The 72,089-nt window shown below is 38.1% G+C and overlaps 1 long non-coding RNA gene across 1 annotated transcript; it reads left to right on the top strand.

Annotated features, from left to right (window-relative positions):
* The first annotated feature begins 14,558 nt into the window (after window positions 1-14,558).
* On the top strand, window positions 14,559-51,744 carry LOC137503095 (uncharacterized). The gene is made up of 3 exons (XR_011019044.1): window positions 14,559-14,675; window positions 28,741-28,870; window positions 51,662-51,744. It is a non-coding gene; the product is annotated as an uncharacterized lncRNA (long non-coding RNA).
* The last annotated feature ends 20,345 nt before the right edge of the window (window positions 51,745-72,089 follow it).

The raw sequence follows: 72,089 nt of genomic DNA, 5'->3' as shown, positions 1-72,089 counted from the left end.
AAATCTGTTCATGTTTCTCCAGGCAATCCTACGAATTGAGGCCCCATTAATCTTCTTCTTCTTCCGTATCAGTTAACCAGATACGTTCTTTTGGGTGGTGATCAGGGTTTAGGTTCAATTTTAACTCTTCCTGAATGCCATCAGTTCTAAAATTTGCAGTGTTCGTTCCCAGGTCAATAATTGCTTAGTGATCATGGAGAAAGTCTGCCCCAATAAGATTGTATTCCATTCGAGGAAGTAGAACATATGGGTGTGAGATAACGGTATTTGCTTTTAACTGTCTGGGTGCTAATCAAACTTTAAAGGAATGTAGTCCAGGAAATTGTCGAATTTGCGATAATAGACATCATACTTTGTCGCACAAGGAGCAGAGTACTTCCTACAATGCTTCGACCACATCAGAAACCAACCACACTCAGCAGCAAATATACGATTGTGGTAGTTTTTAGTAAATTCACAGAGTCGCAGATGTATGAAAAGGAACTGTCTGCGGTCCGATTGCAGCATATATCTGGCATATAACGGAACGGTGGGGGATTGCTCCACTAATTTCGCTGATAAATGAGATGTGTCTCAGATATTGCAAGTTAATAACTAGATTATTTCTATGCCTCCCTCTCGCGCTGTTGAATTTTGTTAACATGCAGTGGAATTAGAACACACGAATCTGCCCATTCTAACCCAGCCTGTTCGCTTTTGTCGGTACCTGGGTAGCCACATGTATTCTGACTGTTGAAATCACCAACCACAAACTTCACATATTGAGGCTGGAAGGCTCCACAAATCTAAATAGTGTACCCGGTGGTTTATTAATTGAGATCTACTGCGAGAGTTTCAACGTTATTAGGAGAGAGGATCTGGATGTTGGATAGCACTGAGGGTGTTCAACCACTAAATATTTGGCCTTGATTTTTGGACGGCGAAGATTGTAGTTTCGGTGAGTTTCTTGAATGCATATTACTAGCGTGTGCAGAAAATTGCGAGGGTATGTATATTTTGTGTTGTCTTTCAGATTCTTAGAATTAAGTCAGTAATAGAAGTAAGATAATCAAAATGCAAAACATATTATGCAAACTTGTGTAAAATAAACCAGTAAACCCTTAGATACAAAGGACGACGATGAGCAGAAAATGGGAGTTGATAAGCGATAAATAAGGTCTGTGTATTATAGTAACTTCTATGACGTAGTCTGGCGTATTTTGCTATGTGTAGTGCTGATTTGACGGTGTATTATTTTAGTGGAAGTTGATACCAGCTTCAACCATTAATTTTTGTGCCGAGAAAACACGAGGCGAAATTTAGGATGCTTGCGTGTGTTAGAAGTGTCACTTTTTATAGCAGAACTTTTGCCATACTTTTCCTCAGGACGGGACGTTAAATTTAGTGCATTTCGCATCGAATTTGTTTAGACATAATGAAGCACATGTTTGCAGTAGAGCAGTGAAATTTAGAGGAATCTTAAGTACGTCAATTTGTGAGATACCGTGTCCAAATACGTAGAACCAGTTGTGTATGCAAATTGTAAAGTTTTGTTCAAATTGTGATTTGTAAATATAAGTTTATTTATTTATTTATTTATTTATTTATTTATTTATTTATTTATTTATTTATTTATTTATTTATTTATTTATTTATTTATTTATTTATTTATTTATTTATTTATTTATTTATTTATTTATTTATTTATTTATTTATTTATTTATTTATTTATTTATTTATTTATTTATTTATTTATTTATTTATTTATTTATTTATTTATTTATTTATTTATTTATTTATTTATTTATTTATTTATTTATTTATTTATTTATTTATTTATTTATTTATTTATTTATTTATTTATTTATTTATTTATTTATTTATTTATTTATTTATTTATTTATTTATTTATTTATTTATTTATTTATTTATTTATTTATTTATTTATTTATTTATTTATTTATTTATTTATTTATTTATTTATTTATTTATTTATTTATTTATTTGATGTATGGCTACATCACAAAAATCAATTAATATTTACAATAATTATCTCATATTAATAACTATAATAATTGATTTAATCACGCTAGTAATTTGAAGACAGAGGAGAGTTCGATTTTAATCTATCTCAGGAGTATAACTAGAGGTTGCCACAAGAGATTTACTGGCAAGCTAGTTAATCATAAAATTCAATTCAAATATTTGGCCTTCACAGATGGTCTAATTATTCTACCCAACAATAGGCAAGAATGAATTCAGTCCCTGTAGATACTTCATGCAATTGCATCTAAAAGGAATCCAAATCTCATATAAGGAAACCAGATACACAGAAGGTTCTACACAAAAAAAATCTGGTAACTGAGTTTGGCAAAATTACTCAGGTAAATAATTTCAAATAATTGGGGAAATCATCCAACCATCTGCATTAAATCATGAAGCAAAGAGAGAGAGAGATTTCGATGTTACAAGTAGGCCATATAATCACATGGAAAAAGTACAAGAAAAATTCAGTATCCTGGAACGCTAAATTAAAATATTATAACACCGTAATTAAGCCTGAAGTATTGCACGCGTCAGAAACCTTAATAATTGGAGAAAGTTCTCTATCTAAAATTAACGAAAATCAAGAAAGAGAAGTCCTCAGAGAAATCTTCGGCCCAGTATGCATAGAAGGTGTGTGGATGAAAAGGTGGTCTCCGGAACTATACAAACATACTGAGAAAATAGGGTATACTGTTGCTTCATGTCCGTAGGTTAAACCTTAAAAAGCCCTACACGTGACCCCTGGATGGTGCCAAGGAAGCAACAACATTGGCTGTTGGACCTATCTTCTAAAAATATCCCAGCAAATATCCAAACTGTACGAAGAAATCCCCTCAACAGCTCTTTTAAGAGCCAACGGACTCGAAAACTTGGACGTGATATTAAAATTTGCCAACTGAGTATTGAAGGTATCAGTAGATCTAAGTGTGAAGTTTTGTTAAAATTGCTACGTAATAATGACATTGATCTGGTACTCACTCAAGAAACACATGCTGCTACAGAAGATGAGCTAAGCATGGGAGGGAAGATTTATGGTTATAGTATTATTGGTGCTACCTTTGACAATGTATATGGTATTGCTACATATGCCCGTAACAAATTTGAGCAGGTTGAATTCATCTCATCTAGTACAATTAATAATACTCATACTGTAACAATAAAATTGCAAGATGTAACCATCGTCAATATCTACAATCCTCCAGCCATCTGCTGACCAATCCCAGCTCTTCCTTCCAGATGCATGTCATCCAACTATCTATGCTGGCGACTTCAACAACCATCACGAAACTTGGAAATATGCAAGAAGCGATTATTGCGGCATAGCTTTAGTAGAATGGTCAGAAGACCGAAATGTACATCTTACAGTATATTTGATGCAAAAGACAAAGGCTCGTTTAGATGTTCTGCTTGGAAGCGAGAGTCCAACCCAGACCTCTGTTTTGTCATATGTGACTTTGAAGGCAACCCTCTACCCATGATGAGAGAAGTTTTGGGGGACTTCCCAAATAGCGAACACTGACCAATCTTCCTTGTGATGGGCATCTCTGTTCCCTTAATTACATCTTTCCCACGCCCACGCTGGAGCTTTAAAAAGGCAAACTGGACGAAATTATCCGAAGAGCTGGACAAATGCATCAGATGGATTCCTGCAACCAGCAATAATTATCAGAGATTTCTAGGGCTTGTGATATCTGTAGCCAAAAAGCACATGGAGTGAACAGAGCAATGCCCTATACAAAGATTTTCTTGAAACAGGTGCCCATACGACTGATGAGGAGCTATTACGGAATCTGGATGAAAATCGTAGACAGAAATGGACAGAAACAGTTAGTAACTTGGATTTTCCTCATTCCAGTAGAGAAGCCTGGAGCCTACTGAGAAAACTTGGAGGAAGCTCAAAAGAAGCTACATAGAGGTCAACTATATCACCAAACAAAATAGCCTCCCATATTGTTTTAACTTCAAGGGTTACTAAAGATTAAAAACATACAAAAACTGTGAAAAAGAACCTAAGGATGCTTAAACGTACCTCCCCAACCTCTTCCGAGTACTCTGAAGCCTTCACGATTGATAAGGTTGATACAGCATTAAACGACATGAAAATTGGTAAGGCACCAGGTTTTGATGGAATACATCCTGAATTTATCGTACATATGGGACGGAATGCGAGAAGGTGGTTGACGTGCTTCTTTACCCACATACTGCAGACAGGTATTCTTCCTAAGAAGTTTAAGAAGACTAAAATCCTTGCCATATTGAAACCTGGCAACCCAAAAGATATACCACAAAGCTACAGACCAATCGCTCTACTCAGTTGTTGCTACAAACTCCCTGAAAGACTACTATACGACAGGATTAGCATTGTGATTAATTAACATACTCCTATTGGCCAAGCTGGTTTTAGGCAGAATTGTAGCTGTTGTGACCAAGTCCTTGCACTCAAAACATGCATTGAAGCAGGCTTTCAGCAACAGTTGAAAACCTCTGCTGTTTTTTTGGATCTTGCTGCTGCTTATGACACGGTTTCGAGAGAAGGGCTGCTGTATAAACTTCTTCAGGTATTACCATGCAAGCCCACGGTATAATTAATTGGATACATGCTTAATAACAGACTCTTTCAGGTTGTTCTAGGGAATAGGACTAGCAAGCTGAAAAGATTGAATAATGGTCTCCCTCAAGGATCAGTCTTCGTTCCTCTCCTGTTCAATCTGTATGTATCAGATTTGCCACCAACGAAATCTAGAAAATTTTGTTATGCTGATGATATAGCTTTAGCTACAAATCATAGTAATCTGAAAGAAACATAGAACATTTCAAATGATGACCTCTCCATTCTTAGTGACTATTTTCGGAAATTGAGACTCCAACCAAACACCAGCAAAACTGAGGTGTCCTGATTTCATCTAAATAACAAAATGACAGATTGTACTCTCCAAATGTCTTTTAACCGTAAGGTCCTCAGACATAATAACTACACAAAGTACTTAGGTATAACATTAGATCGGACACTCTCCTTCAAGCAATATCTAGTTAATGCAGCAGTAAAGATTAAGAATCGTAACAACATTCTTCAGTAGTTGTGCGGTACAACGTGGGGTGCTTCTGCAACTACCTTGAGATGTTTTGCCCTTTGTTTAGTTTTCTCTGCGGCAGAATATTGTGCTCCTGTGTGGATCAACAGCTGCCATGTGAAACTTGTGGACACTCAACTCAACAACACAATGAGGATTATTTCAGGCGCAATAAGATCAACCCCTACCCACTGGCTTACTGTCTTGAGCAGCATCATGCCTCCTTCATTCCGTAGAGCACAAGCACTGTTAAGAGAATTCTCCAATATAAATGAGAACCCTAACTTGCCCATCCACTCCAATATTCCTGACCTTCAGAGGAACCGTCTGAAATCTAGACATCTGCCAGTTAAGTTCGCTCAGAAGCTCACAGAGCTTAGGCATAGGGGTTGAAATTGTCTCCTCACAGAAGACTATTTCAACCCCTATGCCCAATGGAAAAAGAATGGAACTCAAAAACAAGTTAATATCTCTGGCCTTTCTTCCCCCCTAATTCGAGGTCTGATCTCCCAAGAAGACTTGAACATTGCTTAATAGAATTCGATATGGTCATGGATTCTGTGCTGCATCCATGTATAAATGGGGAACGATACAATTCCCCGAGTGTGACTGTGGTGCTCCTTTTCAAACCCTCGAACACATTGCAGAAGAGCCTAACCTGGAGATTGGTTTGATTTTCTAGGGGCCAATACAGAGGCTCTAGAATGGATAACAACTTTGGACATAAAATATAATGCACTTGCTTTCCTGTTTCTGTATATATATATATATATATATATATATATATATATATATATATATATATATATATATGCCATACGAAAATAAATAAATAAGTAAATAAATAAATAAATAAATACTGAGAAAAAATCAGATACAATGGGAAAAAGGCGATAGAAATTTCATGGCCATATTCAAAGAATGGATGATGAAAGAATCTCTAAAACGGTATTTAATAATGCCTCCTTACTAAAAGTCAAGAATAACTGGATAATCGAAATCGAAAAAGACGTTCAAGAAATCAGCATAAAAGATGAAATTAACTGGGACACACCTAGCTTTATGACGGTGGTGAACAAATATAATTTTGCTAAAAACCCAAGATGAGAACACCACTGCATGGACTGAAGAACGGATGAAAAACACAGCGAGGGATGAAGAGAATCTGGGAAGAGAAGAAAGCACACTCATCTGCAAAATAAGTACAATCGCGCTCCTTAGTTGGGCACAAGGTTTTGAAATAATAATAATAATAATAATAATAATAATAATAATAATAATAATAATAATAATAATAATAATAATAATAATAATAATAATAAGTAATGGAATGAGTAATAGTTTCTCTCAGTGTGGTATGCTTTGTTTTGTCTGCGATAAATTCGACAGGAAGTGATAGTACGTGGTTGGTCTAATGAGGTTTGGGGCCAATATTGAAGTCAGTGTCTTCTGCGTCTGGGGAATTGTTTTTCCAAGTGAGGTGAGAAACTTCGTAATTGTCCATAACTGTCGGTGGTAGAAATGTTCCGTTTGTCAATGTACCGGTAGTGATGATATCATGTGATTTTGTTGCTAACAGATATTCCAGAGTTAATACCTATTGTAGATAATGCCGATATTTTTTGTAAAAAGGCCCGAGGGAAAGTCGTCAGGACAGAATGTTTTGAAATATGGTGAGGTCTATTGTTGAACATTGAATAGGATCCTATACCCGGAGGGATCCTTTGTTTATCTAATAACTCCATTAATACCAGTGAAACGCATACCATATTCCACAGATCCCATTAGAATTGAGTTCATTCGTGATGAGAATAATGTTGACCTATAAACTGTTTCATAATACAAGGATCTGGACGAAGATTTGTGCTGTAGTAAAAGGCTGTCCGTGGCGAGATTTGTTTGATCACTTGTAAGCCAGTGGACAGTGGCAGGAATAAACCTGTTTGACGAAATAACAGGTGTTCACATTTATATGAGGCGGACCCTGTTCGGGAATGGAAGGGCGTGTTCCAACATTATTGACGTTAAAATAAATGGGGAGTTATTTGAATTTAAATTATATTTCGTAGGCAAATTATATAGTGGATTCTCAGTAACAGTTCCGAATATTTGACTTTGTATTCCAGTTTATGGCCATAACACACCTGCCATCATATTTCATTGTTTTTGATTGAATAAACATAGAACACGTAAGCTTTTAATTTAAGTAAGTTTGCTTTCCTTGATACCCGATAGTCATATCTGGAGGTGACGAAGGGCCATTCAATTCTCCTGAGACACAAGAGTTAACAATTCATGCTGAAGACCTGGAACGGGCAAATATCAGGTTGATATGACAAAAAGGGTCCATTAATCAGTATGTCTCTTCAACACTTGCAACGTTGGGATATAAGAGATTTTTAGTGACTTATTTGAGATTTCGTTAGAGAAAAGCTAGTGGCCAATTCTCTGCCACCCAGTAAACAAAAATGGAGAAACTTATACAGGAGTTTACTGCAGCTGTCGGCATACGAGTCCTTACTTACAGACGCCTCCTCGAGAACTACGTGACCTTCGTGAATAGCTACGGGCACTGAATTTGAAATTTTAATTTGCATCAGAACAGGTTGACAGACACAATATTATGGAACAAGAGCCATGGAAGCAGGTACAGTTTTGAGCTACTAGCACTGCCTGCTCAATCTGCATCCGATGGCTGCTTATACTGCCTGCTCATTACAACATTTTAACATAGTACTAAATGAAACACTCCGTTTACAAATGCCCACAGCAGGTGGCAGCACTAACCGGCTCCAGACCTGTCGGAATGAAATAGCGGGAAATAGGATAGACTGTACTTGTTTTCAGTGAAAATGGTGTACTGCTGCGTGCCTTTCTGCAAATCAAAGAAAATGAAACCAGAATGCCGTGATATTTCATTCCATGATATACCTTCAAGTACACAATTGCGTCGAAAGTGGTTAAGTATAAGGGAAGGAAACAGCAAGGGAAGTAAATGGATTCCTTCTAATTATTCCGTGGTTTGCAGTCTACATTTCGTAAATGACGATTTCAAAGTGACCAGCAAAACACGAAAATTAAAAACAGGATCTGTACCCAGCCCTTTCCCTGATTATCCAGCTTATAAACAACCGCTAAATTCAGCGATGATTAAGAGAAGGGATTCAAGCACAGAGACGTCTAACAAGAGCTTTTCAAACACCATTGCAGAAAATGGTAAGCGTAAGGTTTGAAGTATTACATACTAAGTGATATAATATCTAGGGACACTGTACTATTAAATGTGAAGGTACAAAACGGAATAATATGCTGTCATAGATTCCATTGTCCGCCTCTGTGGTGTAGTGGTTAGTGTGATTAGCTGCTAACGCCGGAGGCCCGGGTTCGATTCCCGACTCTGCTACGAAATTTGAAAAGTGGTACGAGGGTTGGAACGGGGTCCACTCAGCCTCGGGAGGTCAACTGAGTAGAGGTGGGTTCGATTCCCACATCAGCCATCCTGGAAGTGGTTTTCCGTGGTTTCCCACTTCTCCTCCAGGCAAATGCCGGGAGCTTCTTTCACCCTTCCAAGGCCCCTGTTCAGCATAGCAGGTGAGGCCGCCTGGGCGAGGTACTGGTCATCCTCCCCAGTTTCATCCGCCCGACCCAGAGTCTGAAACTCCAGGACACTGCCCTTGAGGCGGTAGAGGTGGGATCCTTCGCTGAGTCCGAGGGAAAAGCCAACCCTGGAGGGTAAGCAGATTAAGATTCCATTACGAGTCTTTTGCTAGCAGTATAATATCGTGTCAATATACTGCTCTTTTTATTACTATTATTATTTACGCAAGTAGGGCCTATTCAGTTAATTAGTCAATTCCAGTGGCTCGGGGGCTGGTGTGTGTATGGCATCTTCAGCATTAGAAATCATCCTAGTTAGGGCTTTCATCTTCACAGATATGCAAGTCGCCTAATAGGCCGTCTATTATTATGATTCCCTGAGTATGTACTTGATTTACTGGAAGATTTTCGTGAGCCCCCTGAGTCAGTGTGTGTCACTTCGGAAACTGCTTACCGGGGATTAGTGTGTGGTTATTTAGTGCGTGTAATCGAAGAAAAAACAGAATGCAGCACGTGCCTGAATAACGTTTCTACCTCATTTAATTCATCCCCATTGATAGCTGCGCTAGCCCTAGCAACGATTTATTGGCCTAATTATGAGGCTTCAGAAATTTGTTGAGGCGGCTCTACCGTACTGCAAGAAATCTGCAAGTCTGCTCCAGATTATAAAAAAACTATGTTCTACCTTCTTTGTGTCAATGTAAGTTTTTAAAGTGTTTTAGTAACAATAAGCACCAGGAACTTGTGTCAGAAACTGTGCTGGCCAAAGTCGTGAAACCTCTACTTAGTAATGTAGGGAAGTACCATACAGACAAAGTTTCCAGGTTTTCTTGTTCATCGAAACCTCTTTCTCGAAAAGTGCTGAAACTATAACTCTCTAGAGCACCACTTTATACGTAAAATTCTTTAATATTTCTCTTATTTTCAGATTTTAAATTTTGCTGGTATGCTTATCTAGTTGTATTCACGCGGTAAATGGGTACGTTTGCTGCTGCCATCTAGCGGCAGATTGTTTGTAAGGCGTGTTACACGTTTGAGTATGGAATGAGCAGGCAGTTTAAGCAGCCATCGGATGCAGATCGAGCAGGCAGTGGCTACTAGTGTACTCACAATGGGCGTGTATCTGTCAAAAGTTGTCACCAGAGTGCAGCATAACCACAACAGGTCCCATACGTAATGCGGCTAATGGCGAATGTTAAGTAAATTTTATAGTTTATGACATTTACAAGCGTGAATAATGCCAAGTACGTGCTGCTGTGTACCACTGTGTAAAAACAGAGGAGGGCATAGGTTTGAGAAAACAATGGATAAAACAAATTCGGCGGTTTAAATGGAATCCAACTGACAGCAGTGTTGTTTGTTTCGAACATTTCGCACCCAAGGGTTATATAAGCTCTACTTGGCGAGGTAGGACATGTAATTCAATCATCAGTAACATAGTTTAGAAACTAAAGGTCCCTTAAATGCCTGATTGGTACCGGTACTTAATTAATCGCCTCAGGAATTTCCTATTTAATTCTAACCTTTAAGTTTAATCCTGTACATATAACAGGCATGTGTAGTAGGCCTACAGTTATTGTCCTAGAAAGAGCTGCAGAAGTCATAGCTACTTTTATTTAACATTAAATCTTAATCCCAAAATTCGATCTGCAATTCCATAACATACCACAATGTGTTCATTTTCAGGAGGCAATATACCTCTTAAGAAGACCTTGCAAAAGGCAGCTGTCCCTTCTGTATTTGCATGGACAAAAGTAAAGGAGGGCAGTGAAACAGCAAAGAAACAAAAAGAGAGACATGACAAGAGACAGTTACTGTTAATCCCAGGAGGCAAAGATAGCAGTGTCTGTGTACCTCCTGCGAGTAGCCAGAATGCTTTTGAGGTTTTTGATGACATTTGTCCCTTTCCATTTGGTGAAGAATTAGAGGTTTCTACTATTGATCATCCCCATAACCAAAATACAGCAAGGCTACAATCTACAAGTACTGCAACACAGACTGAAGAAATAGGCCTACAGTTAAAAAGTGAAATTTCTAGAGAATCTCACTTCACCCAAACTAAAAGCAAATTTGTCCCATACACTATAAATAATTTTCAAGGAAATGACAACATGCTGCACTATTACACTGGTTTAGAAAATTATGTGAAATTTATGTTTGCTTTCTATTCCCTAGGATCTGCGTCATATCATCTTAACTATATAAAAAGCCCACCACCTACACATTTAGAAGTTCTAGATTTATTCTTTTTGACTATGATAATTCTAAGAAGGAATTTACCCTACAAAGAGGTGAGTTTCATGTTTTCTACTTCTGTCTCTCAAGTCTCAAACATTTTTAACACTTGGATAAGATTCATGTATCTCCAGTGGCAAGAGGTAGATATATGGCCTTCAAAACAGCTGGTGAAGTTTCATATGCCAACTGATTTTAAAATTAAGTATCCAACCACACGCTTGATCATAGACTCAACTGAATGCCCCATCAAAAAACCATCTCTTCCAACAGCTCAACAAGCAACATTCTCCTCTTACAAAAATAGAAACACAATAAAAGTTTTAGTTGGTTCAACACCAGGTGGATTGATTTCATATATTTCACAATGCTATGGAGGTGCAACTAGTGATAGACAGATGATGGAAAGAAGTGACATTCTGGAAAAATTTCACTTTGGTGATTCCATTATGGCTGATAAGGGATTTGATATACAAGATATGCTTGTTCCTCATGGTGTCACTCTTAACATCCCAAGATTTTTTAAGAAAATGAATAGGCTTCCAAGTGAAACTGTAAGAAGAGACAGGAAAATAGCCAGTAAAAGGGTACATACTGAGAGACTAATAGGCTTGGGTAAAACATATAAAATACTGCAATCTCCAATGAGTCCCTCACATACATCCTTGTCATCAGAAATCATATTTATTTGTTATATGCTCTGCAATTTTAGAAGAAATATTGTTCGGAAGGATGCTTGATTAGTTACAGTGAAGTCAGTTTTAAGTAACTTTTAAAATACAATACCCATAAAAACAGAACTTCTAGTGATGTGTAGCAATTTCCATTATACTTGTTGATCAGTTGTAGGCTTAGGCCTACAGCCTTTTAGGGTATGAGCACAGGTGCTTATTATTTTAGGAATTAAGTTTTAAGAACAAAAATTTTGTAACAAAATAAATTAAATGTATTAAATTGTAATTTCATTTAAGGTAAATGATGTTGCAGCATTAAGATTACAAAACATTACAAAGATTACATTGTGTTATACAATGTTTATGAACTCATCTCTTATTCACTGCCTTAGTAGAGGAACTTATTTATGATATATGATTTGTGATAGTTATTGTGAAAGAGTTTTAGTGAAGAAATCATATGTTTAATAAATTCTTCATTCCTATGAACAAGGATAACTTTCATGTCCCTGAAGGTGTATATTACAAGTCTACAAAGACTCCTGTCAGCACAGTACAGCTGCCCTTGTATCTGATAGTAGTATGAATGATCAGTTTTCAAAGCTAGGTTTCCTGATACATCACAAAGATACAAGTATTCCACAGTTTCACAGGAAACCATTTCATCTTTGCATGAGTATGGGCACTTGATTTCAAGAAGTTCATTCTCATCCAGAACTCGGTCAGGTGAAGCACATAAGTATGGATGTTCTGTGCTTATGAATAATCCACACTCATGTGCCTTCATACAGTAAAGTTCCTCAAAAGCTTTTACTGCCACAGCTTCATACTTTCTTCCATGAACAATAGCAGGTGTAGACAATTCATGACTTGATGTTACTTGAGCTAAGAATTGTTTTGTGTCAGTCCTCTCGGTAAGGTGACAAACACGTTTAAACAATGAGCTAGGTATTCTGATGGAGCGTTCTGTGAACCAAAGTGGATTTGAACTCTGTCCCCTAGTTTTAAGTTCCACATCAGTACAATCCCCTGGAGAAACATCTTTCAACTTTCTAGAAGTTAAAAATTTCTCCTCACCAGATCCAAAATAATCATGATCATTATAAACAGCTTTAAGATGTGCAGAGGGATACAACTGTAAGATTGGCATGGGATTTGGAGATGGGTAATTTGCAGTGAAGTTTATGGATAAATTTCTGAAGTACTCATTGTATGAAGAAGTATTTCGGAACTGGTGTGGCCTGGGATCATGACTTCTTATATCTTGAACAGATGACTTGACCTGGACTGTCTTTAAAACTAGTGCATTTGCCTTAACTGGGGAGGGTTTAAATTTTTTGCACTTGTGGAAAGATTGTAGCTGGCTGGTACAGGTTTCCTGGCAGATGAAGATCTTGCTGGTATTGAAATCTAACAAAGCATGTAATGTAGTACATACATGTCTGCAGTGAGCAAATGGCCCCATACCAGCACTACATTCACACTGGCACTCCTCAATTAAGAAGTCTGCTATTTTCAAGTCTCCATGGTATACCACACTTTTCCTATACTCTGATGCAACTCTGCCTTTTAAAAATGTAAATTTACCTTCCTGTGCCCAATGCAAGCACAACAAATACCTCTCTTTGTACATTTTACTACCCACACCTGAATCACGTGGCTCACAGTTCTTTAAATATCTTGAAAAACACTGGGCAGTCACAGTTGGAAGGTCTGTACTTTCATTTACGTCCTTGTACACTACTGCACTTGGTACTTTCATCATGAAAATATCCTCCTCCTCATCATCCTGCCGATTTTCCACATTAAATGTGGCATCATAATCTTCGAGCCTACAAAGGATAAAATACGAAATGTTACGCGGATATTGACAATTAAAGCATCCATAAAATTGACATTGTACTAGACCTAGGCCCAGGTCAGGTTATGAAAATATACAGCAGCTTTAATCCAAACAACAATACCTCTTTATAAGTTCACTCTTCCTTCCATGAACTTTCGCATTTCTTCTTCTGAGTTCCGCCTTCAACTGAAATAAATTCCAGTTCCCATAATTCTTTATTTCACTCATTTCGATGCCTGACAGAACAGCTGATTGCATTAAAAAGAATGAAGCATGTCCTCCCATTCGTATGCGCCAGGACCCCTTCGGTACTTGCTGCGCTCTTGTGGCGGCAACACGAAGTTCGCCTAGAACACTCCCATTAAAGAAACGTACTATGCGGGAGAAAAAATCTTAAAAATCTAGATGAAAATAAAGAGAAATTCCATCAAGCCCTTCAACAAAGCCTACATGAAACGACTGGTGAAAATCTGGCAAAAATGCTAATGGATACTGCTGAAGTGATTGGAGGTTTGAAAAAGAGTAATACTCGGGATAAGCAACTCAGTAACGATACCAGGAACCTGCTAAAGAGGAGGAGAGAAATGAAAATTCAGTCTGACTGTGACAAAATACAGTACTCTGAGCTGTGCTGAACCGTAAGAAAGAGAATTAAAACCGACTTAAAGAAATTCATTGAAGATACTCTAAGAACTTACTTATCTGAAAAAACAAGCTTAACCTCCGGCTTAGGTGCGTTTTCAAGGAATTCTGCTACCTTTGCCTCAGTTTGCCTAATGAAGGAGGGCTCAGATGGTATTCGTTCGGAGTGAAAGCCGCCCCTATCGAGTCCGCTATGATTTCGGCTTTATCACGGTTCTCGTATTCCGGGCCGTTAGGTCCCTTAATGGTAGGGATGCTGTGTGTTTCTCGCGTGAAGTGTCTCGCTAGATTCCACACTGGCCTGGTGTTGGTGTCGAAAAGTCTGAGGTGGTTGTTCCACTTTTCCGACCTGTTATACCCGGAGAGGTTCCTTCTCTCTTATATATCCTCTTTGGGTCAAACGTAGCGGGACATTGCAGCAAGTGCTCTTTTCAATAATTGGCGTATACTCTGGAGTTGTCACTGGTAATTCATCTTTTCCTAAATTCAGCCTGCCGTACCGACTGATACAAGTCAATCCGTTCTTCAAGAGTTTGTTTTAAGTGATTAAAGTACATTAAAATATCAGGTTTCGTCTCGAAGTGTGAGGTATGTTGTTATGCAATACGTGTATTATCCAGTTGTATAGCTTATTCCGCTATTTGTGTTACTTTTTTTCTTCATTGAGGGATTTTTTTCTATCACTATACACTGTGTCCGCAACCTCTAACATATTGTGGGTAATGTTCAAGTTTTATTAATTTACATTTGCAAAACTTATAGATCTCAATTGCGAACCATAGGAAGTTTATACGGTACATACTAATCTTATATTTTACTTAAGCATTAAAAATGTATGCGCATACAAGTATTCTTTTTTTTAAACTCCTGGCCTTTGCGTTACAAGTGCCGGCAAATCGCGTGTTGTAGCAATATATCGGATATCTAAATGTATTGGAATGAGGAACTTACCTGAAGGGCTATGCAGGTGAAGAATTGCGGATAATAGTTTCAGAAAGAAATTACAAGATTTAATGTATGGTTTTAATTATTCTGTAGATGTGTTATTTGCCACTTGTCATATATCCTACGATTAAGCAGATATCAGATATCCCCTTTATGCCTTTTCTATAAACTATACTTTATTATTCCGTCCCATACTATGTGAACAGATCTTCAAAATATACAGCTTTTATTATTAAAAAGGAGATTACACACAGAAACAAAACACACTAGCTCCTCCCAAAGATATCCAAGAAGTACAATTAAAGTTCTGTGATTCACGCTGGTGCTGCCACATCCTCCCACCTAATTTTCTGAAATGAAAATTACTAAACATAGTGACAAGGTATCTTCCTTTTCTGCAAGTCTAAACGATGCGGCGCTTTCACCAGTCTTCCAGATCGAGTAACTTGAGGGTCAATACTAAGACCTGGTGGTATCTAAACGACACTGGTGACTCAGTATGATCACAAGAATCTGAACTAGAAGCCGCAACAGGATCCAACACCTCTTCACTATCCTTGTTAGACTGGCCTTCTTCCTCAACGTATCTACAAGATGACAGAGGCCAAGAATCGTGATGTTGTCTCAACCATGGGGGCCAATCCCTCCAACGTGAAGCGACGAGATGCTCAATTGGGAACATGCATCATTTTCAAAAATATTTTTTTTTTAAAGTACACCAATGAAATAGTACGTAAACTTATTGCATTGTGGTATGTTGCCTTGTTTTCTACCATTAAAAAAATATTTAATAGTGCTTTTCCGCAAGGCGAGTGAAACGGCCTCTGACGTAAGCGGCGCGCTGTGACGTCACGATCCAGTACCGCATGGAGCTCTACCAGCCGTTGTGCATCAGCCGTTGCTAAAAGCCGATTGTTTATTATTCATGATTGCGAATAACTTCCAAATGACAGAAGAAAGGTTCAAAACAGCACAGTCAGAGAATCTACCATGTGTAGATGTCATCATTCTTGAAAAATGTGACTTTTGTGGCCGCAGAAATTCGCGGATAACAAGCAAGTTTGTAAGTGGCGTCTTTTATATACGTGCAATGTACTGTAACCCATAGTATTAGGATAACAACGAACCTGGATAGATATCACATCACTTTCAACATTTCCTTCTAGACTGATTCCCCTATTAAAGAATAACATTACATTTTCGGGCTTTCAGCATTAGTAAAGTAAGAAATCGGATTTCAGCACTAACATAAACATATAGGTAGCATTATAGTACTAGTCCGCTTCTGTGGTGTAGTGGTTAATGTGTGCCACTCCCGGAGGCCCGGTTTCGATTCCCGGCTCTGCCATGAAAGTTGAAAACAAATAGTACGAGGGCTGGAACGGGGTCTACTCAGCCTCGGGAGGTCAACCCAGTAGAAGGGTTTCGAATCCCACCTCAGCCATCCTCGAAGTGATTTTTCGTATTTTCCTACTTCTCCTCCAGGCACCTAAGGCCACGGCCGTTTCCTTCCCTCTTCCTTGTCTATCCGTTCCGATCCTCCCATCCTCCAACAAGGCCCCTGTTGAGCATAACAGGTGAGGCCGCCTGGGCGAGGTAATGGCCCTCCTCACCAGTTTCATCACCATACTCAAAGTCTCACGTTCCAGGACACTGCCCTTGAAGTGGTAGAGGTGAAATCCCTCGCTGAGTCCGAGAGAAAACCAACCCTGAAGGATAAACTGATTAAGAAAGAAAGAAAGAAGGAAAGAAAGAAAGATCATAGTACTATAGGGCTATAATCTATCATTCCCAAAAAAATATATATTTATGGTTGGGACAACTGGTCTACCCACTTCCGGGGCCCATGAAAGAGAATTAAATATCTTTGTGGAGGGAAAAAGTTAAACATGATAAAGATAAATATGACTTCATCTGGTTTTCACAAGTCGGGCTGAGTGGTTCAGACTGTTGAGGTGCTGGCCTTCTGACCCCAACTTGGCAGGTTCGATCCTGGTTCAGTCCGGTGGTAGTTGAAGGTGCTCAAATACGTCAGCCTCGTGTCGGTAGATTTACTGGCACGTAAAATAACTCCTGCAGGACTAAATTCCTGCACACCGGCGTCTCCGAAAATCGTAGAAGTAGTTAGCGGGGCGTGAAGCCAATAACATTAATTACATTTGGCTTTTAACAAGCTCAGCATATCAGAAAAGAAAAGTGTCCTGGTGACATTTTAGTCGCTCGATACAGAAATGTCTTTGGGTGCTGTGAGTTTCACTTTTTTTTTTCTTTTGCTGTTTGCTTTACGTCACACCGTCACATATAGGTCTTATGGCGACGATGGGACAGGAAAGGCCTAGGAATGGGAACAAAGCGGCCGTGGCCTTAGGTACAGCCTCATTATTTGCCTGGTGTGAAAATGGGAAACCACGGAAAACCATCTTCAGGGCTGCCGGCAGTGGGGTTCAAAACCCACTATCTCCCGGATGCGAGCTCACAGCTGCGCGCTACTAACCGCACGGCCAACTCGCGCGGTATTTTTACCCTTCGGTTTATTGACTTGGCTTGTATAATCTGAAACTAAGTTGGATAATATTTTAAACACCTACATCACTATTTTCACCTGTGTGCAATTATGTTCTTTATTTCATTAATATTATGATAATTATTATAATTGAGCATTGTTAACTTATAAGACCCCAACAGACAAGCATTGGTTTTGTGCAGAGTTATACATTTGTTAAATTCACGTTGTTTCCTTTCATGATGTACACGCCTATTCTTTGTTACATTATAGAGTATTTAGATATAGCCTAAATTTCTTTACCAATTAAGCTCTTCAATAAAGACATACATAACTGTCCCATGCCAAGATAGAATTAGAGCTGTCAAAATGGTTCATAACCCCTTTGATTTATTATCTTGACATGGATCACCCAAAACATAGGTTAGGTTTGGAGAATACTTTAATAATCAGCATTATTCAATGCACTGTTTATTACTTTCATATTCCAAGATGTAATTGAAGCATTTAAATAAAGCATCATACATTAAAATTTAAAGTTTTACCACTAGAACAGCTGACATGGAAAAGTGATTTGAAAATTCAAACAAATTCATCTTACGTTAAAATCTTCAAAAAAATAAACTGTAGACTTTTCCGATATATCACCAGCATTTCTCCGGCTCGCCAAAATCCATTTCTCCCTAGTTTTAGCGTCTTTGGAACATTTATAAACAATTTGTTTGGTACGGTATGCGATATGCTATTGCACATCGTAACTCTACACCATTTATAAGTTTTCTGCCTCACTGTCTGCGCAGGATTCATTTTAAGTCTAAAATGTACCACTCAGATTATTATCCAATGTATAGACCTCGAATTTAACCATACTAGACACTAACGTAAAGTAGAAATACGCGAAGTGTATCCTGCTTCTCACAGCACACTATGTGTTATTTCGTCTGCTAATTCAGTCAACCTGTACGATGACGTCAGACCAATGAGATCGCGTACTTGCGTGACGTGACATTTTCGTAGACTTTTATCATGTTTGGAGTTATTATTTGTACATTCTGATCACATTTTTGAATTCTGCATGACATTTTGAATCAGATTAGCATATTTTTAATTAAAACCCCGGATCATGCATGTTCCCAATTGTACATCCTCTAGAAGGGAGGTCAGCGGGATTCAAAGTTCCAGGAATGTGCTTCCACTCAACCTCCTGAGTTAATTTTCGTATCTCCTTAACACGATTCCTGACAAAGACTGGCCACTCTTCTTCTCTACGGATCCAGGCAAGCACCATGCTCGAATCACTCCATGCATGAATAGGTTCGGTGGTCCAACCAATGGCATCTCGAACAGAATTCAGCAATCTCACCCCGATGGTAGCTGCCATCAACTCTAATCGTGGCATCGTAAGTTTTGATGATGGCGCAACCCACGTCTTAGACAGCACCATATTGACCTTTACATCTCCCCTTTCAGCTTCACTGCGCAAAAATACGCACGCAGCATACGCCTTGTAACTTGCCTCAACGGAAATGTGCAGTCAACGATTGTGAGAAGTCCCAATATTTCGAGGGATGTTTATTTCTTTGAGTAGAGGAACTCGTTGAAGCCAAGCTTTAAAAACAATTTCGTTTTCATCATCTATAGGGTCATCCCTGTCCAATTTCTTCTCCCATAGGTTCTGTAACATCAGCTTCAAACTCAAAGTTGCAGGTCCACTAAAGCCAATTGGGTCGAATATTCTCTGTGTCGTGGAGATAACTTTCTTCTTTGTAAGACAGCCCATCTGAGTAGCTTTCTCCCACCAATTGATGTTTAGACTGAGCTTGTCACTCTTACGATCCCATTTCAGTCCTAACATAGGAGCCGACTCTTCATAAGAGTCACCTAAGAGCTCCCACCCTCTGAGATTAAATCCTGCTTTAGCCATAACACATGTAGCAAGAGTCGGCAGATATTCACCCTCTGAAGGACTGTCTACACTCATAGCTAAGTTATCGACATAGAATCTGGTCTTCAGCTTGTTCAAAACTGCACCATTTTCTACAGGATAACTCTCAACACATTTACTGAGATGGTGATCGAGAACTGCGACTAAGATGAAAGGGCTACAGGTCACCCCGAAAACCACGCGGGAGTGTCTCAATGTCATTAACCTGCTGTCACTGTCCCACCACCGGAACTTGAGATAGTCTCTATCATCAGGATGAATTGCAATCTCTAGAAAGTCTTTCTCTAGGTCCGCTGAGACACCCACGGTTTTCTTTCGAAATCTCATCAAAATGTCGGGTAACAGTTCAGTGAGATTCGGTCCTTGTTCCAAGTATTCATTAAGAGAAGGAAAACCAGCAATTTTTGCAGAGGCGTCACCTTTGTGGTATTGCTAGTCTCTTTTATCACTGGACGATGGGGCAAGTAGTGTCCCTTACCATTCTCCTTCGCCTTTTCAAAGTTGTTAAGCTTCAACCTTTCATGAAATAATGAATCGTAATCTTCAAATAAATTGTTGGAATGGCGCATCTTTCTTGTTGATCTCACCAGCCGACCCTCTGCCACTTCAAGATTAGAGGGCAATTCTGAAACAAGGGACCACGGAAGTTGAACCTGGTGTCGACCATCCACATATTCAACAGTACTCTTAAAATGTCCCAAAACAGTTAATCGCTTAGCTTTTCGATCTTGCTTCTCAGCTCGGTCACAGATACCAATGGCCTCAAGTTTCCACGGATCAGCAATGTCCCCATCAACTACAGTTGTCATAGTGTAGGTTGTGGCAAGATTGGTACAGCAGCTGGCAATGGGTGTCTTCTTCTCACTGCCCATTAGAGTCCAGCCAAATAAAGTTTCAACAGCCACAACACCAGAAGAAAGAATTACTCTGTTGCCAGACCAGATCTTGCCCGCTATATCAGCTCCTGTCAGCACATCTATGGGCCCAGGCATGTCTTCAATGAGCTTGAAACCTAATTGTTGAAGCTCTTCCTTCATTTCCGTGCTGGGACTGGCCAACGGGATAAACGAAGCGATGCTGGCTTGGTCCAGTACTGAAAACCTACAGGCGAAGTCTCTATCTAACCCTCGTAGATGAGCTTTATAACATCGGTGCCTCACCAATCCGAGGTTACAGCCTCCAAACAGAGAATGAATCAGACTTTCTTCACCAATGACATTATACTTCATTTCTCTCACCAAGCTACTTATGATATAGGAGCGTTGTGATCCACTGTCTATTAAAACACAAACCCTTCGCTGCTTATCACCATTGTACAGAATAGCAGCGAAGGACTGCAAGAACACTTCATTTGAGACACCAAACATCAAGTTATGATTAGTAGCAAGGAGATCTAATTCCGAAGAAGGACGTGCCACAACGTTTCCTTTTTCTACCTCTGAACTGGCCGTGACTTTACTACACATCACCAGAATGTGTCGGCCTCTACAAGAACTACACCTCGCCCGACATCAATTTGCAAGATGGCCCTTCTTGGTGCAGGCGAAACAACAACCAGCCTGAGCCAGAAGATTCCTTTTCTCATCAGTAGACATGGTCACGGCCTTCTGACAGTCAGTGGTACTGTGTTTGCCTTCACAAAATAGGCACTGATTCGTAAGACTGAGATTGGCTAAGTCAGCTGCGGTAGCACATAGCTGAGTTTCACAAGAAGAATAATTTCCTCTATCCATCGGTTGCGAATTAGAAGTACCGAAACGAGTATTAGCAAGGGCCATACGCTCTTCCGCCTGTACTTCTCTCTTGACAAAAGTAATTAAATTATCCATCTGTTGCTCTAAGGTCCTATCACAATCTCCATTTGTTCGCTCCCACTGCTTCAACGTTTCTAGTGGCAAATATGACTCGACTAACGGGAAGAGAATGGCAGCGTAATTATCGGATTTTATCTGCAACGATTCTAATGCTCGTAATTGTGTTTCTAATCTGTCATAAAATACTGACAGTTTCATGTTCCTATGATCAGTAACTAGTTTTAACAATTCCCTAATGTAATGTTGTACCAAGATATCCTTACAACCGAACCTCTCCTTCAGTGATTGAATCGCTTTCTCATAATTCTCGCCTGAAGGCGGAAAACTTTCTACAATGGACCTGGCCCTAGATTTAGGTACTGTAGCCTGCAACAGGTATTGGAATTTTTCCTCGTTACTAAGTTCCGGGTCGCTATCAATATGGGAAAACTGTGCCCAGAATCCAATCCACAGGGAGATCTCGCCACCGTATCTAGCCAATTCCAACTTCGGTAACCTAAGCCGATTTCTTCCCGAATCACATGACTCGGAAAGAGATCGTGCCACATTTACTTGGGACTTCTTCAGTTCATCAACCTTGCCTTTCAGTGTACAATACTTCTCTTTGTACTCATCAACTGTCTCAAACTCTTGTAAGATTTCCTCGTCGGTACACTCACTTAAATAAAGTAAATCCTGTATATCATTATCAAGAGCCACAATATCGTCATACCTGATCTCAAGTACAGAAAACTTAGAGACAACTTCGTCTACAGCGACTTTCTTACTAATCATTTCTATGACGGCGTTATAGTGCTTCGTGAATACTGACCTTAAAATTCTACGCTTCTTCAAGGCCGATTTCCAAATGTCTTCTTTTTCTACAGTCGTCATCGCGATGGTCGCAAAATAAAATAAAAACTACTCCGGAAGAATAGACGATATTCAATAACAACCGAACCTGATAGCACAAACAAGGTTCAGTGAAAACATCAACTCCAATACAACAGACAGGTCCTGTCACGGTCGCCAAATGTCATATATCCTACGATTAAGCAGATATCAGATATCCCCTTTATGCCTTTTCTATAAACTATACTTTATTATTCCGTCCCATACTGTGTGAACAGATCTTCAAAATATACAGCTTTTATTATTAAGGAGATTACACACAGAAACAAAACACACTAGCTCCTCCCAAAGAGGTCCAAGAAGTACAATTAAAGTTCTGTGATTCATGCTGGTGCTGCCAGACCACTGTTGTTCCTTACATTGTAGGCTGCGAAATATTGTAGTACCGTAGCGTTCAAAATCTTGAGAGTTGTTCCGTTTGGGATATCTGTAAGATTATCTGCATATGCAGAATTCTTGATATATCAGTGTTGTTATGGAGATTCCTCTGTATCATATCAATCAATCAGTCAATACTGATCTGCATTTAGGGCAGTCGCCCAGGAAACAGATTCCCTATCTGTTGTTTTCTTGGCCTTTTCTTAAATGATTTCAACGAAATTGGATATTTATTGAACATCTCCTTTGGTAAGTTATTCTAATCCCTAACTGCACTTCCTATAAACTAATATTTGCCCCAATTTGTCCTCTTGAATTTCAACTTTATCTTCATATTGTGATCTTTCCTACTTTTAAAGACACCACTCAAACTTATTCATCTACTAATGTCATTCCACGCCATCTCTCCATTGACAGCTGGGAACATGCCACTTAGTCGAGCAGCTCGCCTTTTTACTCTCAAGTCTTCCCAGCCCAAGCTTTGCAACATTTTTGTAACGCTACTCTTTTGTCAGAAAGCACCCAGAACAAATCGAGCTGCTTTCCTATGGATTTTTTTAAGTTCTTGAATCAAGTAATCCTGGTGACAGTCCCTTACACTGGAGCCAACACTCTAGTTAAGGTCTTACCAGAGACTTTTATGCCCTCTCCTTTACATCCTTACTACACACCCTAAACATCTTCATAACTAGAGCCCGGATTTCCATGCAAATGCATGTTTGTAAATAAGCTAGTTACACTTCTCAAACTTTGCAAATATTTGTTTCATGACAACGATTCCAAATAACCGTTCTTTTTTCGTGCATGTTTGCATGTTTTGGCCTATTTGGGATAAAATGCATGCACAATGCATATTTTGAAGATTTTTGGATTTAATAGCAAATATTTGGACATTTATATTGCATAATGTGGCTTTTTTTTTTCTGACTTTGGTGCATATATGATTTTAGGTTGCATGGTAATGTCCTTTACAAATGTTGGTTTGCAGAATTTGCGACAGTTCTCCCACATTATATGTCTGTTATTGAGATACGGAGAGAAATATAATGTAGACATGGCATCCAACCTGACAACTAAAGTTAGTACACACCGTACAGATCCTATATTCCAATTAGCCAAGCACTTTCTTATATGTAGCTTGAGTAAACGTTGACGTAAGCCGTAATTCTCAGAAATAAGGTATCCAGTATAAAGAGGATGGTTGCGTAGTTGTACCTCCTCTTAAAACAATAATCACCACCACCACTCCCAGTATAAATTGCTATAAATTGAACAGTAAATTGGGAATTTTTAAATGGAGGCTCATTATTTTCGTCTATGTTAGACGAACAAAACAGAACTTGTATCACACGTCTGCAACGCTACTTTTCTGAGATAGTGGCTTACAAACCTTGGTTTTGCACTGAACCCTCTTTCGTTGTTAACCTGGAATTTCCTTCCCGGAACTCTCAGTCGTCGCACATCTCAGGTCAAAATGATTGAAACAAAGAAGGCAATTGGGAAGCAGCACGCATGCACACTGCAGATTGCAGTTTTGTGTTGGACTGTATCGTGAAATGTTGTTGTCATGCCGCATGTTAGAAGTGTAAGAAGAGGTCTCATGTCTAAATGGATTGAAGGAAAGGAATTCCTAAGAATGAATGGCAATGTAGTTTATTGATTGTTGCAATAAAGATGTAAATACACGTGCTTTCTTTTACTTTTCTTCAATGGTTTATTTTCTTTTAAATATTTATATTAGCACCTTATACTGGGCATTGACCCACTTTATTTAAATATTACTGTTTCTGGAAAATCCACACGTAAAAAGAACGACACATGTTTCGTTCGCAGTTTAAGGTAAGGTAAGAGTGTATTCTGCCCTAAGTCAGGTTCGAACATCTGCTGAGGTGTGCCTGAGCCAGAGTTTACATACGGTAGGGTGGCCAGTTCCTTTCCGCTCCTCCATTCCCCCCCTCCCCCAACAGCGCGTGGCAACCCATCAAAATCTTGACCACTCCCGATGTGTTCGCAGATTAAATGTTCAAAAAAGTTTCAGGTTGATCAACATATAAGTTCCTTTTCACACACTGTAAAAATGAATCAATTAAAGGAAACCAAAATGGAATGTGTCCAAACATTTATTACCACAACACTAGCTAAGCCAGGCCCAAAGCCATTTTTATGGATTTATGTGATGCTCTAGTGGGGGCAAAAATCCTGCTTGAAAAACTAGCAAATCCCGCATCAAAATTATTTTTAGAGAAGTATACGAAACATGATATCCCAGATCTAACAACCTTAAGAAAAAAAAATTTCCAATATCATATACACAGGTAAAGAAAAGGAGATTTTTTAAAATTTATTTATGCTACTTTTTAAATGATCTTCAATTAATATTATTTGGAAATGTGGAAAACATTTTTGAAAAGAGGTAACTTCAAACTTACTTTGTTTACGTGAATATTATTTTATGACTTTGCCAAGTAGGTTCTAGATGAAATTCGAAATGACTTAGGAGACTCAAACATATGGGCTTCCGTGGACGAAACTACGGACTCAGCAGGTTGATATGTTGCCAATTTGATAGTTGCAAAGTTAAGTGAGAATGGACCTGGTCAAGCTCATCTTGTGTGCTGCGAAGTTCTATAAAAAGCAAACCATTCTTCAACTCCGACCTTCTTCGAATGTTTCAAGAGGAACTGAAAATGTAACCATGTTGAACTGAATTTTGATAGTGCATATTTTCCACTTTTATTGTGCATGTTTTGCTACATGATAGTGCATGAATGCATGCATATTTTGAGATTTGATAGTGCATGGAAATCTGGGCTCTACTCATAACCATGTGCAGGTCATGTTGCAGTTGCTCACAATATTGTAACTCGTTTATTACTCTATACAGAAAAACATTGTCCACAAAAAGCCATACCTTTGATTCCACTTTGTTACTCACATCATTTATATATATAAGAAGACATAAAGGTCCAATAATACTGCCTTGAGGAATTCCCCTTTTAATTATAAAGCTTTGCCTACTCTAGTTCTCTGAGATCTAATTTCTAACAGATAGTAATCTTTTTAGACACTCTTTTGTTTAGCCCACTTGCACTCATTTTTGCCTGTAGTCTCCCATGATCCACCCTATCAAATGCTTTAGACAGGTCAATTGCAATACAGTCCATTTGACTTCCTGAATCCAAATATCTGCTATATCTTGCTGGAATCCTACAAGTTGAGCTTCAGTGGAATAACCTTTCCTAAAACCATCAAACTTACTGGCCTGTAATTTTCAGCTTTATGTCTATCACCCTTTCTTTTATACACAGGGGCTACTATAGCAACTCTTCATTCATTTGGTATAGCTCCTTCAACCAAACAATAATCAAATAAGTTATATCTGGTATTTACTCCTGATGTTTTAGTAAACATTAGGATGCATCTCTTTCGTAAGATATTTCCTGATTAATTGGTGTGTAAAAGATCTTCTTCAGGGGCATGTGACGGTGAGTCTGCATGGGTTTGAATCCCATAATAGGCAGCCCTGAAAATTCTTTCTGTTGTTTCCCCATTTTCTCATTAATTAACCTTAATTATTCCTGCTACCTTCTTAATCCTAGCACCTTCCCTTCGACTTGTTAGTGCTATATTAAACCAGTAGCAGGAATGGAAGGAAAATCTTCAGGAATACATTCTGGCTCTGGAAACTGTAAAAAGTAGTTACTTGAAAGTAAAATCAATAATATATTAATAGAATAACCAATGATGGCCAGAATAAGTAGTGTCCCCTACGTTGCAATATACAAAATACAATTGATCATAGTTTCCTGAAGAGATATGTGTTTGCATAGAAATCTGCTTCCTGGCAATGAGTAAGAATCGACACAGGAACAAAGCTTGTATTACATGTGTGCATTGTGTTTACTTTTAGAGTAAAATATCACAAAGTGGCTAAAAAGCACTGTTATTGACTGAAATTAATTCAGTGAGGCACCACTCCAGGTATTCAACAGAGACTAGTTTTGTACCACCTGGGGAACAATAAAAACTGTTAAACATTTAAACCAGTTGTTTGACACAGAACTCCCTCCAAGGGGCACTCTGATAAGCAACCCTTGGTTGTGTCATTAGATGTGACATGCACAGGCCAATAAAGAAAGTGCACTTAAGTAAAGGTTGGTGGCATTGTTCGATGAAATGAGCTAATAGAAGTGTTGTATACATTTTTGTCTTCAGTTCAGCAGGTTCTCCTTCTTCATTTTCCATTTCCAGTCTTCTGGGTAGAGTTGTGAATTAAAGACCTCCTCAGTTTTCTATCTCTCCAACACTCCCTTCCTTCTTCCAATGTTTCATTCCGACTTTTACTCCACTCTTCTCTCTACTCTCCTTCACTGTATCCATCCACCTCTTTCTGGGCATTCCCTGATGTCATTCTCCTATTGTTTTCTCTGTAATCACTCTCTTTGGAACTGTATCCTCTCCCATTCCCATCATCTGTCTGTGCCATTTCACCTTACTGGTCTCTATCTTCTCTTGCAGTTTAGAGAAACCAATTCTCTTTCTGATTTCTATGTTTCTGATTTTATCCCTTCATGTCCTCCCTGTTATTCCTCTAAGGAATTTAATTTTTGGCTCTTGGTTTCTGCTTTCATCATATTTTGCTGCTGTCCATGTGCCCACTGCATATGTCAAAATAGGTGTGTAATAAATTGGGTGCAACATTTTCTTGCATTCCTTTGGGATGTCCCAGTTCCAGACTGTACATCTCACACATTGATAAAACCCACTGGCTTCTTCAATTCTCTTTCCAATTTCTTAATTTATTTTCCCGTCTTCTGCAATTACTATCCCCAAATACTTGAAGCTTTTCACAACTTCTAATGGTCTTCCATTTATTCAATATTCCTACTTCTTTCTCTATTACCTCTCATCACCACTACTATTGTATACGTCTCCACACTTATTTTCTTTCCACATTACTCTATCTCCTAATTATGTACAGTATATTGTTCTTGTACTTCCATTTCCTCTTCTCCCCATATTGCTATGTCATCTGCAAAGAGTAAGACCTTTGTCTCTTTGCCTTCTATTTTTTGTTGTATACTCTTGTGGATTTTATCCATGGTTGTAATGAAGAGTAGAGGGGATAATACACATCCGTGTTGAAGTCCTTTTTCTACTTTTCTACTTTCTACTTTGAACCAGTTTGTTTGTCCTATCGTATTCTTCATACTACTTACTCACTTTTCATTTATGGCTTTTATAATTGGTACTTCTCCTCTCCCTGCCTTTTTATCAATGCATCCAAGACCAGTTGCTGTGGTACACTGACATATGCCTTCTCAATATCAGTAAATATCACCACTAAATCCTGCCTAAATTCCCATATTTTCTCCATCATGTTCTTTTAATCCAATGCATTGAAAATCTTAGAAATCATATTACACTGAGTGTAGAGTATGGCACCGCATGGAAGTGAAACATGGATAATAACTGGTGCCAAGAAAAACAGAGTTGAAGCCTTTGAAATGCCGTGGTATCAGAAGTTGTTAAAGATCAGGTGGATAGAATATGTCTCAAATAAACAGATAGTGAATCAACTTCTTGAGAAGAGAATGGTATGAGAGAATTTGATCATAAGAAAGAAAATTTTGATAGAACAAATCTCAAGGCATTTTGAACTTGTTCAGTTAGTTTTGAAGCTAAGTGCAAAGGATAAAAATGGTAGGAAGTTTCCAAGATATGGACCCAGATGATCAGAGTGATATGCAAATGGAATAGTCACTGAATTTTCAAGAAGTTTTGAGCATTTTGGTCACAAACATTTGTACGTTGGATTTTTAACAAGAAAAGCCATCTTGCTGCGGTTTCATTTCCATATAAAACTGTACGTTATATATGATATAATGTATCATGTAAAACTAGGGATCCTTTGACTACAATATCGACAGATATGTTAAATTAGATATCGTATGGAAGTGATCTCTGTATTAGAAATCATGTAAAACTGGAGGTCCTTAGCTATGATCATAGGTCCTATAGGTATGTTCATGAAATCAACAGGCAGGTGAAATTTTGGGGCTTTTCGGTATGATCATAATATTGACAGTCATGTAAAATTAGAAGCTTGTTGCTTAGTCTGTTGACAAATAACCTAAGTAGCAATAAGTTAATATATTTTTCTGGCCTGTGTTTCAGTGCAACATCATTGGAAGTAATCAACAACCCCAGTACCTTCTAAGTACTTCAGTTGCAGTGTGAAATGGACCTGGAAATAGAGTTCAAAGAGGAACCAGCCTTGCTTGAAGGAACAACAAATGCGTCAATTGTAAGTCTCATTCCAGATAACTTTATGGAGATCAGAATTTAACCCTTTGCAGGTGAATAAGTTTGGCAGTGACATAATTTACTATGTTCTTCCCCAATATTAACATCAGCAGTCACCATTTGCTGCATGGGCATCAAAGTGTGGTATTTCTCTGTTTTATTTCTTTGTCTGGGAATACGCCAGAGCGTGCTGCACAAAGCGGCCAATTCTTAGGATAGTGGCAAAATCTGAATTAATGTTATGGGCTTGATTGTGAAGGAATCTTAGTTAGTATCATCTTTGACAAAGTCATTCCTGCAATAAAAGTGACTATCTCATATTAGTAAACACACGTCATAAAAAACCGACGAATCACAAACCTAACCCCGCCCCTACCTTCACAATAGCCACTCTTCCATCCCCTCCACCAACATCCCTCCACTCAGCTAACATTAGCCCCAGACGTACTCGTAGCAGAACACAACAAATCTCCAAACATATCGGTACACAACCTCCACAGCAACAACAGTAAGTACTCTTTTCATTTCACACATACATCCAGGCATTCCTTCATACATACGCTATACTCATATTAGCTTTTCTTTACAGATAACAACCATATAACGTGCATAGACGAGAGAGGTGTCACCACCAACTGCTCTAAAATTAAACCCTATCTTGTTGTATATATAAATCTTACGTGACTACATCAACAGTTGAATTGCACAGTACTCAATTTTTACATTTTAATGACAAGAGTTCTTATAACATACCAATACAAAGTATATCAGCCATAGAACATTCTCGATATTCACCTAATACAACTTAATCAACACAAGAACTACAAGAGGATTGAAGAATTAATGCAACGCAACATGAACTTAAATTTTAATATACGTTTTTAAAATATACCATGTTTTAATGTGTTTAGTGTGCTATATTTTTTAGTGTCTTATGATGTGGCATATATATTTTAATGTGTTTATGTACTCATGTCCATGCTCAATTAATAGGATTTAGTTTATTATAACCATCACCACTTTTAATCAGAGATATTTTAACGCAACATACTGCAATATATTTTACTTCCATTTTTCATTAGACATCCGGATGCTCTAACGTAACATCTTTGTAATTTTGTCTAATGACTGTAAATTTGTGTGCTAGTTGATGATGGCCAAGATAGGCCGAAACCGGTACTAGTGCAATAATTCATTCACAATAAATGTATTGATCGGTGGAACATTTTTCTTGTGTATTACACAGAGTCCAACGTCGCATTTTTCACACACATATATCTAATTTCTTTCCTCTTTTTCTCATCAAGTGTGGTGTTTGAACACACATGGCAGTACCTGGCAGGAAATCTCTTCTTCGGGGTGGGTGGTACAGGGGAAGGAAAATGTCTCTCTGTCAGTCTAAGCGGTTTGTCCCCGGCTGAAGGGCGTCCTTTTTTGCTTGTAGGTCGGGGTTGGACAAGTTCTGTACTTTCATTTATAATCGTGTCATCACTATCATCATTATTCTCGAAATCACTAAAATCGGAATATTCGTCTTCCGATTCTAATGTGGATAGCACTCTTGCAACGTCAGATTCAGTAAGATTGCGCGCTTTACTGGTGGTCAACATACTGTAGCTTATGTACATCATAGAAGGAAAGAGATCCACATTATCAATACTAATTTATTTAAAAAAATTATAACAGTACCGGTTTCGACTCTTCACAAGTCATCCTCGGCTGTCATATACATACACATTAGAATACATGTTTTAACAGTTGTATCTTGCCAATAAACATTTCATATTTGACTGACATTAGGTAATATGTTTCAGAGTGAAATTCTGTTTTTTACGTCTAAGTTTAGAAGATCAATAATATATTAAAAAGATACCTCTTCTTGAACACATTAAAAGGATCACAATACATGATAAAATTTGCTATGTACATCTGACCTTGAATATATCATTAACGTTCAAGTTTTACCAGTAAAAGTTCCTAGAATGACTTTGTCATATTGCGTTATTTTTAGTCGTAAGGTCTATAAAATATGCTTAAATGTAGCTGCGTATGCTCTTATAATATACTTCATATTAAGCTTATACCTTATCAAAATAAGTAATGTGAATCTGAATTTGAATTTACGTTAACAAAGTGAAATGCTTTTTAAAATAACAGTAAGCCAGGTAATTAAAACCTGTGTTGAATGACCGCTTCAATTGTATACTGTGTAAAATACATTACATGCAACATAAGACAATAGTGCACTTCAGTATGCAAATGTTAAAAGGTATAAGGCAATCATGCAAGTTTTTTGTAGAGTTCATATGAAGTACTGTTCTTTTCGTCACGCGTACATGCCAAGTTCAAATGGGGCACTTTTGGCCACTATATGATATTTACTTAAAGTCCAGCCACTATATAGCTTATATTTTTTTCTAGTTAAATGTACAGATTTGAAGATGAATGTGTCGCAAAAAACAACATTTGAATAATGAATTGTATCCACTGCATTTGAGAGTATCCCAAGAACTGCCATACAGTTATTGGGAACACTTTCAACGTATCACTAACGATAAAATAGAGAACTTAGCCATAAAAAAACAAAACAACCTTAGTAAAAAATTAGAGTCTTTGAAACAGACACAAAGAACGGAACCCATGATTCCCAATATGAATAAAATCACAACATCCCAACCTAAATCTGATATTGAACATAATTTCCATTCATCCATCAAAAATCTCACAAACACAGTGTTCGATGAAACAGAAACTGAAATATTGAGTCAAGGTCCAAAACACAATTGGGGCAATACTTCAGTTTTACAAAATATCGCAACGACCATCGCGAAAACTGAATTTGCAATACAGAAAATTCCATATGACTTACGAGATGAAGTAAAACATGACATCGCAAAAAAACTACCGCGGTATATTAACAAATTACAAGAAAATAGTTCACACAGCAACAAAATGAATATAACACATATAAACAGACTAAATAACAAGATAAAACAGAACAATCTGGTTGTAACTAAAGCAGATAAAGGCAACACCACAGTAATCATTGACAAAATGAATACATTCAAAAAACAAAAGAAGTCTTCAAAAACGACACCTTCCGGATTATACGCAAGGATCCTACAATTACGATACAAAGAAATCTCAAGACTTTACTCAAAAACACACACTTTCTGCTTACAGAAACGGAAGCATCAAATCTCATAGTAATGAATCCCCAACTACCGAATGCAAAAGCTCTTCCAAAAATACATAAGGACAACATTCCCATGAGACCCATAGTAAATTACAGAGCAAGTCCTACATATAAATTATCGCAATTTATCCAAAAATTTCTTTTAAAATATTACTTATTTCAAGCCAATAAAACTATATGTAATTCAGTAGATTTCTGCAACAAAACTAAGGAGCTACAGCTAGAACAATACCATTTCTTAGCATCATACAGCATAACCAATATGTACCCAAATATTCCCACTAAAAAAACTATAGATATAATCTCATCCAATCTAAAAACTCACAGTAAACTAAGGACTTTAGAAATCCAGGAGTTCATAATATTATTAGAATTTGCCTACAGTAACAACTTTTTTAAGTTTCATGACACAATTTATCAATAACTAGGCTTACCAATGGGATCTCCCGCCTGTGTTATAATTGCTGAAATATATTTAGACCACCTCGAGTACAACTCAATCAGTACAATAGACGGAATATTCTTTTGGTGCAGATTTGTTGATGGCGTATTTGCCATCATCGATAACAGACTAACTAATGACAACACTTTGTTAGACAGAATAAATACCATAGACCCACATATACAATTTACAAAAGAATCATAAAACAACTGCAAACTGAACTATCTCGATCTGACTGTTACTAGACAAGACAATCATTTGACCTTCAAAATTTATCGCAAGCCCACCCATACAATAAATACAATAGCAACAGATTCCATTCACCCCAGCTCCCATAAACAAGCAGCATATTACAGTATGGTTTATAGAGCCTTTAACATACCACTTTCAAAAACAGATTTTAATGAAGAGATACATTTAATCCAAGAAATAGCAAGAATAAATGGATACAAGAAAGATATAGTCAATTCAATCATTCATAAGTTCAAATCACAACCCAAAACTAAACTATCAAAAATAGACAAACCTAAGAAAGACTACGCAACCTTTACATTTAATAATATGCACATATACTCATTAACCAACATTTTCAAAAAACATAATCTTGAAATAGCCTACAGGACTACACATAATAGCAACATCATCATACATAATACAAAAACTATTAGCAATAACAACAAATACCTTCGTTCTGGAGTTTACCGAATCCGCTGCATTAATTGCTTAACAAGCTACATAGGACGTACTGCTAGAAACTTTACTATCAGATACAATGAACACATCAATGCTCTAAAGCATAATCATTTTTTTGGCAATAGAACAACACATGGTCGAGTACAAACATAATTTTACTAATATAGATAATGATATGATAATATTAAGCACAAACCCCAAAGGACCCTTACTCAATATTACTGAAGAATTATACATAACAATAGATGAATATGCCAACCCTAATTATAACATTAACAAAATAACCAAAAAACCAATATTTTATTTAACAAAATCATCCCTTTTGAAAAAAACTATTATCTTAGAACAGTCAATAAACAACGCCACGCGCAGTCCACAGTGCAGGTGAAGGACACGCCTAACTTCATCCCTACGCATGTAGCAACTCCCCTCGCCCACCCCTCCATTCCCCTCACGACAACAGAAACTAATACCAGAAGTTCGCGCTACAGTACACGCCAAGCTGCCAAGCGGTACACTTCCCAATCATCCAACGACAGTAAGTAACTTTTATATATACACACACACACAAGTTTGACACTTTCCCAGACGCTTCTAATTAATTTATTTACTTTTTGCAGATAGTTAGTGTCATAGACTGGAAAAGAACCACCTACAACAACAGCTTTCACACGCTAGTGTTCCTGTATTAATGGTTTCAAAAAAAAACCAGCAACACATTCATCTTCAAATCTTTACATTTGACTAGAACAAAATATAAGCTATATAGTGGTTGGACTTTAAGTAAATATCATATAGTGGCCAAAAGTGCCCCATTTGAACTTGGCATGTACGCGTGACGAAAAGAACAGTACTTCATATGAACTCTACAAAAAACTTGCATGATTGCCTTATACCTTTTAACATTTGCATACTGAAGTGCACTATTGTCTTATGTTACATATAATGTATTTTACACAGTATACAATTGAAGAGGTCATTCAACACAGGTTTTAACCCTCTTGGAGCCAAGAGCCGATCTAGTCGGCCGCTCCCCATCAGCTGGAAGAGGCCAGAGCTCCGCCTCCACTCTACTGCTGTAAAGTGCCAGGCCGTTTTCAGTGGAAATACATGTATTTTAAAATTCGCGTATATCTACCGGTGTATAGCAAATACCGGCATGAAATTGTCTACATATCGACTACGTAGAATAAGAAACTGGTTTGGAGAGATATAAAGGGTCAAAGACCTTTTATTGTTGATTTATAGTTGTCGATAACATTTATTTTTAGGAAGAGAAAAATATTTTCCCACTTTCTCTTTCAATATCTACTTTGAAAAAATAATTTACGATGCAAAAGAATATACGTAATTATGTATAATGTATTTCTAAATACAATTCTATAGAATAACTAATTTGAACGAGAAAAATAAAAACGTAAAAAATAAAAATTCAAACATATGTCACTAGTAAAAACAAGACAATTTTACTCACCGATAAAATTCGCGTGAATGTATCGATCTTTGGCAAATACTGACAACAAATTTTCTATGTGCGGACAAGACAGTATTAAAATAATTCTGAATTATTAAATAAGTAAAAAATAATAGTTGATATTATAGTTTTTGTTTTCAGAAAAAATAGTTTCTCGTTTTTGGTTGTAGTATATATTAGAAAAATAATTTTACAATACAACAGAATTTACGAAATTAAGAAATGTATGGCACTAAATCCCTGATTTGCTTTGATCTACTAAGCGACCGCTGCTCAGTTCGGTACCTGCAGTTTACGAGGTGAATCATGGTCAGTGAGACATCCTCTCAGTAATTATTCTTGGTTTTCCAGACCGGGGTCCTCTCACATTCAGATATCTCCTCAATTGCAATCACTTAGGGTCACTTAGATTGAGTGAACCTCGAACCAATCTTCAGGACCAGGCGAAAATTCTTGACGTGGGCGGGAATCGAACCCATGACCTCCGGGTGAAAGGCAGGCACGCTACACTTGGCCCGCGGAGACCGGCATTTAGGTAATGATAGAGGGCTATATGTGACTATAAGGTTTAGCAGAGAGTAAGTGAAAAGTAAATTGAAGTGTGATATGGGCGGAAAATCAGACGGTAGGGCATGTTTAGGTCCAAGAACTTCCTGGAAGGAGACAGGAGGTTGAGGAATGTTGTCGGGTTCATTGGGACAAATTTCCACAAAATGTGCTCCAGAGACATCATCATCATCATCATCATCATATTCGTTATCACTAGTTTCATCTACCACCATATTCAGAGTAGCTTTAGTGCTGTTAGACACAATTAAACGTCTCTTCTTTAGCTGCGGTGATTCCACGGACGTGTCTGGTATAATTTCATCGCTACTCTCTGAACTAAATTCCCTATCGCTATCCGATAAATCATCAGCGTTAACTTCCCACTGTTCTAAATACTGCATTAATTTATTGTCATCAATACCTGCTGAAAAATTATCACGTGAATAACATGCCATTTTCCTGTCACACATCCACTCACTGCAAGGAGCAATCTCTTACTGACCGGTTAGCGGTATTTGTAAACACAGGAAACGAACCTTGTGAAAGGTATAACACCCTCTTAGAACTGCCAAAGCAAGGCCAGGCACACAATAACGTGTAGCCCCTTTACTACAGGTTGTAACAAAAGTATGCACTCTACTATAGGTTGCCTCAAAATTACGTATATCACAGAATTTTTAGCCGGCCGATGTAATCGGCTCTGGCAACTTCCAACTGGTTTGTTAATGGCCGACCAGATCGGCTCTGGCAATTTAAAGGGCGGAACTCGCACTACCGTCTGGCACCAAGAGAGTTAATTACCTGGCTTACTGTTATTTTAAAACGCATTTCACTTTGTTAACGTAAATTCAAATTCAGATTCACATTACTTATTTTGACAAGGTATAAGCCTAATATGAAGTATATTATAAGAGCATACGCAGCTACATTTAAGCATATTTTATAGACCTTACGACTAAAAATAATGCAATATGACAAAGTCATTCTAGGAACTTTTACTGGTAAAACTTGAATGTTAATGATATATTCAAGGTCGGATATACATAGCAAATTTTATCATGTGTTGTGAGCCTTTTAATGTGTTCAAGAAGAGGTATCTTTTTAATATATTATTGATCTTCTAAACTTAGACGTAAAAAAACAGAATTTCACTCTGAAACATATTACCTAATGTCAGTCAAATATGGAATGTTTATTGACAAGATACAACTGTTAAAACATGTATTCTAATATGTATGTATATGACAGCTGAGGATGACTTGTGAAGAGTCGAAACCGGTCCTGTTATAATTTTTTTTTAAATAAATTACCATTGATAAGGTGGATCTCTTTCCTTCTATAACATACTATAGATATCAATACAGAACATCATGAAATTAATTAATCAAGATACTGTAGCTTACTCATCCCTGACGTGGGCCTCACTGCTAGCTTGGGGCATACTGCAGAGCACCTCGTAAAGCAGAGCGTCGTATTTATCTTAATAACTTAATAACTTATGAATGAATCAACAGATTGTCATTTCGTAAGCTCCTATCTACTGCAGAGGGATGCGTGTATCTGCCCACGGAGTTTGAATGACTTCTTATGTCAACATTGGGAGTATTGCGTTGATAAAGTCAGAAGAATGTCACGCTCGCAATATTACGGGCGCAGCAATGAAAAGGTTAATTTAGAAATCCAGAATAGTGGTTAACTCATTTTATTCCTCAAGTACACATCTGTGTCTGTGTTATATGTAGAACCATGTATAAGGATTCTTGCTTGATGATGATGCTTGTTGTTTAAAGGGGCCTATCATCTAAGGTCATCACCTTATAAGGACTCTAGAATACATGATTTCTGAGAAAATGTTCTTTAATATGCCCCTTCTAGTGGGCTCTGACACTTTGAGGCAAATTAAAAATTAACTTTTCTTTCCTCTTTTTCATTATTTCATTTTGTCATTTTGTGCATCGTTTTTCATTCTTAACTTAGTTCAGTTAAAGTTCTCTTTCTTCTGTATTGAATGGGTTAAGTCTGTAATTTTAGAATTGTATACTTTAATTCACTTTAATTAGTAAATGAACTTATATTACAATGTAAGCTTTTGATCACAGTCCCTTGCCCACACCTTTAGTGCCGACGAGGTTTTATGAATTACAAATAATGAAAATCATTTTTTTGCGTATTGAAAGAATCTTAATAAATATAAGAAATTTATTTCAATTTCAACCTATTCAATACAGTACAAGATGTTAACGTGTTAGTTAAACATCATTAAAATAATTGAGACATGTTTCGCCTCCTTTGTGGGGCATATCAGGTTGGAAAATTGTAAAACATGTTGCATGAGTGAATACATTTTTAAAAAACTTTACAATATCTTATCATTTAACAAAATATCAAATTGATTAAAAATATGTTGCACTAGTGAACATGCTTGTGAATTTTCACTTAAACAAGGCTGTCGTTTGTGTCGTAAATGACAATATTGATAGTCTAAAATCTTATGTGATGCTAAAGTTCGAAGACAATTTAAAAATTTATATACAAATATTGGGAATGAATGCAGAATACATACAGTTACAAATACTGTACACGTATTTTACATGTGAAATGATGTGGAAAGGCATTCCAAATTTGTGCTAATTTCACTTAAATGTGATCTTAATATTACATTCATGATGTGGTCTAATGTAATTAGCATCAAGATGTGAAAGTTTGTATGTGATTTATGACTAACTCATGTGAAAAAGTTGCATTACATCGTAATTCAACCTAGATGTCTAAGCTGCATAATTATATTTTAGAACCAAACAAGTTAGTTCGCTGAAGTATCCATGGGCTATTCAACTCTGTTAGACACTCTCTATGAGATGGAGTGCCTAGTGCATGTAAGCAACAGTTGATATTTGATTCAAATTGAGCCTATGTTGAAACAGTTGAGGTAATGGCTTGAATGAGGGCAGTTGAAGTGTCGTTAATATCTTCCCATTTGACTAATATTTTGAAGTCTTACGTTTAAGCTTGTTAATAGTCGCGGTGTAGTATGGCGGATCTGTATTTTCCCTAATTATCTTTTTGGGAACGAATCTATTCAGTCCAGTATTTAAAATGGTTTTGAAGTTCTCGCAAATGTCGTCCATCCCCTTTCCCTCCTTTAACCAATTAGTATAGCACAACCTGAGATAGTTTTGAAAACCTACGGAGTCTCCCCTCGCATAGCACCAGATAGTCTTAGAAGTTCCCACATGCCTCTTATTACAAGGTTCCCAAGAGAGATCGAGTACCACAGCACTGTGATCACTAATTCTGTGAATTACATCACAAGTGATAACTATGTCATCCGGTCTGACTAGAAAAACATCTAAGAGTGCTCGTTTACGTGTGTTCTTTGTAATGACTTGGGAAAGCCATTATTCCACACTAATAAGTAGTTGAGACTTATGCCATTGTCAGTCTCAGCAGAAGCGTTGAAAATAACAAGTGCTTTTGTTGTTGACATTGACTGCTTTATGACAGGGTGATGTGGAATTTAATGGTGATTTACTTCCTGCAAGGGTTTGACATTCATTTCTTTCATATGATCGAGTCACTCGAATTCTCACATGAATTTAATATATTCCTGGCAAAACTTCTCATTTCGTTTCAGGCTTTTTTTCCAAGGATAGGATTTGTTTAGATCCACCAAGTTTTAAAGTATTTATTAATAGGGAGTATCTGCCTGACATGTATGTTGTCATTTGTTGCTGGAAGTCTCCTTAACACACTTTTTCTGTTGGTTTTGTCTTCTGGTATTATCCAACATTTTTGAAATTTCTTTTGTAGGTTGCGAAGGAATAGAGATTGATGAGGTGTAGTTTTTATCTCCCTTCCTTGTTAGTGGATAGCTACAACTGACTATTTTTTTATGTTGTCAACTCACCTCCGCCGCATTCGTCATTTACTGCTGCTTTCTTCCCGGCATTTGACATGCGAACACTGCCACAGTTACAGGACCTGACATCATCGGGTTTTGATTGTACACTGTACACTCTTCACAGATGTTCTCAGCGTTTATAGTGCCATGTGTCATAATTTTTCTTGAACCTGCCCTATTCAACTGGTCTATATAAGTGATTCAATTGCCTGTTACTTCGAGGCATTCTCTGGCTGCAAGAGGGAGGGCATCATCTTTGTGTTATGCTGGTGTAAGTTTTCACACTGGTATGGGACTTATTCTTAGCCCATAAGGTATTGTAACTGTACTTGATTCTCGAGTGATTGTATTAGATTATATATCCATAAGGAAGCAGCTGTATGTCTAATTCCTTCATTTGGAACACTTTTGGAATTTATGTTAAAATGAACTTTCTGAGAGTCAATTCTCACGAAAACTTCTGGAATTCAGTATTTGTTTACATTTTTCAACTGCATAAATAGTCTTATCTTGAACTTGTTTACGTTTATACTTTGTAGTCAGGTCAGTTCTTATGGTACGCCTAGACTGTGTAATTGAAAAGGCTGATCTTTAATCGTATTCTTTTCTTTCTAAGATATCTCTTTCCTAATATTTCTTATTTCTCATTGTACAGTTTGTTATGAAACGTCTGTTCTATTTAGGGTTGCCATAATCTCGAAATCCAAAACCAGGACAAAACTTATGGTCAGCGTTATCGATCAAAGGAAATGGAAATATGAGGAATAAGGAGTCATCATGCCCCTAAGCTAAGGGAAATGTGCATTTAATTAATGATCCAGAGTTGAGGAAGGACTGCTTCATTAAGAAAGCATTTATTACCAAAAAATGAAAATATGCATTAAATTATTCAGTACATGATGTTCCATTGTCATCATTTAAACTTTTCTTATATCAATCGTATTTTTCAGAACCTTGAACAGATGAAAGGAACTTCATCTGGTTCTCAATCAGTTTATGAAATTCACTGCAACTTACATTTTACATATTGTACTGTATTTGCAACATTGCATTAACTGATTTTACTGTTAACTTATTCCTTTCTTCTGTCCATTGAGAATTCTTGAGGGAAAAGACTATCTCTACATTGGCATTATGACCAAGAACGGAGATAAAATTCCACAATTTTCTGCAACTCTGAATACTGCTCACTAGAAATACAATTATGAATGAAGAACACCTGTTTTTTATGCGACATCAAATTCTCAAAACTTTCATCTTTGTCCTCCCCCAAAACACACTTTATTTTCAGTACTTGGTCAAAGAGGAGGGACTCATTCGATTTACAGCTTGTGTTTTCATGGATCCACTTGAATGTGTTTGCAATATTTTCCCATGAAGTTACAGTCTTTAGCAAATTCCAGTCAAAATGTTTAATATCATACAAGGGCTTACTCCATTTTATCAAGTAATCCATAATAATTTGATAGAAAAGAGAGAGCCCCTAGAAATGTAGACTGCTGATATTGTGTAAGGTCAGACATTAATTCTTTAACTTTAGACGTAACGAAAACACACCTCCAATCTTACCCCATTCACTGATATGTCTTCCCTCTCAATACTGCTAACTGCCCCGTGGAAAGTATTCATTTGTGCATTCAAGAAGAGCAGATACATTTCACCAACAGAATCAGAAAAGAATTTCTTGAGAAGGGAAGGACACATATCAAGTGAAAGAAAGTAAGACTTAACTACCTTAAACATGTGAATGAACCTCTCTATAGCAGGAAACATGGTGAGCCACCTGGTTCTTACATGACTAAGTAGGTCCTTATGTGTCACATCAACAAATTCTGGAAATTCTTTTAGCAATGCTACATGAACTGTATATATGGAGAAATAATTAAAAACCTTTATGATAATGCTCTCAATATCATGAGAGAGGACATCTGTACCAGTCTGAATTGCATTATGCAAAATATGAGCTAGACAACCTACTCCTAAAATTTACCTATTCAGTTTATTCTGAACTTTCTTGTACACATTACTTTCTCCTTTTCTTGCAATGCCCCCAAAGTTAGTATTTGTGTTACCTCCACCAAAAGCAGATACTTTATCACTAAGCCCATGTTCTAAAATGGCACTGTATACACACTCTGTTATTGTACTAGTATTTTCACTGTCACATTCATTTAAATTTAACAATCTACTTTGGACACCTTTGTCATAATCAAAATACTGCACAAGAACAGGAAATATTTTCAAATAATAACATCAGTGCTAATACCAACATAATTGGCCTTCGATAGACTATTCCTTGTTCTGTCTTTAATGAACGGAGATATCACATTATTAACGATGGCTTCTGTTTTGGTTTTGGCGCTGGAAAAGTTTACTTTCGAGTCACTAAAAACCTGAGGTATAATTTTTGAAGTGCAAGAACTGGAATTGTATGAATGATGGTGCTTGACACTGTGAAATGCATATGTAGCTTCTGCTGCAGCTACTTTGTTACCATCTGCCTGTGTTTTGAACAAGCTGGTGAGCTGTTTGAAAGATGATGAACCCACCGCCGTCTTACGCTTTTTCGATTGCACGTAGTCGTGAATATCACGTCTACCTCCATTACTGATTGAAATGTTGTAACTGTGAAGAGGAAAAATGTATAATAAAATAATTTTTCTAGGGAAACAACGATGTAGCACCTGCACAATTAATAATTTGAAAACGATTTCAATGGGTCTCTGTCTAAACATAATGTTACCCGCAAATTTTACAGAAAGCTTCATATTCAGTTCTTCCTCGCTTTATACTTGGAAACTCTTCAGTATATTCCTCCCTGAACTTAACCTTTAGTTTAGCCGACATTATTAACCCACCAGGCAAATAATAACAACTATTTAATACAATATAACACAACTAAATCGCAAGCACAACAAAAACCATGCGAACATTCAACAAGCTAATCAAAGAGGATAATACTCTTCATTGCCAGAGATGACTGACCGCCCACTGTATCGACAACTCGCAATCTCGCAAATCAAAGAGGATGTACTGTTTACCATCAGAGATGACTGACTGCCCACTGTTTCGATATCTCGAAAGCTGTTCTGTTCTCCTTGGATTTTATATAATGTGAAGACAAAGAGATAACATATTGATGCTTCTTTGACAGCAATTTTTTAAATTACCGGAAGTTGACTTCAAATCCAGCAAATATCGCGGACATTTGCCTTTTCGGCCCGGATGTTTTCATTTACCCTAAAATCGCGGACTGTCAGTGAAATACTGATCTTTGTAATATTTCCTTTGTGATTTTTGTGAAATATCTTTCGAATATTTTTGGGTTCTACTATGTGTAACTTGTTGTGTCTTGTTTCATTACATCCGAAGTAGCCAATTGTACATTATTTATATCTTCCCCTGTGTACCATTCATGGTATACCCCTCATTGGCCAACACTTGTATTTGTCTATTTGATGATCACCTTTTGTCTTTCTTAAGTAATTGTACTAACCTCTCTAGCACAAATTCATCTCAATATTGCGTTTTGTGGGACTGGTTGGTTTTCATGAGTTTTCTGATCGCCTATTTAATGTTGTATATAAATTTGAGTTCTTGGGAATAGGTCTGTTTGAGAAGTGTGGAGAATGGGAACAGCAAATGTTAAGGCTCTAGGAATGTTCCAGTAGGACAGGTGATGATCAGTTATTTTAGAAAGAACAATGCAGTCATTGTTGAAATTGTGGTTCTATTTCAGAAGCTCGCTAGCCAGTTTTGAAGTCAGTGAAGAAATTTTCTCTAGTGACATTTACCTCTGTTCCCTCAATATCGTCGACAAGTCTCAATACCAGATTCCTTACCTCGTTCACTTCTCTTTGACCGTTAATTGGTTTACCATTGTAAATTTCAGTAGCACACTCATAAGTCTTGTCCACATCCGAGAGGATCCATTGTTTTATTCCTTGTTTTGCTCTTGGTTTGGTAGGTAAGCACTATTTAAACGGGCATTTGCCCCTAAAGCGAACGTTCTCTTCATCCACAGTAGTATTTTCGTATGGAACAGACACTTAAGAAGTTGTGAAACAAACATGTCAAAGATATCCCTTATTGCTGCAAATTTATTACATCTATGGGCTGGTCTGTCTTCCTTATTATTGAACCTCAAAACTGGGTTACCATTTGGAACCATTGAAGAGACATTGTAGCTCGAAGGTTAAGATGACCTTCTGCTTCCTTCCATAATTCTTGAAGTGATTTACCCGCTGGTTTTTAGACTGGCTCGCAAAACCAAGCCTGTAAATATAGATAACTGTGTTTTATTGTTGGTTGTGATTATTAGTAGTCAACAATAAAGACAGATACTGCCATTGTTACTAAACTGTGTAAATTGTAGATACCTAAAACTGCTTCAAGCTTTATCAAAGAAATGGGCTTGTAGGTTTTTTACTTTATCTAATAAAACCCCTTCCATTTCACAATTTGTTTCCCATAAAGTAGCTTCCATCATTTTATCAATGACGAACTTCATTGCCGACATCTGACAATCAACTGTCCTCTGAAGGGCCTATCTCGTGGATGCAGGTGCAATTCTCATTATGTTACCCTATCTGAAGTGCACATAATTGAAATGTACATTTCTCCGAAATATTATAAATATAACCTACTGAAATCTTGATGAGCTTATAGGCCTATAGATATTGGTTCTACATAATGTAAATGAAGCAATAACATAGTCATATTACAGTATAACCCTGACTTTGCGTGACCTTGATTTAGCATAAACCTGCATTTAAGAAAAGAAACTTCCGGTCCCGTAAGTTATTCCATAACAGCAAGCAATTGTCTATTTGATTTCACATAATTCAAAATAGGACAAAACTCACATTTAGCATTAAGGAAATTTTAAAATTTTCAAATATGTATTTATTTTCATTTTGGTTATGGACATTAAGAACCTGTGCAAAAGATGTCATAAGCTTGCTAAGGATGATTCAAGGCAGAAGAGGAAGTTAGAGCACGGACATTCAGGTCTGAAGTAAGATGTCGGACTCAGATACATCTGACTGCGAGCGCTGTAGTAGAAGAAACCCCTGTTTTATTGATAATGTTATTATAACCATCAAACATTCCTATAATGTATCTCTGCAATATCCTTTGGTTACAGTGAGGACTCTTTTACTGATTCATCTGTTATCACGGGCGAATTCGGGCATGATAATTTTTATCCATTTTCAGTATTCATACACTCTACTTCAGACTTCATATTGAGTGCGATCGCTCATCTTAGGTATCGATTCCTCAGTATGCACAAGCGAATCAATGTTGAGCAAGCCTGAGGTCATCTCACAACTCCGACTGGTGTACTGAACATTGGGATAACATGTTTCTGCAGTAAGTGCAATGACAGCAGTTGTTAACCCCTTAGATATAAACGCTGAAGTAAATGATTGCCTAATTTTAATACTATGTACTGAAATAAAATAAGAATGTGATACATCTACTTCTCAAGATACAGTGGTGTGCATTATTAATTTCAGAGATTAGGTTATGTACTTTCGCGTCTTGTTAAATTTCAGAAAGGCTGTTCCCATGTAAATTTATGGTAAAATTGTTATCATTATTCTATAGGGATCTTGAACTATGTTTTCATAATACATGTGCTAAACCTAGGTTATGAGATGCCGTTTGTAATAAGAAAATGGAAATATTTTACACAATCATCTGGATTGATGCTATTACAGTTCTTCAGAATGATACGGAATATGCATGTTCAGACTATTGGAATTAGAAAATACGTGCTAATGATTAAGCCGCTTTTTTGCAAAACATCCGCAAAAATGTTTAAACCAACTGATTGCCGCTTCATGCGACTTTTAATGTGGTGTTGTGCTCTAAAGTAGAACAGTATGAAAGCAGTAGAGTAATAGCTGAGTAAGTTGAGCATCGATTACACACTGCCTTTATCAGTTCTCGGCCTACAAGGTATGATTAACTGGAAACCAATTATAAATTTTCTTCACGTCTTCTTAAAATATCATGGTTCGAAACTGGTCTTGTTAAGAGTTCTGAAAACTTTCCAGGCGATGTTAGCCTTGAAAATGTTAACTGTTCATATCTGTCACATGTTAAGCTCCTGACCAATAAGAGAAAAGGAACGGATCCCGATGGGGTCATGGAGCTATGAGATTAAAGGCGACTTGATCCAAGGTTATCTTATCCTAGTCTTAACCACAGCTGTTGTAAATGACCCACTGACCGAATTAAATTAGGCTTTTGCGGCAATTTCAATTTTAACTCCAGTTATGCCATATTCGGGTACAGTATGTTGCAGATGAAAGATTTCTTTCAACGGTATATACTACTGTATAAATTATACAGAAGTATTAAAAATGTAATATTTTGATATATTTATGTGTTGTTGAATTAGTAAAGTTGGTTTGTAGGAATCCTATGTGTGGTGTGAAAATCTCATTTTCAGTATAAATTTTTGTGTAGAGCTTTAAAGTGAGAATATCTGTAAATTTGTACAGTGCTTATGCAGTGTCATTCTACATTATTAACAGGTTACTTTTCTGAGATGCCCATCTATCTTTTAGCTGTTAATTTTAATACTATAATTGGTTCTACGGTGAAATAATGAAAATCATTAAATTTACTATTTGTTAATTGATAATGATCCCAAGTGTCATTGCCATGTATTTGATCCAACCCAATCTCTTCCCTTTGGAGATAAATTGACCCATGAGCGCTTCTCTATGCCCAGATACCTTTGACCCATGATTTCCTTTTACAGCATATACCCTGCAATTTACTAGTGTTTTCTTACATTTCTCTGAGTATTAGCTTCCAAATATTCCATGGCATAATTCTGGACATCGGTTTATCTTCAGACAAGTGTACACTTTGTTTCTTAATATGGATAAATCTGCGTTGATATAGGACAGTTGAAGTTCGTGGATCTATTGTGATAAACCTATTTCTTGATTGTTGTCTCTTTCTCTGTCCCCCAGTGGGAAAATTTGTTTGTTTTTATCAGGTGGTACTGAACTTCAACAAATGTTAGTTGAAGTGAATTGTTTTTGAGTGTTTCACTGTAACTGAAGTTCTGTTAGGATCAACTTGTGTTAGCTTGATCACCTCAAGAATCATGTCTGGCAGTTTTTCTGAGTAGGGTTCTTTCGTGAGGTTCCTTCAGACTGTGCTGCAAGAATATATGCATAAACTTGGAAGCATGGTACATCGTAATTACAATGCTGATATGCTTGATAAGTCTCTTAAAGGGATTCTTGGTGAAAGACATACGGAGAAGCTATGAAGATATAAAGGCTACCTCGATCCTAGTACCGAAGAGCATTGGTAGGCAGCCCATCTTGACTTCAAGGGAGGAAAGCATGCTCTGCGTAGCATTTTGGGTTCTGTTTACTCTTTACTTTTTCAAAGTAACCCAATGTATCCTAAAATTTTGTACATGTATATGAAAACTTATGTCCAAAGGTGCATGTAAATCTGGGTAACTGTGGACACTGAATTTTTAAAATAATAACTTACTTCTCAACATATTCTTTGAAATTACATTTTAAGATACTCTCACAATAAGTATTGGAAGAGGAGGAATTCCAGTAATTGCTTCTTGTGGTACTGAACAACTGGCCGTGTAGCTATCAGCCTGCATTAGGGAGATGCTGGGTTCGAACCCACTGTGGACAGCCCTGAAGTGCATGTTTTCCATGGTTTCACATTTTCACACCAAGCAAATGATGCGGCTGTACCATAATTAAGGTCATGGTTGCTTCCTTCTCACTCCTAGACATCGCCATACGACCTATCTGTATCGGTGTGATGTATAACAAATAGTTTTTAAAAAAACAGTTCTTTGGCGAAAGAGAAATATCAGAAATCATCATAAAAAACTGATATGCTGTAGGTTATGTTTAATTAACTTTTGTTATTAAGGCTTACATTTTTGAATTAAACTGGCCACATTCTTTGACTGACAATTACATTCAAACGTTTCACCTTTTTGTCTCATAAATCATGAAACTAAATGTTATGTGCATAGTCAATGAAAATTTAGAGGCTCACATGTTCCACAGATTCATAGTTTAAGAATATTTGTTATTTCATTTAAACTATTGTTATTAGGATACATCTAAATGTGGCTTAGAATTATTGTAGTGTATTTATTTTATTATCAATTATAATTTTTGATTAATTATTACATAATCTTTCCATTGTAAGGGAGGTATCTCCCTAGAAATTTAGTTCTCACTAGAATTCTATTGTTTCAGTTAACCTGTTGTAATTAGGATAATGTAAGTCCGGTTTAGAATTGAAGAGTAGCTATGTTAATTAGATAGTAAGTTGCTTGCTTTGGAAAGGCCAGAAATCTCTTGACATCAGAGATTCTGTGAACTTACCTACCAGGTTACACCCAGCAGGAATAGTGCTGACTTCGTTGTATGCGCAAGCCTATAAGATTGAGCTGCTGAGGTTCAGCGCTATTCAGACAGCCTTATGTCAATTACAATAGACATTGCATCCGCTCGAACTTGTGTTTTCTCTGTCACAATCTGGTTGTGATGACCTGCATAAGGAAAAGAATTGACATGAGCTATGTGATCATATTTCATCTTGTCCTGAAGATGGGTTCCCACTTCTCTGTGGGGATCTAAATGCGCATATTGGTCACACCAAAAATGGTTAAACCTGCCATGATGGTAATACCTGCGGTATCTGAAATTATGATGGAACTTATATTTTGGTTTTCACCGAGGCAAATGACTTGGTTTTAGTGGTAATACGTTCTTCAAAAGTGCATCAATCATCAGTCACCTACACCAGTGGTGACTGCAGCAACCAAATTGACATTATCCTTGTTCGGCGCCGTGATCTCTGACTAGCAAAGGATGTGTCATATCATCTGACTGTACCACCTCAACATAAAGTAAGCATAGTGGATTTATGAACCTCTGTGCATCGTAGAGGTAGAGGGATAAATGCCCCCGAGAAGATCAAGTGGTGGAAGCTTAAAGACTAGAAGACCCCAGCAGACAGCGTAAATTTTCCTCTCGTTGACCTCAATGCAATCGACAACATGTGGACACATTCTACAGACCTTTTACTGCAACCGTCACAGTAAACTTGGGTACGACATAACCTAGGTCCTACTGTATTGAAAATCGGACGTTCTTATCGATGATTTCAGTCCAAGAAGAGGTGTAGGAAAAGACAGACATACTGTATATAAACTCGGTTTCAAAAAGACTCCAGAACACAGGGAATTAATTGTGTTTGCCAAACGCGTGGCTAAGAAATCTCTCGCTGAATTGAGGCGCACTCACTCTAATGACCTGTGTACAAGGTGTGTCAGAACTGTACTGACGAAGATATCAGGCATGCTCTTCGTGTGATGTTCAGAATGATGGTGCAGTCAGATTCCCAGGGAAATGCTTTTTTTTTTTAGGAAATGAAGTGACCTTGTTACTTCCGGGTGTACAGTTCAAATTGACGAATTTTCTGTATTTGCTATGCCAGAGAGCCAGCTGGTGTGCGTCAGAATAGGCAACGGAGGGGAAGTGAAAAGTGGGAGACAGAGGTAATGCTCGGTGCGAATGCACATGTTTCTCGTTCATTTCACATAGTCGCTTCTGGGCTCCTGTAGGCAGTGTACAGTTTGTTCTACACTAGTTGACTACTATGTGATCCCCATAGAAAGAGAAGACATACTTGTACCAAGAACACAGGCAGCTTTCTAAGCCGTTTGCCACACATTACACATCCTGGACAGAGTCCAAAGTCACTCACTAGTACACCATAGTGAACTATGCACTACAGTAGGAGGGGGCCATATTGAACATCTACTGTAATCAAACTATTGGGCGTGTTGATTCCTTCGGTCAGTATTTCATTAAATTTACAATGTTGTGAGTGAAGGAATACACAATCATGACATGGCAGCGTTGCATCTTCGAGCAGGTTAATTAATATAGAATATTACTGCGACAAAAAGATGAGAGGATAAATAAACTGGTGCCTTCCTTGACTGACAATTGTGTCTTAAATACAGTGTGTTCTTTAACTGTGTGCAGTTACGGCTATTTAATAAATGGACTCTGGATACTGCCTTTTATAGACAATCCTATTGAAGTCATATGAGAAATTTTTTCATTTGTGCGAAGCATTATCTCTGTCTGCGTCATACACTCCACAACCCCTCCCTCCCCTTGGTCTTCCCTGAAACACGGCAGCAGCTCGTTAATTTGAATCGCGCACCCGGAAGTAACAATTTAACTTTATTTTCTCATAAATAATAATTTTCTCCGCCAGCCTGATTGAAGCATTGTTCTTAACATAACACGAGGAGCATCCTTGATTTTTTGTAGGTATAGTTCTGATAAACACTGTACACTAGTGAACTCAAAGGAAGGAGAAAATAACTATTTTCTATCTGACCAAAATTGATACAAGTATTGAGCACTCTGTGTGCATTAGAGACAACGATGACCAGTGATTACAGGACAAACAAGAAATCCTCAAACATTGGCAACAACATTTGTGGAGATTTCCTGCATTTAATTCCCACATCACTCAATTCCTGATGGTAAGTCCCATCTTATGCATCACATCAAAGGAAGTGGACAGTGCCATTAGGAGTATGAAGAACCAAAAATCGCCAGGACCAGGTGACCTTCCAGCAATCTTCTGGAAGTTGTAGCAATTTAAATACCTCATTATCAACTGGCTTACAAGCATGTTCAGTGCCAGAGTTGACTCTGGCCCTGTTCCCAGTCATTGGGCTACTAACATCTTTGTGCCTATTTTTAAGCAAAATGGCGATCCAGCAGAATGTGCAAATTACGTCCAAATTGCCCCCAATTGCACATGAGAAGATCTTTGAGAGTATCCTTCATTATTCACTGGGTGAAATCGTTGGCATTGTTGCTAACCAGTGCATCTTCATTAAGGGTGCTGGAACAACGCATACAATTTTCACTGCGAGTATGCTAATTGAAAAGCACTGAGAGCATCAGCAGGTGGTGTACATTGCCTTCCTTGATGTTGAAATGACTTTCGACTGTGTTCCACACCGTGAGTGTGATCTGGTGTGCACTCGTGACCATGTTGTACCAGAAATGCTTATAATTTGGATCAAGATGCTATACACGAACACCAGAGATTGTGTATGTTGCGCTGTCAACGTCTCGGAGAGCTTCTCAATGAAAGTTGGTATGTACACCAATGTACCACTCTGTCCCCATTGCGCTTTGTCCTCAGCATGGACACCACCACATGAGACCTGCAAAGTAGTGTTCCTAGGACTCTCTTATATGCAGATGATGTTGCACTTGCTGATAGACCCAGAATAAGACTGCAGCATCAAGGTGAAGATTGGAATACCTATTTCTCACAAAACAACTGTAGAATAAACAAAAAAAGAGTGAATACCTGGAGTCATCCAAACCATTTATTGGATCCATGCAAGTTGATTCAGGTATCTAGGATCTTGCCTACAGACTGATAGTAGAGTAATGTTGAAGTGCGAATTATGATAAAGGCAGCATGGAAGAGATGAAGGGAAGTCATAGGCACACTCTGTGACTGATGGATGCCATTACATCTGAAGTCCAGAATATACTGCATGGTACTACATCTTGTTGCTGTATGCGGTATTGAATGTCGACAGACTGAGAGAGGTATGGAGTAGCATATTATACAACATGGGAAAATGTATACTCCATTAGTCGATGGGGATCGCAGTCCTGCATCACGTAATAAAGACACCGTTCACCAGCTAATGCACTCTTTAAATCATTATCGTGAAACCAGACCTGAACAAGCTTTTCAATCAAGCCAATCTTTTTGTTATATTTGTTTTTCGGATTTTTTTTTTTTGCTATCTCTCAAAGATTTTCTGTGGGGTTCATGTCTGCACTGTTTCTTGGCTAATCAAGCACTTTCATATTGTTTTCCCTTAAAAATTCCATTATTTCTTTCGCAGAACATGAGCACCAACAAAATGACACAAAACGCAGCAGGTCATTATGCAGGTTATGTTCCAAAAAGGGTAAAAAATAAAATAAATAAATAAATGCGGTATAAATTTGAATCTAATAGTAGTTGTGTAGTATTATTTAAAGTAATTCCACAGGTTTTATATGTGTTGATTATGTTTTGTAAATACAGAAAATATTATGAGTAAAATTTTGTAAATAATGTAAATTTATTAAGGATGAGCTGTGTGTTTAATAGAAAATATAGTGTAAGTTGTATAATACTGTATTTTAGGAAATTGTCTTCTTCTCTGTTCATTTGACATTTAGTGCTTTATAATAATGTATTTTTGTGTACCATTTGCCACCAAGGTAGACACCTCTTTTGCATTTAGAGTGATTTTGATTTGATTGTTCCTTTCCATTCTTATATTTATAAAATGGGAGATAATTATACTCTCCTTGTGCCACTATGAAATTTATTTTCTCAGCTGTTTCTTGTTTAGGACTATATATTTGTATTCTCTTACTTGTTTATTCCAATTTTCTTATTTCTTACTTATAGCCATCCAAAGATATTAAGGAAGAAATATTCATAGAAGAACATACTGATGATCAGCTGTTGCCATACATCAAAGAAGAAACAAAGTATGTACACTACAAATCCTATACAATATGGAATATGTTGTACCTGTTTACAGTTGTGTTCAGTATTGGTTGGTTTATCTCCAAAAGGTGGCCATTTTCATCAGTTTAATCCTTTCTGTACAAGGTTACATTTAAACACCATTATCTTAAAATTCTATTGATTAAAATTATCTAAAATATTCAGAAACTTTAAGATCATATTTAATGTTTCATCATGTACTTTTATTGAATTTATATCTACAAAAAGCATCTCTGGTAAAGCTAGATATTTTTGAAGTGTATTTGTTTAAAATACCTTTAAGCAACCATGAAAAAATGTGTTCTTTCTTTCACTTTCACTGCATCATTTGTTCATCACATTCTTATCATCTGATATGCCGTCTGCAACTATTACCTCCACATATTCTCGGTGATTTTGTATGTTCATACTAACAGTGACACACAGAAAAAGCCATGTTTGTAGATTATAAACTAAATCTACAAATTCAAAATTCTTAGGTTTTATGTACATTGTAAACAATTCAGGAAATCTGTTAGGAATGTACGTGTTTTCCGGGGATTTTTCGATGATACAGACCACTATCTGATCTGTAGTGAACTAAGTATCTCTAGGCCTAGGGTAGAGAAAGTGAAATCTATATGAAAAAGAATAAGGGTAGAAAATCTCCAGGACAAGGAAATTAGACAGAAGTACATAGATATGATTAGTGAGAAGTTTCGAACAGTAGACAGTAAGCAGGTTCAGGATGTAGAAGGTGAATGGGTGGCATACAGGGATGCTGTAGTAGAAACAGCAAGGGAATGCCTAGGAACAACTGTGTGTAAAGATGGGAAAAGGCGAACATCTTGTTGGAATGATGAAGTGAGAGCAGCCTGCAAACGTAAAAAGAAGGCTTATCAGAAATGGCTCCAAACAAGGGCCGAGGGAGACAGCAATTTGTACGTAGATGAAAGAAACAGAGCGAAACAAATAGTTGTTGAATCCAAAAAGAAGTCATGGGAAGATTTTGGTAACAACCTGGAAAGGCTAAGTCAAGCAGCAGGAAAACCTTTCTGGACAGTAATAAAGAATCTTAGGAAGGGAGGGAAAAAGGAAATGAACAGTGTTTTGAGTAATTCAGGTGAACTCATAATAGACCCCAGGGAATCACTGGAGAGGTGGAGGGAATATTTTGAACATCTTCTCAATGTAAAAGGTGGTGTTGCAAACAGCCAGGCTCATGGGGAGGGGGAAAATGAAGTTGGTGAAATTATGCTTGAGGAAGTGGAAAGGATGGTAAATAAACTCCATTGTCATAAGGCAGCAGGAATAGATGAAATTAGACCTGAAATGGTGAAGTATAGTGGGAAGGCATGGATGAAATGGCTTCATAGAGTAGTAAAATTAGCATGGAGTGATGGTAAGGTACCTTCAGATTGGACAAAAGCAGTAATTGCACCTATCTATAAGCAAGGGAACAGGAAGGATTGCAACAACTATCGAGGTATCTCATTGATTAGTATACCAGGCAAAGTATTCACTGGCATCTTGGAAGGGAGGATGCGATCAGTCATTGAGAGGAAGTTGGATGAATACCAGTGTGGTTTCAGACCACAGAGAGGCTGTCAGGATCAGATTTTCAGTATGCGCCAGGTAATTGAAAAATGCTACGAGAGGAATAGGCAGTTGTGTTTATGTTTCGTAGATCTAGAGAAAGCATATGACAGGGTACGGAGGGAAAAGATGTTCGCCATACTGGGGGACTATGGAATTAAAGGTAGATTATTAAAAGCAATTAAAGGCATTTATTTTGACAATTGGGCTTCAGTGAGAATTGATGGTAGAATGAGTTCTTGGTTCAGGGTACTTACAGGGGTTAGACAAGGCTGTAATCTTTCACCTTTGCTGTCCATAGTTTACATGGATCATCTGCTAAAAGGTATAAAATGGCAGGGAGGGATTCAGTTAGGTGGAAATGTAGTAAGCAGTCTGGCCTATGCTGACGACTTGGTCTTAATGGCAGATTGTGCCGAAAGCCTGCAGTCTAATATCTTGGAACTTGAAAATAGGTGCAATGAGTATGGTATGAAAATTAGCCTTTCGAAGACTAAATTGATGTCAGTAGGTAAGAAATTCAACAAAATTGAATGTCAGATTGATGATACAAAGCTAGAACAGGTCGATAATTTCAAGTATTTAGGTTGTGTGTTCTCCCAGAATGGTAATATAGTAAGTGATATTGATTCAAGGTGTAGTAAAGCTAATGCAGTGAGCTCACAGTTGCGATCAACAGTATTCTGTAAGAAGGAAGTGAGCTCCCAGACGAAACTATCTTTACATCGGTCTGTTTTCAGACCAACTTTGTTTTACGGGAGCGAAAGCTGGGTGGACTCAGGATATCTTATTCATAAGTTAGAAGTAACAGACATGAAAGTAGCAGGAATGATTGCTGGTACAAATAGGTGTGAACAATGGCAGGAGGGTACTGGGAATGAGGAGATAAAGGCTAATTTAGGAATGAACTTGATGGATGAAGCTGTATGCATAAACCGGCTTCGGTGGTGGGGTCATGTGAGGCGAATGGAGGAGGATAGGTTACCTAGGAGAACACTGGACTCTGCTATGGAGGGTAAGAGAAGTAGAGGTAGACCAAGACAACGATGGTTAGACTCGGTTTGTAACGATTTAAAGATAAGAGGTATAGAACTAGATGAGGCCACAACACTAGTTGCAAATCGAGGATTGTGGCGACGTTTAGTAAATTCACAGAGGCTTGCAGACTGAATGCTGAAAGGCATAACAGTCTATAATGATAATGTATGTATGTATGTATGTAAACAATATAACTAACATAATTAGGTTCATTAATCAGTATAGTGATGGCTGAGATCAATATTGTGATAACTCAAAAAAATATAATTTCTAAATTATTTATTTGGTTAGATTTTTTAAAATTATTTTTTCTGTTCTCTTCTGCGTCAAGTCAGATTCCTCCATTTGTGAACACCAAAGCAGATAATGTGTTGTAGAAATGAAACGTTCATCTTCGTAGTGCTACATCTTAGATATCATAGTTTTCAAATAAAACTTCTACATTGTTGTAAGTGTGAAAAAGTATTGTGGTCATATTTGTGACTCTCACCAATTATCACTATTCATTTTAGTGCTCATTGTCAGTCAAGTTCTTGTAGTGTGTTGATTGCAAACACATTTACACAATTAGTATAAACTAATAAAATGGACGGCTTCAAGTGAAGTTTTAAATTTGTGCAGGTTGCCAAAAATTTTCAGAATTCTTCAAGTAAGTGAATTTATTATCTCTAAAATGTAGGTAAATAATAACGTAATTATATAATATTATTTCAAAATTGTAATTTTTATCACTGATGTTACAGTGTAGCAAAAGTGTATATGCTGTTTTCAAACATTTAATACAGTAGTTTTTTTGATCTGTAGCTATGCCATTGGACTACTTGTTATTTAACTTTTTGCTCTCACACCTTTGTTGGTTACTGTGTGGAATGATTTTTGATAATCCCCTGGAAATGATTGTGTAATCACTGATTGGTGCTCTTAACCAAGCCCTTGTATCGGCAGGTCCTGCAATGGCTAGTCATAGCCTAAGGTTTGACTTAAAACCAGATTAGTGATGGAGACTATGAATTCTGAAAGGTTTATTTGATTTTGTGTGTGGTTAGAGTCTTCTCGACTGTTATGCGATGCATTGACTTGTTCCTACTGTACATTCACAACTAGTGACAAGAAATATTCATTTCAGTCCTCAGAACTACCAATTATCCCTATTCATTTTAGTGCTTTCACTCTCTCATTAGTCAGAGTAGAACCATGCACACAATTGAACATCGTCCAAATACGTGAACTCTTCGAGGTATAAATTCTGGTGTTTCTTTGTAATTCTTATGTAACAGGACACAATAGGTTATGTTAGAGAACAGTCCTGTATTATGACCGCCAATAAAAATGTTGCTTATGAATGCTTGTCACACACAAAATTCGTATTTCTATTTTCGGATGGAGTTTAAATTAGCTTTCTTCTTCCTAAACATATCTTGTACAGTGGCACTCTCAAGCCAGCAAAGCAACAGCCTTTTGTGTGTTTTCTTTTTCCTAGGTATATAAGACAGAGGACAGTCCATTGTCTATGTAGCTTAGTCCATTGTATATCATAGATTTTGGGTGCTTCTGAAGGTTTCAGTTGACCAGATCTTATCTACTGCTTCCCACTTAGTTTTAAATCTCACCTCAGGTGCTATGTTTTCCTGACTCTCATTTCATCAGTCTACAAATATCATTCAGCAAATTAAATAACTTCTTTTAAAATGTCTAAAAGATTTGCCATGTCAATTTGGTTTCCTTCCACTTATAGAGTGTCAAGTGTCACATGGCCCTGAGCTGACCACTTAGTCTTCATTTTTATAGCCTAGATTGGAGTGAAATTAAAGCGATTATTCCGAGTGTCTGCTATCTATGACAGATGTAAGCAGAAATATTAATTTCAAAATTCCATTCAGGCTAGAATACACTGACGGACTCCCCTCTTGCTGGTACTCATTGAATTTCACTGGATATTCAAACTGTCAATCCCGATTAACACAGATAATCCTGAAATATTTATTTCGTTGAGTTATACATATTTTTATAATGCATTTATAGAAATCACTTAAATATGAAATCCAGAAGTGTTCTGCCATTCAAACACTACTGTATTTTGTGAAAATAAGTCTTTTTAGATATTGAACATAGGCTTTAGGGGAGAGAATTTGAACATACTCAGTTGAATGATAGGATGTGTAAAATATCCATTGTTTCCCATATTTATAAGAGAATATTCATCAATCTGCTTCTTGTTATTCTGCTTCTTTAGAGTTAGTCCTGCCCGGTGGCAGGGTCCGGTGTTGTTATTTATTGTGTCCAGTTAGTTTGGTCTCGGCGCATGCCTTTATGTAGTCTCACAGCTTTCAAGTCATTGTGCACTTTATCTGTCCTATGCTGCTTTGTTCGTCACTTTTGCCTCTTTTCACAGAATTTCTGTGTATACGCTGACTTTCCCAGTATTTCGTCCTCTGCTTGCAAGACATGCCCAAAGCAGCGCACACGCCTTTCCTCAATTTTCTTCTGTATTGGTGCAATGCCAAAACATTTTCTAATACAGTAGATCCTCGATAATTCAAAATCGGTTAATTCAAAATCTTGTCTAATTGGAAGCAGCTTCCCTTCCCAGAAACATAAGGTATGCATGTTATTTTAACTGTTTCATTCGAAATACGGATAATTCGTAATTCGAAGAACACTGTCGGTCCCCATTACCGAAATTCAGGCTTTTAATTCAAAACTGCCTCAAGATTTAAAAAGGAGTAATTTAAATTTAGAGTTTATCCTGGTCATGATAGAATGCGTCTTCCTTAACCTGCTGGGGTAGTTATCCATACTTTCACTCACATCAGTGTGTCTGCAGTGTGCTTCATATTTGCGAAGTTCGAGTAAAATCTTAATTCTTTTGTATTCAGCGTTTCAAGGAACGCCACAATATCACGTAGCAGGCAGTGTGCGGAGGAGTAAAATCCGTGAACGCTGGCGATGCTGACAGTTCGTGAAAAAGCGTGCATATAATCAGTTCATACTCACCAAACAATACCTAAAATGCCAATGAGACCGTATTTCTTTTATGCCGAGCCCAAACGGACTTCGTTGTGTTGCAACGCATATGGAACTGAGAGACTTTCTTTCCTCGTCATAGCAAAGTTCGATAAGCTACAGTGTTTTAAGGGCTAGTACATGGCATCTAAAACATTCTAACAGAACAGTAAACCAAAAAAACATTTGCACAACGGAGCCGGCATAATTTATCCTCGTCTTTCAATCGTATATGTTTTTCCTTCGTTGTGTAAGGTTAAGTTTGCCAGTTATTAACCATGTGCATTATTTGAATAATGTTAATGCACCTTGTTGGACACTTTTAGGAAATAGCTTTTCCATGACATTTGAAAGTTTTAAACTGTAATTCAAGGTGATTGCATCCATTAATGGGTCTTAGAATACTTTGTGACACGGCAATTACAAGAAGAATTTCGAGAGAAGTACCATAGTGGAAAATCGTACAATGATAGCGTCACTGTACTGTGTTGTAAACTTTTAATTAAGAATGAATTAAGAGGCTTTCTCCCCTCGTCATATAAAAGTTCGATAAGCCACGATGCTTTGAGGACATCGGGTACGTACTTTCAGTGTAAGTACAGGAAATTTAAAATGCATACAGTACAGTAATTCAATGAATAAATGACTTGCACAGGAGAACCAGCATAGATTTATTCTCGTCCTTCAATAATGGTCTTTTCTTTCGTTGCGTGAAGTCACGTTTGTCAGTGTGTTGTCCAAGTGGCGTTATTTGAATACTGTAAATGCACCTTGTTGGATACATTTTAGAAATCGTTTTTTCTATTGCATTCTATGTATCAAGGTTAATTGCATACCATAACACGTCTTAAGAATATTTTGTGACGTGGCAAGGGTTGGCATATCTAAACTATGAGTTGGCGTTTAATTCGAAATCACATAATTCGAAGTCTGATTTTGCATCCCAGCGACTTCGAATTAACGAGGTTTTACTGTAACATCATTTGAAATGTGACCCAGTCTTGTTATGCCAGCCTTCCACTTAAGCATCTTCATTTCCTTGATGCTTAGTTGGTGTTCTACCTTTTAAGCTGGCTAGCATTCATTGCCGTAGAAAACGACAGGACGGATAACAGTTCGGTAGATCTTAGATTTCAGATGGTCCTTCATCCGACGGTCACAAGGGCGCCCGTTGTCATTTCCACTTCAGTCAGGCTTTGTATATCCTTAAGTTGCTTCATCAGTAAGTCGGCCATCATCAGAGATTGTGGAGCCAAGATTCTTAAATTTTTCTGCTCGTGCTTTAATTTCCTTCAGCGTAGCCTCTACTTCAGTGACGTCAATTTTCTACATTGGACCTTCAACAGCGGAGGTGATTGGGATTGCTAGATATGGAAATTCCCAGATTGAAATTTTTTCAAAGTAGTTCCGCCAGTTTACTCGCACTTACCGTCATTCGAGTAACAAATCGTCTGCTTCCTCATTAATGCCTTAAAAAAGGTTGGGTTACTTCCATTTTGCGTTGCTTCGATTTGACTAGCCGTTAAATATTCCGTTCATTTTCGGGCGTGTCAAGATTCACATATAGACCTGCTTACCGGTTTTCTTTTGTTACAGCAACGATCTCCTTCACTTTACTAGCGGCTGCTTTGTAGGCATTCCAGCGAGCAAGAAACTCGTGGTACAGCTGTTCCTAGAAAAGTACTGCACACTTAACGTCGTCATTCCGAAGCCAGTGTCATGGTTAATCCTTCCTTGTCGTCACCCCGACTTGTTTATTCCAAGAATAGAGTGTGTGGCGTCTTTCAGCTTAGTCCGGCTCATTTCAACTCTGGTGATTTGTGGCACTGTAACTTTTCCAACAACGTTGGTCTCCTTCAGGCGCTACATTTGATGCCATTTAGTCCATTTCTTTCAAAGTATTGGGCTCTTGGTGACGTTGTTCGCATCTTACAGATGACTGATCGATGTTGCATCGTAATGCTTTCGTAAGGAACAACTGTTGTCTCTAGAAAGTCTCTGAGATTCCTTCGTTTCACGAGGATGTAGTCAATGTGAGTTGGATGGGAGTCACTGTAGTACGTGACTAGGTGGATATCACGCTTTTTGAACCGTGTGTTCGCGATGATCATTTTCTGCATAATCGGCAATTTGTTGGCCATCGTCATTCTTCTGTCCATATGTATGTCCGTCATGGACTGTTGGTTCTTCTTTCTTCCGTCTGACACTTCCATTGATATCACCAGCAGCGATAAGATAGTCAGCGGTCTTCTTGTCAGGCAGTGCCGTAAGGCATCTTTGGTTCCCGTGCCCTGGAGAGTTCTGGAGCGTCCCACTGAAAAGTTAGAATTTCCTTCTTTCCCCAATTTAGACGTGTTACATCAAGCGATTGTCATACTTTTGCACCTCATAGACTGAACCGTCAAATATTGCTCATATAACAATATCAACACCGTTAGTTCTTTGTCTTCCGTTGTTCATCAGTTAGTAACCGCACCCCACTTTGAATTATTTTTCTCCACTCCATCTTTTTCCTGCACCTCACAGATGACTATTACTTCTCTCAAGTGCTTTGACTAATGTGCTGCTTCATCCAGACTTGGTTCAGTGATGTGACCTTTTATGCTGACTGGGCCTTGCCAACGCGCATCCCTTCCAGAGGACGCCCTAACCTTGGTTTCGATTCCATGAGACATATTTCTGTAATCATGTGACGGTATTGTTTTACGGCCGGCTTGTCTCGAAGCATTTTAGACCTCATGACAGCAGGTAGTTACGCTGCTCCGGACATGGGGAACAGACGCCTTTCGCAGCCGCTCCTCTAGAGAAGAAATGCTAGGCTACTTCTGCATTAACGTCCAGAATGTTAGAGTACCTCTTCTCCCAACTGCTCCATACCGAACGTCTCCATCTCCGCCAAAATAGACATTAAAGACTTTGTGCGTGTTTGGTCCGTGAGAGCTATTATATTTTTCTCAAGTCTGCCGGCAGGCCAGTGGGGAACCCGTATCCCTCACCTGGGACGCGCCACGTGTTACAGCAATGTAGCTGGTTCGTAGAAAATATTTACCAGGGCAAAATGAAATACCATTTTACTGAATAACTAATTGTGAACCTGATAAATCACTTGTGACAAAAATTAAATAATCATGTAAAGAAGAATGGCCACAGACTCTTGCACCTTTTGCTTGGCATGATATGCCACAAAACGTATGATATACAATCCAGTGTCGCATGTTCTGCCACTGGTCTAGTGGTGTCAACATCAATATCTTATGTGATGATCAAGAGGTCTAGCCTGTCATATCTGGAATCAATGTCCCCCTTTTATTTGTCCACTTATTTTCTCCTAAAAGTGCAGTAATAACACCTGCTCGTTCTAGCTGTATTGTTAAAGAACACTATTAGAATATTCAAGGAGATGATAGCTTGCATTGGGATTCAAATTCAGGATATAAAACATTGTAATAGAACACTATTACCAAAGCCATATTCTTTATCGCCTTCATAATGTCAATGACAGCAGTATCTGGTGGAGGAAAGAAAGCACCAGTGTTAAGGAAAGAGCTGTCATCTGCTTGTTATATTCCATCTTTTCCAGGGTTTCATCAGGATTAGTGGTTTCCATGTTGCATACAGCCTCTCATAAAGACAGCAATTTAGACGTAGACTGATGTAATACGTGATATTATGTCTGAATTCCCTTGTATAAACCTTCCGTCCTATAGAAAGGTCGGCTCTGTTTCACTGCCCATTAAAGTTATGTAGTTTGAAATAACCCCACTGTATTGTAATAAAATGCTACACTGGTGTGATAACAATTTACAAGTATAAAATGTATGTTTGCATGACAGTAAAAATATTCATAAAATATTAGCCATGGTTCAGCAGATCTTGCTGATTCTCGGCAAACAGTTCTCAACTTTATTAATATCTACAACACTGAGATTCTCTCAAATCACCTCAACAACAAAGGCTTTTACAAAAATTATTACTTCCCTGCCACAGTGCGCAGAGTGCTTGAACAAGATCAATACTCCAAAGCATATGCCGTCGTTTATGTAGGAGAACAGATATATTCGGATTTCGATAGATAAATGTGCGCCGGACTAAAGAGCTTGTATTCTCCTTTTATCCTGGGCCACTTCTCATGCATTCTTTAAATGAGGTTTTCTATTAGCTCGTTCTTTCTGAAATCTTCCGAAGTTTCCTGCGCGTGATACCATGATCCGAGAGAAAAGACGCTCCACGTCCTCGTAACAAGTGAGAGCTTTTGAAATTTAAGAGTACACTCTGAATTTGACCGCAGATGATGTTTACCATCAGGAATGTGATGTTCATGAATAACAAGCTCTCTGAATGTGATATCAGTGAGTGGAATATTCAGTAAGAATTCCTTTGTGTGAGAGATGTAGTGGAGTTGGCTGTTGAACTATTGGTCACATGGTTTTAATTTGTCACTGTAGATCGACACCCGATGTGAGCAACGCAGATCATCAACCTCCGGATGGTGGCGCACCTTGTTTCCTTTGCAATGTGTGCGGTCAAATCCTGGCCGGGAAGTTGGACCTCTTGCGACATCTGAGGGGACACAAAGATGATCGTTTCTTCAAGTGTGATCACTGTGGGAAGATATTCGGCAGTGGAAGCAGCTTGTCGGAACACCTCAGAAACCACGAACTCCAGGTTTGCGAATTTCGTCATAAATGTTTTGCAAACCAGGACACGCTGACAGAGCACCTGCATTTGCATACACGTAGGGTAGTACACGAGTGCTCAGTATGTCATAAGTTTAGAAATTCGTTGCTCTTGACCTATCACATGCGGTCTCATACAGGCGGGAGGTCAAACTGTTGCAATATCTGCGGCGAATTGTTTAGCTACAAAGGCAACCTAGCAGTTCACATGCGGTCTCACGCAGGCGCAGCCGTGAAGCCCTGTTGCTGCAATGTCTGTGGCAAGTCCTTCAGCCGGAGACTCCATCTAAATCGACATATGCGGACACATGCGAGAAGCGGTACTGTTTCAATGACTGTGGCAAGTCATTCAACACAAAATCACATTCAGCCGGCCTGCACAGGCGGCACACCGCACTGCTGCAATGCCTGACGTAAGCTCTGTTGCAAATGCATCATCCCCACATTCAACTTAACCTTTCTCATGCCAACCCACGAGGACGAGGAACCATACAACTTCAAAAACAATGGTAAGTCATACAGCTCTAAAACTCGTCTAACAGATAACGTGCGGACTCACACGGGTGACAAGCGCACTGTTGTAGTGTCTGTGGTAAATCTTTCACATGCGAACCCGCACAGGCAAGAAGCCATCCTGTTGCATTGTTTGTGGCCAACCCTCTTTCCCGACAGTCCGTCTAAAAGACCTACAAAGACACCAAATGCTGCAATGTCTGAAGGAAACCCATCAGCAACAGTGTCAACTTAGCACTTCACATGCGGACTTACACAGGCGAGTAGCCATACTGTAGCAGTAATTATGAGTAGACCAGTAGATCGAAACTGTACCTGCTCCCTCGGCTCTTGTACGGTAATATTGTGCCTGTCAACCTGTTCTGAATGTAAATTGAAAGTTCAACTTCAGTGACCGTGGCTATTCAAGAAAATCGCATAGTTCGCCAGGAGGCATTTGTAAGGACTCGTATGTCGAGAGCCGCACTATACTCTTGCATAAGTTTCTCTATGTATTTTACCAGGTGGCAGAGAATCGGCCACTGGATTTTCTCTAATGAAACCTCAAATAAGTCACTAAAGGTCTATTATATCTCAACGTCGCAGGTGTTGACAAGACATAGTGAGTACTGAACATTTTTCGTCATGTCAAACTGAAATTTGCCTATTCACTCTTGTGTCTTAGTGGGTGTTAATGGCTCTTTGTCACTTCCAGACATGACTATCGGGTATCAAGGAGGGCCTACTTACTTAACTTAAAAGCTTACATAATCTATGTTTATTCAATCAAAAACAATGAAATATGATGGTGGGTGTGTTTACAAATATGGCCTCAAAAAGGTGGTCTTCAGTCAGTGACTATATTAAAACGCTGCAGCTGGACGATTTTAGGATGAAATTAATATCCACCATAAAGAAATCCTGAAGGACTATATATAGAAAACCACTTTGTGGTTAACTAGTAAACAACATGAGATTCAATCTGCTCATCTCCTTAAACAACTGTGTGTTATTCTTCCAATTTCTCAAATGTCTAAATATCAGGAATTGATCTCCAGACCTTTTTTAATTTAGACTGTCTACTAACTGACTATCAGCATAGGACGAGTTACCTGGACCCTCAACTGAATATGAGCAACCTCCAATTCACATCACTGAACTATCATGGTCATCTAATAAAATTAATGTTTAAGAATAATGAAATGTGCCTAATAACGAAAGTGACCCCTCATTGAAGTTAAGTTACTTGAACGGGGCTGATCACCAAAGTGACCCTTCACTGTAGTTAATTGAAGTGCCTGATGACCAAAGTGATCTCCAAAATAAGAGGACTTCAAGTGCCAATGAATTAATGGTTTAACATTACATAGCATAAAATAGTATTATTTATATTAAATATATGAAGTTATATCACAAACCAAAACAACAGGCTGAAGTCGGTGATTGGAATGAATCCATAAAAACCTGTGAAAGAAATCATATACTTCTACAATTTTACCCATACTATCTTTTTGTTATAACGTTCAATCAAAACCCAAAATAAACTCGACTGATGGGTAACTGTTAAATATTATTGGTCACGGAGTTCAACTATATCCACTTATATAGTTCTACTAAAATATTACAACTACTCTATGAACAACATGGCCTTAAATCATGGGTATCCCATGGAGTAATATCAGAGTGCCACTACACCTTATGGAATGCCATGTGGTACTGACTCTTTGTGTCAAACTAGAATACTCACCTCATCTAGGGGCACTTGGCTAGCTACATCATGTCACGGTCCTAGCATTGCCAAGCAATCCTAGGAATCCCTTCCCCATGCACTTCAACCACCATCCTATGTTTCCTCTAGAAGACTTACCATTAACAATCCATAACACTTAGCTGCACTACGAACATACCAAGAAGTGGAAATCCTAAATTTCTAAGGACGTCCTTTGGACACCAAAATAATTATTTTAATGCTCTGTGGGAATATGAACTATGACTGTGTTATGGAAGCATCAAAACTGGAATGCAGAGTCAAATGTCAGGAACTGTTACTGAGAATCCATTCTATAATTCTCCTATGCAATATAATTGAAATTCAAGTAACTCCCCATTTATATTAACATCATTAATGTTGTAACACGCCCTTCTTTTTCCGAACAGGTTCTGCCTCATATAAATGTGAACACCTGTTATCTCTTCAAACAGGTTTATACCAGCTGCTCTCCATTGGCTTACAATTGAGCAAACAAATCTCTCCATGGACAGCCTTTTACTACAGCACAAATCTACATCCAGATTTTTGTATTATCACACAATTTATTGGTCAACATTATTGCTATCATAAATGAAGTCAATTCTAATGTGATCTGTGGAATGAAATGCGTTTCACTGGTATTAATTGAGTTATTAGATGAACAAAGGATTCCCCTGGATATAGGATCCTATTCAGTGTTCCATCCAAGGACCTTACCATATTTCAAAACATTTTTAATTTAGCCTTCCGGGATATTGATTTTGTTGTACCTTTTCCATGTGATTCTGTGGCCTACTTGTAATGTAGAAATCTCTCTCTGTTTGCTTCATGATTTAATGCAGATGTTGGGATGATTTTCCCAAGTATTTGAAATTATTTACCTGAGTAAGTTTGTCACACTGAGTTACCAGATTTTGTTTGTGTAACCATCAAGTAGATCCTTCCATGTATTAGCTTTTCTTATATGAGATTTAGATTTGTTTCAGATGCAATTGCATGAAATTTTTCCAGGGACTGAATTCATTCTTGCCTATTGTTGGACAGAATAACTAGACCCTGTGTGAAGACCAAACATTTGATATGAATTTCATCATTAACTAGCTTGCCAGAAAATATCCTGAGGCAACCTTTAATGCTAAATACCATATTTACACTGCTGAGATAGATTAAAATTGAACTATCCCCTCTCTTTAACTTACTAGCATGATGGAATCTATTGTTATTAGTATCAGATACTATTGTAAATTTTAATCACTTCTAGTGATATTGCCATATGCCAAATAAACACATAAATAATTACTATAATTCTTGACATTTAAAAATTACAAGTTGACCAAAACATTCCAATTTGCGTACACAACTGATTCTGTGTATGTGGACATGAAATCTCACAAATTAACGCACTTAAAATTCCTCTAAATTTCATTGCTCTTCTGCAAACATGTTCCTCATTATGACTGAGCAAATTCAATGAGAAATGCACTAAATTTAACATCTCATCCTGAGGAAAAATATGAAAATACTTCTGGTATAACAAAGTGACACTTCTAACACGTCATCTTGATGGACCCTAACCTCACTGTTGAGAACATCCCCTATATATGTGATAAATATTTCATTATAATACTGCATAGAAGTGAAAAGTGCATCATATGCTAAGTCACATTCGGTAATGCTAGTGGCAGAATCTTGCAGTGTAGTAAAAATGCTGACAGATATTGAACTTTGTTTGATATGCAGTCACACACATTCACAAAATAAGACAATGCAGACCATCAGATTATGTAATTGTGGTAATTGTATATTGTAAATGTATCTCAATGCAAATAAATCCAAGAAGGTAAGTACAAAAAGTGAACAAAACCGTAAAATTGTATGTAATTTTTCCATTTATATCTTTACTATGAAAGAAGAGGGTGTTACATGTGCTGTGTATTCTTCAAAGAGAGTTTAACGTTCTGTGATTGTGATTTTTCAAGCACAGTGGCTTTGTAATTTTGTGTAGAGAAAGGTTCATAACATCGCTAATCATTTTACCGAGATGACAGGATCAATATTGTTGGAGTGATGTGTCATATAGTTCTACCATGCCACCTCAGCATCCATAGAAAAGTTAGTGGGATAAAAAAGGCAGTGACATTATTATGACGGAGCAATATTGCCGGGTGCTGTAACATACAGTTCTAGCATTTTGCTTGGTATTTACTATATACAGACATACCTCCCTCACATTTGCATGGCAACATCATTAATCATTTTTCTATTTTCCCTAGGGCATTACAGAACACGATAGGAAATGTATAATGTCTATTCAAATCTTTGCTGTAAGATAACAACAGTTTGTTCCATGTCCTGTGTAACAGGATTGAACCTGTCAATAAGTTTTGTCTTGTCGTATGGAGATATACGTAGGTGGTTTGAAAAGTTCTCAGAATGTACTAAAATTAAGTATCTTACCTCGGTAGAACTGCTTTTATTTTTCAACATAGTCTCCCTGTGGACTAATGCATTTGGTCCAGTGATGTTCCAATGCCTTGATCCCATCTCGAAAATGAGATTCCTCCAGGCCTGCAAAATACCTCTCCAATTCGGCTGTCAGTTCTTCCCTTGTAGAAAATCTCCATCCACCGAGGAAAATGTTCAGCTTGGGGAATAGATGAAAGTCTGATGGTGCCAAATCAGGTGAATAAGGTGGATGTGGCAACAATTCGTACTCCAGTTCATGAAGTTTTCCCATGGCAATAACACTTGTGTGCGGCGGAGCGTTGTCCTGATGAAAGATGACCTTTTTCCTTGTCAAACCAGGCCTTGTTTTGCGTATCTTTTCCTGTAGTTGGTCTAGGAGGTTTGCATAGTATTCCCTGTAATTGTTTGGCCGGTAGGAAGATAATCTATCAACAGAATACCTTTTGCGTCCCAGAAAACAGGCCATGACCTTTCCGGCCGAACGCACTGCCTTTGCTTTCTTTGCTGGTGGTGAATCAGCATGTTTCCACTGCTTTGACTGGTGTTTTGTCTCTGGAGTATAGTAGTGGACCCATGTTTCATCTGTAGTCGCAAGCCGGCGCAAAAAATCTTGTTGGTTGCACTGAAAACGGGCCAGACTTTGTTCGGACATTTCCAATCTGGTGCGTTTGTTGTCCAATGTCAAGAGCCGTGACACCCATCTTGCGGATAATTTTCTCATACCCAATTGTTCGGTTAAAATATAATATACCCGCTCAGCAGACATCCCTACAGCTTCAGCAATCTCCCGCACTTTCAGTCGACGATCCTCCATGACCACTTTATGCACTTTTGCTATAAATTCTGGGGTCGTAACAGTTTTTGGCCGTCCACTACGCGGGTCATCATCCAAGCTCTCCCGACCAAATTTAAACTTGCTGGTCCACTTGGCAGCAGTTGAGAATGAAGGAGCAGAGTCCCCCAGTGTGTTCTGAAAGTCGGCATGAATTTCCTTTGCTTTCATACCTTTCTTTACAAAGTATTTAATCACTGCTCGAATCTCAGTTTTTTCCATTGTCACAAATCACTACGCGGGAACAACAACAACAAAGAGTCGTCACTACCACACTCCTGCAGCTAGAGCACTGACGTGCCACGTGTTCACTCACAAAGGATGTGTGATTATTGCGCGTGAACCTCGTTGCTCTAGTACTGACATCTTGCGATGATTCCGAGAACTTCTCAAGCCGTCCTCGTACAGCATTTGCTTGTCCTACAATAAATTCCGTATTTTTGCGTGTGTGCTGATTGGATATATAAGTTAAAGAAGTGCGTTTGTTAACATGTATTGTCTGTTGATATCTTATGAGTAATCAAGCTGAAATGAGGATTGAAGCTGTTTTCCTAACGAAAAGGACAGCACTGTTCGTGCTATTCAGCGTAAGTATATTCCAAAAAATCTTTTCCGCAGCGAAAGGACGCTGTTTATAGTTATTTAGTAGGGGAGCATTACGGTTCCCAAGCAACTTCGTCAGTATATTAATGCTGAGTCAGCACCCGAGGTTTAGTAGTGTAGCTATGCGGGTTCTTACCCGACGCCATTGACCACTAGTATAGTAGTTGTACAATGCTGATTTTGCGCATTTGCATAAGAGAGCAAGCCTAACCTCACAGGCACCGTCTTGGAGGGGCCTAACCTCAGTTTCACGGCTAGATTCCCATCCCGGCGCTTAAGAGAGCGAGCCTAACCTCACAGCCGCTATTTTGGAGGGGCTTAACCTTACTTTTTAAATGCAAGAGAGCAAGCCTAACTTCAGAGCCACCATCTCAGGCGGGCCTAACCTCAGTTTAACGACGAGATGCCTTTCCCGACGCATCTTTCCAGATGCCCTTTCCGACGCGGATTTAGCACAACAGAGCATACCTATCCTGGAGGGGGCTAACCTCAGCTTCATGACCAGATGCCCTTCCCGATGTTAATGGAGTAAGTTGGCGGCTATACACTTGCTCTTATGAGACTAAACCCTGGAACCTGGGTCAGGGGTTACTGTGCAACATGGTGGCTATACATAGACTCTTACGAGACAGCGTATTGGCGCTTGCGCATGATGGCCGTTATACATAGGCTCTTATGAAGAAAGCTGGCCCAGGGCTACTACACAATGTGGCGACTATACATAGACTTATTGAGAAATCTGGTCTAGAGGAGACATAGGATTTCAATAGATGGCCTAGGGGCGCTTGGGCAAGATGGCCGCTATACACAGGCTCTCATGGAGAAAGCTAGCCCCGGGGACTACGGCGCAAGATGGCGGCTATACACGGGATCTTATGGCCTCCTTCGACGGGACACAGCCGCGTTTCTTCTCTGATGGGGCGTAAGAGGTCAGCTGATAGCTTTATGTCTCTATCCGACAAGTCTAAACATGCATAACTATGACGTTGCGATCTTATGCTTAAGGCTTTACGCATCACAGGAGTGAGCACGTGCTATTAATCTGGCTTAACTTGCCGTGATGGCGTGATGATGGTTATGCATATTTAGACTTGTTCATTATCAAGGTCACTCACTCAAGCCTTTATAGATGGAATGAGTAGGTGTAAGGAGGCCCTGGAATGCAATAAGTACAACATTATGAATTCAATGAAATATTTATTGTATAATGATTTACAAAATTAAAACAATCTACTACAACAGTCTTGGTTTCCTGCCGACAAGGTTGCTATGCTCCATAACAGCTTACTGCGAAGAGGTAGCATGCTTCCGAACTTGTAATGCCTCCTGCAGTATTCAAATTTAAAAAAGCATTTAGTGTTTATGAAATATCCTTTGTATATTATGGTTTACAAAGAGGACAATGTAGTTCTTACCTTGTTATTCATGTGGTTTGTTCCTTTTCTTAATCATCGTCATCATGTACTGTAATGAATGGGAAAAGTACATACACTGCGTACAGTGTTCAATCCTCGGATTTAGTACATCCCAATCATCATCACCATTTTCACCTCGATGCTTGTAATGACGTTGGCAGGTTCCGCATAAAGCTACATCGATCGACATCTTACTGTGTATAGGAAGGATGTCCCAAATATCATTTACGAAAGGGGCAGCGTACGCAGGTAAAAATCCTGGCGGTAAACATTGAATCAGATGTTTGGCATCTGATATAAGGTCCTATGTTTATAGAATATCTTAGTAGCCTAAATAAGATAAATAAGATGTTCCGTATTAGCATGCAAACAGCTTTCTCATGGACAGTATTGTTTGTTATCAAGACGATTGTCCGTAACCTTGTAGACCTTTTCTTCTTTCTGTTCCATAGCGTAGGATGTCCAAACACACACTAATGTTGATGATAAAGGACTATTCCGTAGGAGGCGGGATTGAGCTGACCTCAGTAACTGTGAGGAGGGGGAGGAGGAACGTATCTGACCTGTGAGGCGGACAAGAAGGAACACGGCCATGTCCGGTCGGAGGAGGAGGAAGCTGTTACCTTAACAGCTGTTACATTTTCAAAAAATTGTGTCGGGAATGGCCGCTTGCTTAATCCTCTCTTCAAAATAATGTCGGGACTGTACCATGTCTATGACATTTCTGTATCTAACAGCGTGACGATACGGAGTACAGCACAGTCCCTCCTCCTTCTTAAAATTACGGATGTCAGCTCAATCTCTTTGCACTTATCACGGTACGGTATCGGACAGGGTGACGTCATAGAGGACCGCACAATCCCTCCTTCTTAAAGTTATGGACGTCAACTCAATCCCCTCCTCTTCCTACAGTTCTGTATGCGACAGCGTAACGTGATAGAGAACAGCACAATCTCTCCTCCGCAGCGATGACGTCAAATTAGTTATGCTTGTTTAGTCATGTTCATTTACAAGCTTACTCTCTAGTAATCTCCCGCTTTTACGACAGGTGTAAAGGGAATGCAATAAGTAGAATATTTATTTACTACATGTAATTTCACAATAACATTATTGTTGTAACTTATGTGCGTCTTTACACAATAATACGCCTACGACTTAATTCGTCTTCTATTTCATGAGTCTCTCGTACATACACTGTGTATCCAGCATCTTGATAAGTTCTTAGGATTTGTAATCGTTCAACGAACAAGTTAGCGTCTTTACGGTATCTTACATATGCATAGGGTAACAGAGTTTTGCTAATGCGTGTAGACAGTTGATGTGTAGAAAACTGAAGAACTTGTTTCGATGCGGTATGTGGTTCTGCAGTGTTATCAGCAGATAAAACTTAACTCGGTTTGATTGAAAAGAAGCGGTTAAATGTTCTTTTTCTTCTACTGCCGCATCTTGCTTCTCACCTTGAGATGTTTGCACAGCTACAGAACATGTCGGCTTAGAAAATAAAGTAGAACGAAAAAGCTCCGATGGAAGATAAACCTGTTCTTTTTCTTCCTTATGCATCTCCTCTTTATCTGGTGGTGTGAGGGTAGTAACAGAACTTGTAGTAAGCTGAGACGTTGTTATATCGTTTCGATCACGCTTCATTATATCACGCTTTCGTCAGTTAGTTGATGTTTCTATGCGTTCTACTGGTAAATTACTTAAACAAACGTGTTTGGAATTTACATATTGTGTGAGATTTGACGTCTGTTGAATATAGCAGTACATTGTTTGGTTATGCTTTACAAATTTATGTCGTTGAAGATTGTCAAGTCTTGAAAAACTCACACTACAAAGATCATACATAAAAATAATAGATGTTTTACAGGTAGATATGATGTATAGCTTTACATTGCAAGCGGAAAATAACTCTCTATCTATCTGTAAAACTGCGCCTAATAAGGAGGAGGAGGGAAGGAGAATCTTATAAGAACACCTGATAAGGAGGAGGAGGAACGTAGCTGACCTGTCAGGAGGAGGAATAGGAACGCGACTATGCCTCCTCCTTATCTGTTAGATATCCCTTCCCTCCTCCTTATAGATACGTTAAGGCAGAAACAGGTTTTATGTCGAGAAGGGCAGCTTGCATGAAAACAAAGTTGGGAAATGTCTTGTTGAGAAGGGCAGTTTGCATGAAAACTATGTCGGGAAAGGTCTTGTAGGGAAGCGCAGCTTGCTTTAAAACTGTCGAGAAGGGCAGCTCGGGAAGGGTATTGTGGAGAAGGGCAGCTTGCATGAAAACTATAGCGAGGAAAGGTCTTGTCGAGAAGGACAGCTTGAATGAAAACTAAGTTAGGAGGAGGTCTTGTCGAGAAGGACAGCTTGAATGAAAACTAAGTTAGGAGGAGGTCTTGTCGAGAAGGACAGCTTGAATGAAAACTAAGTTAGGAGGAGGTCTTGTCGAAAAGGACAGCTTGAATGAAAACTAAGTTAGGAG

This window comes from Anabrus simplex, chromosome X, assembly GCF_040414725.1.
Source record: "Anabrus simplex isolate iqAnaSimp1 chromosome X, ASM4041472v1, whole genome shotgun sequence".
Lineage (NCBI taxonomy): Eukaryota > Metazoa > Arthropoda > Insecta > Orthoptera > Tettigoniidae > Anabrus > Anabrus simplex.
This window is presented reverse-complemented; position numbering and strand designations above follow the sequence as displayed.